Source organism: Miscanthus floridulus, chromosome 15 (genome assembly GCF_019320115.1).
Source record: "Miscanthus floridulus cultivar M001 chromosome 15, ASM1932011v1, whole genome shotgun sequence".
In the NCBI taxonomy this organism is placed as follows: Eukaryota; Viridiplantae; Streptophyta; class Magnoliopsida; order Poales; family Poaceae; genus Miscanthus; species Miscanthus floridulus.
In genome coordinates this window covers 13,179,837-13,251,925 of record NC_089594.1, presented here as the reverse complement: position 1 = coordinate 13,251,925, position 72,089 = coordinate 13,179,837, and the positions used below count along the sequence as shown (strand labels likewise).

Here is a 72,089-nt window from a genome sequence, read left to right as displayed (position 1 = left end):
AGACATCCAGAAACTCACGGACCACACGAATAGAAGCAAGATTAGGAGAAGCTTCAACATGAGTAATAACTAGTAGGGCGGAAACTAAAGGCATAAGGAGAGACATTCTATCCTCAGAAGAAGGAAGCTTTAACTCCACAATTCTCTGCCTAAAGTTCAAGACTACCCCATAGTTTCTCAACCAGTTCATTCCCAAAATTGCATCTATGCCTTGCCCAGGCAGCACCATGAACGGGAGATGATAAGAGTGAGTGGCTATTACTAGTCTCACTATGTCCGTCTGAGTTTTAACGCACAACTGCGCACCCAGGGTTCTTATTCTATAGGTAATAGGAATAGTCATAGTAGATATATTGTGCCTTTGTGTAAACCCCATACTCATGAATGAATGTGATGCACCAAAATCAAAAAATACATATCATCAGTGGGAATCAATGGTGAACATACCAGCCATCACAGGCTCTCCCTATGGGATCTCCTCAACCTTAGTGAAGTTAACCTGTCCCGAGTGGCTCACAAACACCTTCCTGATGATAGTCCTCTTGACCAAATGAGAGTTGGCTAAAGGCTGGGAAGACTGAGTAAGCTGGTTCTGGGGGCACTCACGAGCATAGTGGCCTTTCTTGCCACACTTGAAACAAGCACCCCGCTTGTTCCCCTATCCCTAATGAGGCAGAACCTGCTATCCCTGAGGCTGCTGCACCTGCTGAGTAGTTGCACGATACTGAGTGGGAGGTGCCTGTTGAGTCTACAGAGTCTGGCGAGACGACTACCCACCCGGAGAGTGATCGGGCACTCTCCTCACAACCTATACCTTCTATGACTGTGGGTGACTAGAAGACCAAGTGATCACCCTCTTGCGCTTCCACTCATCCTGAGAGTCACGTTGAAGTCCCTCCATAGCAATGGCAACATTCATCAAAGCACCAAAAGTTTGATAGCCCCCTGTATACAGCTTCTCTTGTAAGATGCAAGAGAGACCATGATTGAAATGATCCATCTTCTTCTCATCAGTGTCCACATGAGTCCTAGCATACTGTGCAAGGTGGTTGAACTTGTTCACATACCCCATCATAGTCATATTTCCTTGCTTCAGCTGTTAGAAACTCGAACAATTTCCTGTTCAGCAATCCAGCAGGAATATAGTACTAACGGAAAGCAGTGGTAAACTTTTCACCAAGTCACATGGTGGTCCACAGGCTGCATGGTGTTGAAAGTGTCCCACCAAGCACTGGCAGACCCCTAGAAGCTATTGTGCGGCAAAGCACACCCTCTGCTCATTCCGTCACATTGAGTAGCTAAAATTTCTACTCCAGAATACGAAGCCAATGCTCCACGTCCAAAGGCTCTGCAGTCGGCATGAAAGTGGGCAAGCGCATCCCTAGGAAGTCCTATTAGGAACAGGGCCTCTCAAGACCACGGGCACCACCCCCTGTTCCCACCGTTGCCACTGGGGCCTCCACGGACGAAGCCACCAATAGCCTATGCCAGCATCTCCAGGGCATGGGCTAACTCATTGACGAGTAGCCAACATCGCAGGCATCATCTTGGCATGGGTCATCGAAGGTGGTGGTGGTGGCGAAGGAGGAGGACCAAGGAGTGGGGTCTCAGTGGCTCTCCCTGTGGGCATTGACATGATCATCGCCACGGACCATTTTTGCCCTGGTCTTCACCAAGACCATGGCCTGTCCCAGCATTGGTGCTCCCACAACCAGACCTTAGGTTCATTTGTAAACAGATAGGAACCCACCGTTAGGGATTAGGCCTCCAAACTTAGAAATAAACGGCTAGAGAGACGATAAGGCCCAATAACTTGTTACATGAGAACTTTCCTTTAAGAGTTAAAGCATTTCTCTTTATTTATTATCCTATCAATTTACTACCCAAAATTATACGTGCGGGGGAGTTTAGTTTAAGCAAGATTCTATTTTCATGATACATGGATCGACCTAGTCATTCGCTCAAGCCGGAATATAGCGGCATTCACACATAATTTTTGGCACATCGCACACTCACTTTCTATACACTAACAATTCTTATGCAGCGTAAGTTAGTGTACCTGTAGAAATTGGATTAGATAAAACTAGTGCCACTATCCTAGATAGACCATATTACTAGGGCTTATACTTATTTACATAAATTTAGCGCATTCTACTTTTCGCAAAGCTTTTGTTGGTCAAATTTTAGGTTTTTGAAAAGGGTTTCTAAACTCGTAAACTCATTATTGGCTCTGATACCACCTATGGCAGAACCGCCCGAAATAACAAGCTTTTCGAAGGCGCTCGTCTTCCACTAGACACTAAGCTCCCCGAAAATTTGCTACATCGGATAGTTCCGTCGAGCACACCCCACGAGAGAACTGAAATCAATCCATGTTTTACCTCTAGAATCTAATAATGAGTACGAGCTTATAATACTTAGTCCATTTCATATAACAAGAGTTCTTGGAAATTATTTATTACAATACCAGGGTTCAGAGTGCGATAACTAAATAGCGGAATAAACATCTAGCGGAAAATGATATAAGGATCCGTTTGTGCCCACCAGGAGAATCCTCCACACAAGAGCTAACTCCTCAAGTTGCACCTGCAATAGGGTAAAATAAACCCTGAGTACATAATGTACTCGCAAGACTTATCTGACTAGTGGGAATAGTTCCCAACTCCAAAGGGTATGATAGGTAATATGGTTTGCTGTTTTCTTTGTTTGCAAAAAGCATTATTACTAATAGTATGTCCTTAAGATCATGTTTTATTAGCAGTCATGATTACTTCATTAGCTAACCATTCTAGGTAAGCACCCGTTCTACTTTCTAGAAAGGGTTGAGCAATCAGAACTATTTTACCATCTTTCATATTCTAATTCTTACTACGGTGCTAGACCATAGCCAGGTCATACCGCCTCATGGAAACAGCGATTTGTGAACCAATGTATCCTAGCTGGGTACCCCAAAACACATGCCCCGTTTGTACCCTAGGCACAAACAAGACCAACCCATTTCACTCCTATCACGGGGTCCAGGTCCCGTCCAAACTTAGACTCTAAGCCCCCACATTTGAGACTCAGTCTCAATATGGTGCTTAGACCTCCACCTTTCCCCGCCTCCAATCAGTCGGTCCAAAAAGAGTCGGAACCTAGGACAAGAGCGTAATGAGCATTCCCGCTCCCATAAGCATGTATGTGCTTAGGATAAAAAGTCTGTGACCTGACTACCATCCACAGCAACGGACGATCCTCAATCGACACGGACAGGGAAAATAGTGTAACCAAGCTAAGCCCCATTGCCGTGAGACACAACTCGTCACACCCACCACAACCCATACTATATCCCTATCCGGTCTCCATTTTTTCTTTCATCATTTTATCATGAGAGTAATTATAATAATCACCTATTGTATGTAACGGTAGGTTACTCACGCTACCAAAAACCTAAGCATAGCAGCTACTCAAACCTATACTAGTAGGACTCATAGGATAGTTATATCTATGCAGGTGGTTTTCATAAGATTCCTGCAACGTAAATGCATATAACATATATATACAGTGATTATCAAAATAAGTGTTTATGCACCGGAGCTTGCCTTAGGAAGATGCGGTGTTAGCTGAATCAGTCGTTGGTGGCTTCAGGACCTCCTCCCTCATGAGGATCTCCTCCTCGTATTCCTCGACGATCTCCTCGAACTCGCGATCGTCTGTGGTCACTATCTTCGCCGACTCGTTTTCTATATGCATGCGATGATGATGCAACACTTAGCATTTAGGCAACAACAACTCTTAAAATAAGAATACGCATACTAAGCAACTAAGCTAGCTCTAATGACTAAGATACTAAGCTAACTATCATTTTCATCAAGCAAAGTGTTGTGTTCAACTAACAAACCCTTAGCTTGGCAAATTAAGGATATATCTTTATTTCTACAAGTGATTTAATGTATATTGAAACAGAGAGCAACTAACTACCCTAATGCTTAGTCTATCCTATGGCTACAAAAAGTATAGTGAACACATAATAATACAATGAAACTGCTGTAAAAAATTCAGGATCAAAACTATCACCAATTCACCACAAAAATTCCTACAACAATCAACTTAATAATATTAAGCATTCTCATACTATTTAATAGCTCCTAGTATCAATACATATAAACATGAACTAAATACACCAACAGATAGATCACAATTTTAGGAACCTAACAAAATTTGTTTCACAATTTTTAGGCATCTACATGATTTTATACTAATTTCCTAAGAAAAAGAAAAATTAATTCCATCGCGTGGACCACAACAGCGCGGCGCGCACGAGAAACGGCCCGTGGATGCGGCCCACGTGGCGTCGGGCCACCCGCGAGGTGGCCCGCGTTGGGGAAATCCCGTGCGCTGGCGTTTATGGAAAAGAGGCCTCGAACTTCTTCCAAATCATAACTAAGTACTAACACTATTTCCCCCTCTCATAGGCCTTCTCACTTAACCCTCCGACCTTCCTAGAATTCCCCCCCCGTACCCTGGTGACCCAGCACATGGTGGCGCGGTAGGCGGTGGCACAGCGCAGCTGCGCCGACCACCTAGGGCTCACGTCGGCCCGTTAGTCGGGCCCACCTTCAACTATGGTCCAACCACCTACGCTCACAGCAACATAGGGCGGTGGGACGCGCTGGAGCGAGCTACAGCAACACGCGACCGTCCGTGGCGGCGGTGCACTCATTCCGGTGAGCTAGGGCTGCTATGGACCTAACTAGCTAGTGCGTGAGCATCAGTAGACTATTGTGGACCTAGCTGTGGTGATGGTTGGAGAAGAGGTTGGTAGAGAAGGGCTGGCCACGTGCAGCCGAGCCGTGTGGTGGCACACAACGACGGCACGGTCGCGTTAGCGGCGATGGGGAGGTGGTAGTGGTTCCTCTGGCATGCGCAAGGTGGAGAGGGAGGCAAGGCAAAGCTAGTGGTGCAGGTGAATTGGTTCAGGGTGGGTGGTCGGAGGACTGCCCTCAACCATGGCCGAGCGCGGCCTTAATGGCATGGCGGCGGGGAAAAACTCCAAATTGGAGCTTGGCCTTAAATAGTTCAAGGCAGGGTGGGGTCGGGTAGCGAGAGAACTTACTGGCGGGGCCATAGACGGGTGGAATTGATTAGAGATGACCTCTCGCTGTCTAACGTGCTGGCGTGGCTCCAACGGTGGTGGCAGAAGGAAAGAGGGACGGGTCCGAGCTTTGGCCGTCCTCACCTTGGTAGGTAGTGGTCGGCCAGACTCACGACCGTGTCTACGCACTCACTATGCGACACGCAATTAGACCATGTGCGCGCAAGGGGAGGCAAGTGGGGGCACGGCCCGCGTAGCCGCAATGCCAATAAGGTGAGGCGACGACATGAGCGCAGCTGGGACAGCCCACGTGCACGCAGTGGTAGAGCGAGCGTCAGCAGCGCAGCACGGCGTTGCGGTGGCGTCGGTAGCGGCAACGCGAGGCATGGCTGTAGTGTGCAGATGCGACGACGAGGTGATGGCGCCGACAGTGGCTTCGTCGCGGTACGGGGCGGGGCAGGCGGCAGCAGCAGCGGCTCAGCGCGGTGGGGCCAGCGATGGTCGGGCCACAGCTAGGCCAAAGGCAGCCACGGCTGGCCATGTGCAGCAGCGCGTGCACGCGCGACCAGCGCGGTGACACCGAGCGCCCGAGCTTGGTGACCGTGTCCACCTTGTGAGATAGCCAAGAACGTGTCGTGCACGCATTTTAAAGCGCCTATAACAACTAAACGGTTGCTTCTGGACCTAAACCATTTTCACCATGCTCAAGATAGCATATGAGGATACTTACCCGAGCTAAAACACGACACCACCTCCGAACTCGATTTCACAAAATAAATCGCCAAACATTGCATTGTCTTGATGTTTATAAACTTGAAAAATATTCTAAGTCTTTGAGCTGAACTTGATTCCAAGTTGCATTTCTAGGCTATTAGAAATGTTGGCTAGCAATGTTATTTTTTCCACAGCAAGTATTTCATTGTCATCTACAAAGTTCATATTCCAAACTTTATTTAAGCGCCACATATATGTTCTATAGCATTTTTGTTCAATAAAAAATTAGTTTTAAACCCTACTTGATACATATGAGTTATGGAATAACTTATCATTTAACATTTTTATTGATTATCTGAAGTTACAAAAATGTTATCTACATATTCCATCACATGCATTATCACATAAACATGATGTTCATGACATGGTTTAGTAATTTGTTTAGGGCGTAACACCGAGGGTGTTACAATAAATACCTCCCCTTTCCCAACTAGCCGTTAAGTCGCGACGTGTGATATGTGCGGCAGTGATGCGCTAGCTAGAACAGCAAAGGGTAGGAGTTAGGTATTTGGATGGCTTGGCATTGGTTTGAGGATATGTTTGGTGGGTATTTTGAGTACTAGGTTGCGCACTAAAGCTTTGCATTGTATCTCTCTTTATAGTGCGGCGTTTCCTATACTCAATTTCAAAACAAAAAAAATTTAAATGTCTTTGAGTCCAACACTGCATCCTTTTGTGACTTAAGGCTCCACCATTATAAATGTTATCCTCATAAACATATCACCTGCTTGTCAACTCGATAAATCTCATTAGTCCTCGAATTATGTGGTCATTATCACCAAAACCCACATTAGGGCTTGATTGCACTTATAAAACTACATTACTAAATCTTGTGGATGCTCCATTTTCTTGAATAATGCGTTCATAATCTTATATCTCCTGTTGTGCTTGCTGCATGAGAAGAAGCATTTCCTGAAGTAGTGAGGGTGCGCACATGAACTTGGTTGAAGACACGTTTGGGAAATGTTCATTGTGATGCATATTGTGTTTCTTCTCAATGTTATGCTCCAATGTTTTAAACTCTTCTAGGTGTTTCAATGTAGTTAATGCAGTAGTCAAACTCATCTACAAATTCTTTGTGGTTCTTTATTAGCCAACCAAACTTCTCGCATTGCTTTGCTGAACACATGTAACTTGCAACATCTATGTGTCGAAAAATTAATACTTGAGATATTACAACTTTCATTGCCTTCATCACGATGTTTATTGGTGTCATTCCTCCCCTTCAGTGTTTGCAATACCCACGGAAATGTTTCAATTGTTTCATCCGGAAGAAAAGCGCAGCCAGTATGATGCTTGTATACCTTGATTGCATAGAATAAAGTGGGATTCACACTCTCTTTCATGGCTAAAGGTTGAAGAAGGGTGAGAACAGAGAACACACACAAGCACAACTCTAAAACTCTGAATATGTGTGGCAACTGAACTGCTTTTGCTCAATTGCAGTAGACTAGTTCATATACACAATTATAGTACCTCTACAAGGTACACTAGAGTATCGTGAGTACACCAACTACTTATACTACTAGTACATGGCCAATCTCAGCCTACTACATGGTTGATGTATGCCACTACAATATTGACATACTGCCAAACTTCTAATAGTACAAGCTTGCCAACTTGTACTAGTGTTGCGTCCATGTCTTTATATCTAAGCACCACTCTCAAGTGAGTACTCATGTTGGATACATCCTTAGTGTTGAATGTAAGTTTCCCATACATCATTTGTTATACAGTTGATTTACCAACTACTTTGTATATTTTTCTATTCATTGTTATATTTTTCATCTTTGCATTGTACCTTTGTGTCAACATATGTTTTGTCAAAACCTTCACTATATATTTGGCTTGAAAATTGACATGTTCATCTCTTCATGTACATATGTATATGCATAGCGACATGCACAGATCTAAGTTAGTTTTCCATATACTAATAATAATAACATGAGTGTTGGTCTAAAAACGAACAAATAAAAGAGGGATAGAGTGAAAGAGAGCAAATGAGTGGGAGGCTAAGGGTCCCTTCACCATGCATTTGACTCCCTTTTTATTCGGAAGGTGAGAGGTGGTTATTTTCATATACTCGCTTGGTGGGGTTTATAATTACAAATGAGCCTCCATAATTTACAAGCATGCTCTAGATGCTTATAATTATGCATCTAGAACCATTAATTGGGCCTTCTCTAGGAGGTCCCCAACGTATGATGCACCCAAACAATGAGTGAATAATTTAGAACCATTATAAAATCATTTTTGAAAACTTTTATAATGATCATCGTAGATAACTTAGATTTAGGATACTTTTATTGGTGTTAATGATATAGTGCAGTTGGTTAATTTGGATATAGATTTATGTGTTACTCTATATTATTTTTCATAATAGTGCCACATCTCCACATCCTGTCTTTATTTTGGACCAAGCCCAATGGCCACCCCTCCCTATATCTTCTCCTAACACCCCTCTCCCCCTGCCCCCACGACAAATTAGAGGAGCCACCCCTCTACCTTCTCCTCGCCCATGGTTGACCTCTCCTCATCCTCTTCTTCCTTGGGCACCAAAACAGAGATCTCTTGAGCTGCGGTTCTATATTGCCTCTATACCCTCCTCACTACCATATACCTGCCTTTTAGATGTGGTTAGAGATGATTTGTGCCTCTACTCAAGTGTGCAACCGCCTCGGCTAGAAACATGGCCCGCCTCTAAAAGTTAGTTTTCTAGAAAATAAAAATAGGTTGTAAAAAAATATCCCCTAGAATGCAATCAAAATATATGTGCCTACTAGGGAATTTAAGTCTAAATCCAATTCTTATGGTTCATATGAGTCTCTCCTAGCACCCCACCACACAATCACTTCTGATAAGTGAACGATCTTATTCTTCTGTATTAACTTTAGTGAATCTGGTAGTGAATATTTGGGCCTTTAAATGATTTCGAATAAAAAAGATTGAACTAGAAAATTTTATATATTGAGCATTACAACTTTGATATTGGACTCATGTTCATTCGAGATAGTTTGAAAAAATAAAATTTTGAATTTGAAAATCTCAAACTTTAAAACATTATTTTGGGACACTAGACTATTTTAAACGAAAACTCATCAACCTCAAAATTGTAGATCTCTATGATATATACATCTTTGGTACAATGTTTGTTTTCATTGGACTTAATTTGAAAAGGTGTTGATTTTTTTATAGTGCACATATTTGTTTATGTTGCCACTAGAAATGCCCTCTATTTGTAGAGTTGACCTGTAACACCAACTGCCAAGTTAGAGATTTTAGCTGCCCCTAGAAATGCCATTAATGTCGTGTTGTACAAGAATTGATCACCAAAACAAAATAAGTTTGACTTAAAATAAATCCAAATGTAATTATATTTCTGACTGGGGAAGCATATGATTAGTTTTTTTTCCTTGAAGAACATTGTATTTTGTTCTTTTTTTTTCTCTTTATAAAGAATGCTAGATATCTCAAGATTTAGCGATAAGGATCTCTCAGAGATGTGCATAGAATGGGGTTTGTGTGTGCATCAGGGACAAGTGTGTATCCATAATCCATGTATGTGGTTGTCTATGTTTGCATTGTGTTTTGGAAAAGAAAAAAGAATAGACAGCATCATGATAAATTATTACATTTGATTGAAAGCCCAAACGACACTTGAAACTAGGCTTCTGGTCCATCTTCAAATTCAGGAAGTCCAACAGTGTTATTCTCAGTATGGGTTTATGGGCTACTCTCGGTGTTACAATATAGTCCGTTATCGTCAGCAACCAAACACAATATAGGACCCTATTCACTTAGGCTGATAAGACATGACTGAAAGTATTATTGACTGATTTTTTTTAGAGAAAAATATTATTCATTGACTGAAAAAGTACAGCTTATAAGTCAAACGAATAGAGCGTAGTCAATAGAAGTATGAATATTTACATTACAACAACCATTTTTTTAATATATTTTTCCGAGAACAACAGTTTATAATTTTAATAATCTCTAATAATACTTCAAGCTAGTAAAGACAGCCGCCGAGTCCTCGTGCGTTACATCATCTTCTTGCTTCGGTTGCAAGCCGGGTTGGCCGCGAGGCTGTTCATCCACACCTGGTCGGCGACGACCGGCTCGTCGTCGTCGTTGCGGTGCCACGTCCACAGCGCGTGCGTGGCGTTCACCACCTCGAGCCGGCCGTGCCCGAAGCTGGCCTCCCGGAACGCCGAGATCGTCGGCTGCGGGTCGATGTACTTGTCCGCCAGCCCCTCCCGGTTGCCGCCGTCGCCGATGGTGACGTACACGGGCGCGCAGGGGTCCTCCTTGCCGGCGTAGACGCGCTTGAACCTCTCGTACGCGTGGACGTGGCCCGCGAACACGGCGTCGACGCGCGCGCCGTACAGCAGCGCCTCCATGGCGTCCCGCATGGCGTCGCCCTCCCCCTGGTGCGCATCGTTGCTATTGTACCACGGCGCGTGCACCAGCGCCACCACGAACGCCGCCTTTCCTCGGTCGAGCGCCGCGAGGTCAGCGCGGAGCCACCGGAGCTGCGCGCTGCCCGCGGCGTAGTCGGTGTAGGAGCCGAGCATGAGGACGTGCACGGCGCCGCCGGCCACGTCGAAGGAGTAGTAGAGGTTGTCGCCGGACGGCACGGCGCCGGCGTCGTAGGGCATACGCCACCGCGCGTTGTACGCCTTGAACGGCGTGGGCTCGACCAGCGGCAGCTTCTCGACCTCGTGGTTGCCCTGCGTCACCATCCACGGCCGCGCGCTCGCCTGCGGCTCCACGAGGCGGCCGTACGAGTCCCACCGCGACTGGACGAAGTCGGCGTACGACAGGTCGCCCGGGAGCAGGAGCATGTCGTAGTCGGCGGCGGCGATGTGCTTCAGCGTGGAAGCCGTCCACCCCGTCTGACCGAGGTCACCTGCAACATATAGCGACGCCATTGCCGTGTCCATCAAATCACGCCAAGATCGATCGAGCACTCGAGCCCAGCTGCGGCGGCACATGCACAAAATGTACAAGATTATGGGCATTTACCGATGATGACGAATTTGAAGGGGAGCGCGGCCGGGGGCGTCAGGAAGGAGAGCTCCCGCGACGGGTTGGAGCTGCAGCGGTAGTAGTAGGTGGTGCTGGGCTGCAGTGGCCCGATGACGGCGTCGTGGATGTTGCCGGAGTGGTAGAGCACGTACGAGTAGGTCGTCGTGTTTCCCGTCGCGGAGAACGGGTACTGGCCGGCCGATGTGCCGTAGTCGACCGTCGCCGGCGCGTCGTCGTCGGTGATCCATGATACCCGCACCTTGTCAGGGCCTACCATTGATATGTGCACCTGGAGTTGCCAAGAAAAAGATGCTCAAATTGTTTGCAATGACTGACGGGGAAAGCGTACGGAAGAAGCAGGTGGCTCATGATTGTGACGACCGACGACTGCAGCATGCATGAGCTCTGACGGTTGGTCGATGAATTGCCCCATCAGCATCACTAACCTAAAGCTAATTGTTCTGCGTCGCCCATGATTAGTTGATTACTCACAAACGAAACAGCAAAACCCAACCGGCCCGCGCGCGTGCCGACACGAGGTGCGTCGTCAGGGTGGCGTGGGGATGAATGGGAAAGGAGTCCCAACGGAGCTTCTTCTCTTTCTCCCCTGGCTCTGTCTGTGGTGCGGTCACTATCTCAGTCTCCCAACCCCCGGCCCGTTCTTCATGCTAACTAAACAGACGCAAATTAGTGATCATCAGGTCAAGCTCTCTCCCAGTCCCGGCTGTGTGAACACGTACATATTTGTTCCTGCTCCCTAGTAATCCAACCAAAAATGTCGCGACAGGCAGCACAATTCCTTCCTACCTTCCCGCGTACTAGCCTGTTTGTAGGACTAAAAAATAACAAAAACACTGTTTCAGCTAATTATTGTGAGAAAATACTGTTCTGTCTGAAATCACTGTTCATATTCTGGCTGAAATCACTGGTCACATAAACAGTGATTCGTGAGGGGGCTAGCCAGCCAGCCGGCCGAACAGCCACGCTGTATCACATGACCAAGGATGCTCGTGGGGGCACGCAGGATGATTTCTTTCTGGTCGGAGTTTGACTCACGCAATGCGATCGCAACAGACAATCTCGTGTGCTAATCCTAATCCATCGAGTGTTTTTTCTTAAGATAAGGCTAATCGATGGAGCTACATAGCAAAAAGAAACCACCCGACAATCATCAGTAGTAGCACAAATGGATCGGAGCAACTTTGCTGAAACGACGCGGGGTTTTGTAGTGCCCAATGACATGACATGACATGACAGCATTCAGAATTCAGAACCTGGTGGTCAGGTTTCCGCTAGCTCGGCGAAACGCAAAAAGGCCGCCACAAGGCCACTGGAACCGCCGAAGCACGTCTGTTTGAGAGCAGAGGGACACAGAGGAAGGAAGGCGTACCTGCTGCGGCGTCTGGCCGTCGGCGTCGGCGTCCCGGGGCAGCGACAGCGTGGCCCTCGGCGGCGGCCGCACGTACGGCGACGTGACGGCGAGGGACGCGGGCAGCGCGGGGGAGGCCAGGACGAGGAGCGCCAGCGCCGCCATGCTCCTGCTTCCTGCCATGGCGGCCATTGGCACAACAACTTGCTCTCGGTGTTTCCTGAATCTAAGACGGCTTTGGAGCATGCAAGCGGAAATGGAAAGTGGAGGGGAATGGGTGGCCGGGGTGGTCACGGGCAGGCATTTATAAGAAGAGCACACGAGGTCATCCAGCATCCAGCTGCGTCGATGCTATATATATATATATATATATATATATATATATATATATATATATATGATCACAAATCAATGAGGTACGACGAGTGAACAAATTTCGTTGGGCGTGTCAGGCACGAATCTGTCGTTCGGTTATGCCGTTTTTAGTCAACCATAGGTGACTTGTTTGTTTTGCTAATGTTTTGGCCTTTTGGACGTCTGAACAAGAAACAGGGAGTAGGCAGAGAAGCTTTTGTTGACTGCTTGAGTGCAGCAAGAGGGAACTGCCAAACTCGATAGAAATTATACCTCTCAAAGTTTATAAAAAAGAGGGAAACATAAATAGTTACGTAACATTTTTTTCCCATTGCGACGTACGGGCACGTTTGCTAGTATCTTTTAATGACTAAAATCTCAGAAAACATGCGTATTATAAATTTATATGGATAAATTTAGGACCAACAACTGATCAAGATCGTATGTTTTTGCTCCATTTCTCGTTGTAATCTCTATCCAGCTGTAATAGATTTCGATTTTCCATCATATTTGTAGTTTCCTCTTTCTATCTCACCTTGGCATTTCTTTAATATATGTTTAGTCGTTCGAGGGCTTTCCTTGAGTTAGATCAAGCTCTTGTTGTAACCCATATGTGGTCAATACATGAATCTGTCTTTTGTTTCAAAAATTTATTTTATTAGTTATGGTAGTTTTTATAATGAAACTCCGGTCGGTTAAATAGGAAAGAGATGCCTGGCCAGCCGGTCGCCTGCTGTCATCAGTCCTTGCTTGGTTGTGTCCAGGCAGCAAAGTTTCTAGGATGCATTTGCACCCACTGCTTACAACATGCCTTCGCCCCTGGTTGGAGACGTTTTTTTTTTCTTAATAATAACCATATTTAGCTTTATAAAACGCTTTAGCCAATCTCTCGGCGATGCTCTGGCATCGAAATTTTGCCTCACAAGCCTTTAGGAGGCCTGTATCTTTTAAGTAGTCATTTCACAGAGATAGGCCTCTTATGGCGTCCTTTCTGTAAATATATTAATAAAGATGGATGTTCTAAGTGTGTTGTCCCTGTAAATCCATCTATTATAGAGGTGGCGGACCTCTGTAAATGATCAGGAAACACAGGTGTTAGCTTGCACAGGTGGCATGGATTTACAGACGAGGCGGGTGCTGGCCTGTCAATTTGCACAGGCAATGCTCGAGACCGCCTGCCTCCTCTGTTAATCAACAAGTTTGTCTCCAAAAATCCAGTTCATTACCAAAACAAATACTCCCTCCGGTCCATTTTATCTGATGTACACGCATATCAAGATTCAAAATTTAAAAAATGTAATCAATAATTAGGCTAATAATTTTGAACTATTATAATGCAAACTTTATATGATTAGATTTGTAAGAAATTATACTATCCAATTAATATAAGTTTATAATATAATATAATATAAGTGTAATCTTTTGACAACCAACGTCTGCCTGAACCTGACCTGTACGGTATACAGCAGCATTTCTTTGATCACGGAAACAAGCCGTTAGATGCAGCTAGCATTGTGTCTTGCCTGGCCTGGCCCATAGCTGCAACCAATGTGCCGCTTCCAGACTGACTTCCTGGACTGGCTTGACCAGTGCATGGTAAGCCCAAGAAAGGCCCTAATCCAACAAGGCAAGGCCCTAATCCAACAAGGCAAGTTTCACTTTCAGGGGCCCAAGCAGGGGAATTAAGGCCCTGTTTTTTTTTTTTTTTGAAACTTCATGCAAACTTTATGGATTCACGAATACTGAAATGTTGATGCTTATGCTGAAATGCTATGAGAAGAAAACATTGTTCGTTCGGTGAAAAGTCCTGCTGAAGTAGTGCAGCAGAACATGGCCACTGTTACGTCACTTACAAGGAATTGTAAGATAGATGAAGGAGGATCATCTATCCTTGACCCACCAGACTAACAGCTAGTTATCAAAGAAAGAGTCCGTTTGGATGACCTAGAACTATTTGCTAGCTCTAGCTAGAAATGTTAGTTAAAATTTAGCTAGCTAAAAATTAGCTATGGAGTGCTTATACCCCCAACTAAAAGTTCTATAGATAACTAAACATATGCTATATTATTGCCCTATTAGTTCAAATTAGATGGGTTTCCAATAGAGTTCCCTATTCATTTTATTCAATTGGCATAATTATTAGTTTACCAAGTGACTTTAAAGGAGCTTTTGGAGATGCTTATATCCAAAAGCTCCTTAAAATTTACTTGGTACATCAATGATTGTATTAAATGAAAAAAATTAACTGGGAGTTCTATTTTTAGATTTATTGAATAGTTAACTTCATAGGAATTTCATAGAAATCATATAAAAATTTCACACGAATCGGTTCATTTTCACGGGGAAAATGCAGCTCACGAGGGGCCTAAAAACCAGCTGCTTGGGGGGGGGGGGGGGGGGGGGGGGGGGGGAGGGCACGAAAATTATGGAGGGGGCGCCCATCCAGATAGCAAGCATGGAATGAATTCGAAAGTTGTTTTTTCTCTGCAAGTTTTAGGAGATAGTATTACATTGCTTGCTATGCCCAATGGAAGCTAACAATATAAGCATTAATATTCTATATTTCCTTGGGCGCTGGCAATTGCCATCGGGCTGACACGCATCCACTAGCTGAGCCAAAGTACGTATTGCGGTATTATGTACTACTACATACTAGATCGTCCATCAAAAACTAGAACGCCGATGATGTGATATTGCCCAGAGGGCCATCACTTCCGTATACATTGCACGTACTTGTGGTCGAAGAAATTTTGCAGGAATCGTACAGAAATTTTACTAAAAAAATGATCAGAAATCAGTTCAATTTCTCAAGGAAAACGTAGGAATAGAAAAAATTTCCCACATTTGAAATATCTCTGGAAGATTGGAACTGCAATTGCTCGGTATTTCCGTACGGCCGATGGCCACACAAGATGGGTTGATGACATGATTGCTGGACGCCAAAATTTTTGCCTTGCTGAATTCTCTGCATCGAAGAACAGTAGTGAATATCCATGCCGAAAACTAGAACTTACTCGTTCGGACAACAAAAAAAGTCTGGAATGTATATGTTATCGTGCTGTGAAAAACGCAATAAGAAATTTGCGATCGCTAACTGGTACCGGAATGAAGAAACTTGCAATTCTGCCTGGCTGGATTCTCTGCATCGAAGAACTAACAGTTTGTGAATATCCATGCCAAAAACTAGAACTTGTTCGTTCGGACAAAAAGTCTGGAATGTATGCTATCGTCTGTACAGCAGGACTTGCCTGTTCGTGTAAACAGGCAAACAGCCACATGTTTAGACGATGGACACCAGGCCCAGGGGATGAAGTTTTCGTTGCTCTTTGTTTTTGTTCTGGTATGTCGATTTTGAGGAATACTAGCCTGTTACTTGGTATGGTGAAAAGTACAAATTCTATTAGTAGTAAGTAACAACGGGCTATAGGTCTTCCCTGACGGTCATCCGATGTTTTTTTTTTTTTTTTTTTTTTTTTTTTTTTTTTTTTTTTTTTTTTTTTTTAGGGAAACGAGGGAAGGGGTGCTCCCCACCTTCGACTGATCAGGAGCTGCAAAAAACTTTGCAGTTCAGTTACATGAGCAGTGTGTTACAGCTGTGGGAGGATCACAACAAGCTCTGATTAGTTTACATTATGCAAACCATAGCTTGAGTTGTCGTGCAAACAAAAATATATAGGAAGAAATAAGAACGAACATACACTTCTGTCCCAAAATAAGTGTGATTGTAACTTCCCAAGAAATCAAATATTTTTAACATTAATCAAATATATATAAGAAAATATTAATAGTTACGATGCATAATTAGTATCATTAGATTAATTAACCGTGAATTAATTTTCATAATAAGCTTATTTAGAGATATAAATATTATTAATATTTTTTTCTACAAATTTAGTTAAACTTTAAAAGTTTGACCATCAGCGTATCTGTCTGAGTTGTACTGTGTAATAAAAAAAAAGCAAATGATTCGTGTAGTAACCCAGGAGAACTAACTTGGACTTTATTATATACTCTCAACCTTTCTAAGACGTAAAAAGCTAACTGATGGAGGAGGAATCAGCGAAGCCGGCAAGGGATTCCCCACTAGGCTACCTGCAGGAAACCGAAGAATCAAGATGGGGATATCCTGCGGCACCATCCGACACTGATATCGATATTTTAACTAACCCATCCATCCAAATCCAGTTGACGATTTTTTTTTTTTTTGTAGGAAATGATATTGTAGCACTTTCGTTGTTATTTGGCAATTAGTGTTTAATTATAGTCTAATTAGGCTTAAAAAATTCGTCTCGTGAATTTCGTCTAAACTGTGTAATTAGTTTTATTTTTTATTTATATTTAATGCTTCATGTATGCGTCCAAAGATTCGATGTGACGGGAAATCTTGAAAAATTTTACAAAATTTTGGCAACTAAACAGGCACCAAATCCAAATCCAAATCCAAATCCTGTGGTTTGATCTGGACAAAAGTGACCCCTAACACGTGGAATGGATATAGGATTAGCGCTAATCCTGGCTCTTCGGTGCCTCGAAAGGGCAATACGTGGGCCTGGGCGCACGCAACTCCATCGGCCCACAGTTGAGGATTCTCGTCAGGTAAACAGTGGAGCTGGCTGTCGTTTGATCTGTGATGCGTGGCTCACAATGCGAGATCATGATGTACAAGTGGATTGGCAGTCTATGCGCACGCATTGACAATCTTTGGCTCTCAATACCAGCCTAGCTCAACGGCGATGATGTCTTTTAGGTGTCGTTATCCTTCTTAGAGGTGACGATTCTATCCTATCCTAGCGGATCGGAGGTGGCGACTACATCGATCCGTATCTTTGATGGAGTCGTCGCTTTGGAGGACTCTTTTTTTTTTTTTTTTTTGTTATATGTGCTATTTGTGTGTGGTTGTTGTCCAGTTCAGATTCTTCGGCACCTATTCGTGTACGTCTGGCATATTCCCACTGCCTGTGTTGGTGGAAAGTGAGGACGTGTTGTACCGGTGATCTTGGTTCGGTGGTCAGGGTTTCAAGCAGCAGCAGATGAATTGTTTCTGTTTATGCTCGAAAAAAAAATTATGCTAAAGAAAAAAGAGTTGTTTCTCTTCCACTGTTAAGTTTGGCTTATGTCGACATTACGGGGCAAGTCGTGAGAAGATGAATACGTAGTCAAGTAATCTGAAGATTTTGAATCTCTTCATTTTATTAGTTCGAAGTGGTTTTCTTTGGTATATGTACATGGTATGTATTCTGAGTACCACGACTCGGTGTTTGGCTAGCTGTCACAGTTTCTTCAATAGTAGCTAGCTGAAAAAGGCCTGCAGGAGGGGCCCAGACGGACGGCCCTTGCGCGCGGCGAAAAGCCGCTAGAATATCCCGCCACCACCACCCTCACTAGCGGGAGATGCGGCACGGGATATTCGAGAGGTGCTGGGGAACATTCCCGTTGCCATGGAATCGCTACCCAACCTGGCCGGTGCAAGTGAGTGGTGACGAGTACTCCTACTCTCCTGCCGCCCAAACACCACCCAAGTGCCTGCAGCCATGTATTACGAGTATATAGTATACAAGTTCGTTTATCTTTTGAATAAAGAACCGTGTACGAGTTTGTATATTCGTTGGTTTGGCAAATATTCGCTCTATAACAGCCCCCAACGTATTGACATGATTTTGCCATTTTTGGGGCCGTTCGCTGGTCTAGAAAGACCAGCTAGCCGGCTGCTCCCCCTCATAACTTACTGTTCATCAAACCAATCAAACAGCGTTTCTTTCTCACAACAACCAGCTAGTTTCAGTCAAGTTTCAGACCAGCGAACGAGGTCTTTGTTCCTTAGAAAATCTGAACATATCATCCTTTGGCTCATGCCGGCCTCCGTACCTATCCACCACATTGGTAAATGGTAATATTGTCCTTTCTTTTTTAGTTTAGTGATAGATTTGTGGCTTTAATTAGGTTTTGGTCCTATCTCGCGCCATGCTGGCAAGAAATTAACTAACCTCGATGAAAGATCTATCGACAATCGACAACAATGCTCACGATTGCCATATGATGTCGGTGTAGGAGTCTGAAGCATGCACCATTCGCCATGAAACTTCACTCAAAACTAAACAGTTCAAAGTGGTTTTCAAGGGTGGCTGAAGATCCATGAGCAGCGGGCAGTAGCAAATTAGGGAAGGGCACCCCGTGGCTTCCTTGTGGCCGCTATAGTGTGGGATCAATATTGGCCTCTATAGCGGGATCAATATCAATAGCACATGAAAGAGCTCACCATGGCTCTTGATTTTCGATACGATGATGACAATGACAACAATGTGAGGTCAGTAGGGATGTGTTAGAATGTGCAGCAGATCCGGCCCCGCTTGCTCTACCCACAAGCCGGCACCCCTCTAACCTGGATCCACTGAAGCCTACAACAAACCAAGGTCTCAAGCCAACTCAGTCCAAAAGGCTAGCATGATAGTGAGGGCTACCCCCACCTTATACGTTGTGGAGTAATTGATGTTTGGAGTAAACCTAACGGGGGATTAGTGAGACCACTTGGATGATGAGGATGGGCGAATTTGGGTAATAGTACGTGGGAGAGAGGGGGGAGGAAGATCTAGGGAGTAGGGACACATGTAGAGAGAGGATGATTGTGTATGCCCACGTGCCACATCCATGAACTACCTTCAAAATTACTTTTAATATTGCAAGAGGGTGAATTGTTCGGTTTTGAGAGTTGAGGTTGTATGATGTAAGGTTTTTAGAGTTGGGGTTGTATGATGTAAGGTTTTTAGCAAATCCACTTTGAAATGCTATAGGGTATTTATATAGTTTTGAAAGTTGGGGAGGGGTATTTATAATGTTTGTTTTTCCCGTTCTTGGAGTTTCCAAAGTTTGTGTCAAGTTCAGGGTGACAAATAAATGAACTTTACTCATTTTGTTTCAAGTTTTTCTATAGGGGGATATAACATCGAATTGTTCCACTAGTATACTTGTTTGTTGTTGCAAAATTGTTTGCTATGAAAAATATTGCTATGTTTTTTCGGTTAATTTAGTCAAACTTGTAGGCTTGATATAAATCTAGCTAAAATACCTTACATTTTGGAAGAGGGGAAAACACAGGCAGAATCAGAGACAATAACAACACCAAAAGGAATATATGAAACGTTATAAATATTTACATCACATACAGATGCATGATTTGATTTCTAGTTAACCAATCAGTCCAAGGAATCGATGTACACGATCATCCTTCCCAACCGTTCAGATCATCTCAATCAAAGGAAGTTAATTAGTACAACAACATATGAGGACTGCAAGGTGCATATCACTACTATTTTTTTGGTAACTTATTCTGTTGTCTTACTCAGAAATATAGAGGGCAAAACGCTGGATATATATCGATTCATGCAGCAAGAGTAAAAAGCTAGCACGAAGAAGGAACTCTCAAGTTTACGTGTCTCTGTACCGCTGGATGTAAGCTAAAACCAGAAGCAAAAGTTGGCGATCGAGGGCGTTCATTAACTACGCAGAGGTGGTCTGCGACGACGACGACACGGCCGGCGACCCAGAGCAGGCGTCCCCGCTGCGCCGCCCGCCGGAGCAGCTGCTGGACTGCCTCTGCGGACGCGGCTGCAGCAGTCCAGGCGTCAACGTCGTCGTCGCCACCGGAGCGTACACCTTGTTGGCGGTTGTCGTCGTCGTTCCTGACGCGTCGCCGGGTAGGTCGTGCACCTGGTGCGGCTGTGCTGCCGCAGCCGCCGCCGCCGCCGCAGCCGCGGCAGCGTACTCCGGCGGTGGCACCCAGATGCCTCCCACCACGACGAACTGCGGTGCGGTTGACGGCGTTACGCTGGTGCCGCCGCTCTGGACCGCCGCCGTCGAGTTCGGCCGCCTCGTGTGCAAGCGATACTTCTGAACTCCCAAACCAAGAAGTTCAAAATGAGAACAGATGCTACTATGAGCTGCAAAATACACTCTTTTTTGAGGCAGTCAGTTCCTGACCTGCAAATGGCTCTTGACCTCATCGTTGGTGAGACCGTCGACCTTCATGAGCTCCCGGATCTGCTTCGGCGTCGCCGCTGCATCGATATATGAGCATACATTAACAACTTAACACCACAATTAGTTAGATTATTAATTAGATAGATGGTACTCATCCGAATCAGTCAGAGACTACAGTAATTGTACACATTTTTTTATTTGGAGTGTTGGTGATGAGGTGGGGGGATAAGGATGAGCAACTAACCGTGGGACCCGCCGAGCTGCTGCAGCGCCTGCAGGAACCGGCGGTGGAGCTCCGGCGCCCAGCACCGCCGCGGCTTTCGGCTGGGCGCCTGCGACGACGACTGGGCCTCCTTGTCCTTGCCGCCTTTGCTCGTCTCCTTGTCGCCGCTGCGCTTATTATTCTCCGCCGTGTCGGTGGCGGCCCTGTCGCAGCTGTCCCCGACCACGGCCGAGCTCGCCGCGGCTGGCAGCTCAACGCGCTGCTTCTCCTTGTCCTTCTGCTTCTCCTTCTCGAACGGCTGGAACGCGCCCCCGGGCTTCCTGCAGGCGTTGAGCGCCACCGGCCTGCACGGAAGCAGCTCATCCTGGTGCTGCGCCGGCGGGGGTTGTTGGTTCTGGGTCCAGAGCTGCACGGACTGCAGCCAGTCCGGCATCGCCTTCCTGGTCTCCGGCTGTGGCAACCGCCGCCTGCTGCTGCTGGCTCTGGCTGCTGCCGCCGTCTCCGGATCCCCCGGCGCCTCGTCGTTCTTGTCGGCATCGACGCCGCCGTTGGCCGTGCCGGCAGCGCGATGTTGGTGTTGGTGGTGGTCGGAGCTGTCGTGCTCATCGTCGTCGTCCTCGGAGGAGGACGAGAGGGTGGGCTTGAGCGGCATGAACTCCTCCAGCACGGGCCCGCCGTGGTCGCTGACCGTCTCCTCGCTGCCGCCGCCGACGCTGTCCATGTGGCTCCTCATCCCCTCGATGGCTGCACATCCACAGCACACGTACTTACAAATCAATGGGAAATGGACGACGACGACGACACAGCAGACGAAGCTGAGGGCGAGTGAGAGCACGCGCGCACTCACTCTGCGTGACGAGGTCGAGGCAGAGCGGCAGCTCGCGCTGGAACACCTGGATCTTGCGCCGCTCCTCCTCCAGCGCGAGCAGGTACTCGCGGCAGCGGCGGCGGTCGGCGTGCACGGGCGGCGGCGGGTCCATCTCCATGCTCCGTCCTGCGCCGTGCCGGTGCTAGAGGGCCAGGCCAGCAGCACTGATTGTTGTGCGGCGGACCGTGGGAGAGTCGGAGAGCCCGGAGAGGTAGAAGACGAGAGAGGCGTGGGAGGGGAGGGGAGGGCCGGAGGGGAAAAGGAATTGGGAATCGAGGTCGAGGCGTCGCGTAGGAGGCGAATCTTTCTCACTTATTCTCACGCGCACAGTGGCACAGGAAGACAGAAAAAAAAAAAAGGGAAGGGCGTGGAATATTCGGCGGGATTCCAGTTCCCCTGCTGCGACGCGGGTGGGGGCCCCGGCCCAAGCCCAACGGGATAAGACCAGGCGCAGATGCCGCGGATCAACGCGGAATCTACCCCGGGGCCCACCGGCAGCTGTGTCACCGCGGTCTCTGGAGTGGAGCGCCCAACCAGACAACGATGCAAGGGAAGATTCCGGAGAAATCCCACTTCCCTCAATCACACCGCCAGCGCCCGCCCGACCAAGGGAACCGCCACCGCCGCCGCCCGCGCGCCCTCGCCCGGCCACCCTTCCCCACGCCCTCGGCCAGGGCCGCAGCGGCCACCGCGCCAAAGCTCGCGTCGGAACCCGCATCGGCCCTGCGCCCACGCCGCGCCCTCGTCGCGCCGCCCTCGCCCGCTCGCCGTGCCGTGCCACCCGCGCCCAGCCTCGCCCGCGCCGGCGCCGTGCCCACCTTGTCGTGACCGTGCCGTGGCCACGCCGCGCCTGGCCTTGCCCACCATGCCACCCGCGCCCACCGTGCCGGCCTCGCCGCGCGGAGCGCCGGCCATCCCGCGCCCGCCGGCCTCAGCCCCTGCAGCGCCCGGCCGTGCCACCGTCGGCTTGGCTCGTCGGCCTCACCCACGTCCGGCATTCGCTGCGACTCCATCAACGTCCGCGACTCTATCGTCGGACAGGTAAAAATTATGAATATGCAATGTACGTACTTAGTTAGCTTTGATTGTAGTGTAGTAGTTTTGGTATTTGTTATTTATTAGTTAATGTGATGACTCAGGTAGTTGATTTAGTTAGTGATCTAGTGAGATAGATAGAAACATACATACATAGGTACATATATATAGTTAGATAGCTACTTGGATAGGTAGTTATATATTTAGTTAACTAAATAGGATCCAGCTATTTAGTGAGTACACTATATATATACGTAGTTATTATCATATTTACTTAGTTTATAGTTAGAAATTACTTGTTAGGTACTATCTATCGTCTAATTTGGACTAAAGGACATATGTTTCGTTATGTGTTTGAATTAGATGGACAACCTAGTGACCATATAACATGTTGGCACCGTTGAATACGATTGCTATGGATATGTTGAGTTTGTTGACATGCAAAGCGTACCTGTGCTATTCAATGATAGACCTTTATTTAGTGAGATGGTTGCAAGGGCTCGGGAGGAGCTGCATTGCCCTGGAGATGATGATAATGGCATTGCAGTTGAGAGTGTACTGCACCTAGGTTCTCCTCCTAATATCCTCAAGCGAATGATCCCAATTAGGTGTGCGGATCAGTGAAAGAACTATGTGAGATCGGCTATGAGAGCCAGCTGTAATGTTTGGACATGGTAGTGCGTCGGATGTTAGTTGATCCCACCCCTCATGGGTTTTCTCCACCAATGGGTTAACAGGCACACATCGATCCTCCCGTCCCAGAATCTGATATGGATGTGGAGGTTGCACCTATGGTTCTCGATGCTCAATCTGCCCCCAATGAGGTAGTTAGAGATGCTTGTCAGACTCATGTTGTTGTTGTAGATCCTCCTTATGAGATCTGAAAGGATCAAGATGCCCAAGAGGGGGGGTGAATTAGGGGCCTAGATGCTTTCAAGATCCCTTTGACATAAAATCATCCGAGTAAGTGTCTTAACCGCATGGTTATTGGGAGCTTACCCCCTTCCTTACATTAATTTCTTTTATTATTTCCTTATTTCTCTACTTATGTTGCAGGAGACATTCCTGAGAATGTGGATGTGCCCCCTGTTGCTGCGCAAGTGCACTGTGGAGATGGATTTCGTGGCTCCAATAGTGTTGAAATTATGAATGATTCGGAGCCATATGAGATGACAAGGGCTCTTGATTCTGATAATGATCGCCCTGTTGGAGAGCTGACAGAGAGTGATGTTGAGATGCTGAGACATATCTTTCTCGACCGCCGTGATTTCCTAGTTGACAGCAAAAGTGATTTCACCAAAGAGGCACCACTGAGAGGATACGATGAACGAAAAGAAGAGTGGCAAACATGCATGCATGGTGAGGACTGTCTAGTGCAGATGTTCACCGAGGGAATAGATGGAGGTCGTCATTTCTTCAAATGTCCGCGAGCATGGGTAATTGCTATTACTATTTATTTCTTCAATATGTTCCTCTTCTATACAACTTACATGACATACTTATTATAGTCTTCCTTGGCCGAAGAAAACTATGGGTTCACTAGGTGGGTCGATCCTCGACCTATTTATCTGTATGCGGTGTACATCTACTACCTGCAGGACCGTATCTTCGATCTAGAAAGGGAAGTTAGCAGTGGTTACAAGAACGACGGATAGGACAACAACAACAATGATGTCGATTCATAGGAGGCACTCTGCAATGATCCATATTGCACCTGCCCTAACCATAAGAACAAGGGGCCTCCGTCGTCACCTCCGCCACCACCACCACCAACAATGGGAGGCTACTGTGGAGAAGGTACAACACAATTTGCTATGTGGCCACACTACTAGGACGACTTTATCTTATTTACATGGCACATCTATGTGTTTATTGTTTAGTTTAATTACCTAAGGCATGTTAGGTTTAGTCGAAGGAACTCTGTACCCTAGTTCGGTACATGACCTCACATACCATTTCATGTGTTTTGTGTGTTGAATTATATAATGCCCTACTTCGTTAGGTTTTGTTTGCAGCACGTGATCACATTTCACTACGTCCGCAATATTAAGCTGAATATTATGACCACAAATAATGAAAACAACCACATAATGAAAAGTCCAATACTTTGCCACATTAAACAACATAATAATACTAGAAGTACATGCCGATAGTAGACAACATTGTTCATGAATAAACCATAGAACTAGCAAGTCATGGAGACTACTGAGTGCAACGAGGCCACTTTCCCTTCCTCAGGGCATCGGGATTCTCCTCCATCGCTGCTTTCGCACGGCGTGCACGCTCAAGCTTCTTCTCCCTCTCCTCCCCGTACGCAGCAACACGCCTCCTATCCTCCTCTTCCTTTTGCTCCTTTTTTGCAGCCTCCTCTCTACGTCTCTTCTCCATCATCTCCTTGTCCTCTGCCTCCCACCACAATAGTTTCTTCATCCATTCCTTGTCTCAGGCTTGATCTCAGTGTCGATCCACTGCTCAAAATCACAGAGCGGTGGAGGGGTCTGCAAAAAATACAATTGTTACAAAACAAAAAAAAGTCATGCAAGATGTCATATGACACAAACATCAATTCCTCACCATCTTATTAATGCGGTGCCGACGAAGTGTAGGCTCAAACACAAAATTGGAACACATCCAATACCTCTGCCTATATGTGTCCTCTTTATCGGACTTCGCTACCTTGCAAGGATCGCCGCAAAAGCACATGGGCACTAGAACACCACTAGGTAGAGGCAATGGGTCGAAGGCATTTCCGGTCATCCGGCCATAACTACAATTCAACCAATTTCATTCTAAGAACCGAAAGCAATTAATATTAAACCCTAAACCTAGGATTTTCCATTTAATGCACAACAATAAACCCATAACATAATAACATGCGCTGAGGTTACCTTGGTTTGCTAGCTTTTCCACGCCTTGGCATCCTACGGTTGTATAATATAAATAATTAAATATTAAAAATTGCACGAAACCCTAAGTAATGACAATTCTTAGGTTGAAAAATCTGACTAATATATACCGAATCGATGCGAAAAAAAACTAGGAGGGAGCGAGGATACCTTGTTCTTAAAGATCTATGGATCAAATCAAAGTTTTCAAGGTCCAATATACCGATTCATGAGGTAGGGCGAAGTGGGGAGAGAAAAAACCCGAGAGGGAGGAGAAAGAATAGGAAGAAGGCTCGGGAAGGAAGGTTGGGGCTAGGGTTAAAACACCATCTCGGCGCCATAGATCATGGCGCCAAGCTCAGCGCCAAGATCTACGGCGCCGAGCTCGACGCCAAGATCTACGGCGCCGAGCTGCCTGCCATGTCACCGCCACGTCTGCGTTGAGCCCAAGAGCTCGGCGCCAGCAACGATGACGCCGAGACGTGTAAGCTCGGCGCCAACAACGATGGCGCCGATATAAGGATCTAGATTTTGAAATCTTACCTGTAGGGGCATATTTGTGAATTTTTTTCAAAAAAGGGCTAAAAAATAAAAATTCAGACGGCCACACCAGGCCTCCGAGAAACTTCATGTCATGTACGGATGGGTTTTCGACAGTGGCCCCACATGAAATGATGTCCACCTAGTAGGCTAGTAGCAGTCCTCTAACAATCGTCTTTTTGAGACAAAATTCAAAACGTACTACTACGGTATTTTTGAGACGGAGGGAGTACATGGTTATTTTGTGCATTTATTTATTGTAAGGCTATCTCCAACAACAACACCCAAAATATAGGACCCATTCGTCCTTTGGATAGCGCTACAGGCAAAAGGTTCAATACCTATTCAGCATCTTCTCCAACAACAAAACCCAAAAGAAAATCCTTTCTGCAAATAGGTTTTCAGGAGAGAGGATGCCCATATTTGGGTTGTACCTCTTAGGCAACCTAAAATAGGTCTCCCATATAGGTACTCTGTTGTAGGCTGATTTTGGATCTCTTGCTACCCATTTTTGGTTTGGGTGCCCATATGGGTTTCTTGTTGGAGACAGTCTAAGGTTGAGAGAGGTGGAAAGTACGACGATGAAATAAGGCACACGGGTATCACATGGAAGACAAAATCGGCTCCCTAGACATTGGGTGGACCAGATCGGCTACTTGAAGGCCAACATCTACATGAGGGACCATAGTTAGAATATAAGGCATAGATATGCAAATATCCGAATATGATGGGGTTCAATTGTAAGTGACTAGAAAAAGAATATGTAAATGAAAAGGGTTATGCATATAAGGCTTATTAGTTAGGCTCAATCGATAGGCCGATGCAACATGAAAACAAAAGGACAAGAGAAAAATAAAAGAACACACGTAAAGGTGGTACTAAAGAAAACAAAAAGAGGTAGACTAAATCTAATCAACCACGAGTAAAACAACGATAATGATAGGGTCAGGGCATCCGTCGCCCACCCAAGACGCTTCAACTAGGCCTGCAGACTGGCCCATACAACCGGCCTCTAGCCTTCTCAACTCCTGCAGAGCATTGCCTCACTCTCATTCGTTCTCCTGCAGAACATCACCCCACTCTGTTCGTTGCAGCCGCTTCCACAGCGCCATCCGTCCACAGCGGCCGCCTCCACCCTGCCCTCCACCCACGCCCACTCTACCTCATTGCCATAGCCATCCTCCGTTGTGCCCCATCCTGTGTCATGCCCACTACAATCCCACACCGTGCCACCATCCCCGCGTCACGCCCCCATCTCACCTCGTCTACCATGGCTATGGTGTTCATCTCACCACCACCACCCAAGTGCCACCAGGAGGAGGTCGTCGCCGGTGCGCCTATGCCTGGATGTATGCTGGACCATTGTTCTCGACGTCTCCAGACTCGAGCTTGCTGGCTACTGCAGTTCCCCACTAGGTAGGTCATGGCTGCCGACGACGCCGTGTTTTAAGTGTTTCAGACATTTCAGATAGATGTTTCAAGTGTTTCATTTGTATGTTGCCAAAGTAGATCTGGGATGTTGCATATGTTGCAATGACAATCTATGCATGTTGCAAGCGTATGTTTCGAGTGTTTCAGACATATGTTTCAAGTGTTTCATCTGAATGTTGTATAAGTAGATATGGATGTTGCATAACATGCATGTTGCAAGTGTTTGTTTTAAGTGTTTTAGGTGTTTATATGTATGCTCCAAGTGTTTCATCTAGATGTTGCATATATTTTGCAATTGCTACACACGTGTTTTCAAGTGTTTTAGGTGTTTTTGCAAGCGTTTCAGACATATTGTTGCAAGTGTTTCAGCTGTTTTAGACATATGTTGCAAGTGTTTCATCTAGACATTTCAAAAGTATATCAGGATGCTGCACATGTTGCAATGTGTCCCACCTGCCACAACCTCCTACTATAGTTGCTTGGGCGTCGTGCATGCACATAGGAGCTGAGGGATGGAGCGCTGCTCGGTGGCAGGAGCGGGAAGCAGAGGGAGATGGCGGCAGGCGGTCCCCTCGTGCATGCGGGAAGAAGGGGAGCAGCGCAGGCGCAGCAGGGAAGCGCTTGGAGCAGCGGGGAAGGGAGGGGCATGGGAAGCAAGAAGCACGGGGAGCGGCACGAGCAGTCCCCCGCCTATGCATGTAGCAGGTGCTGTCGCGGGCGTGTAGCAGGCATAGGCGTCTGGACGCTCGCGTCTGTCCGAACGTCCGGGTGCTAGCACTGTCGGTAAAACAATTAAGGTTGTTTTTGCTTCCCTATTCCCTCATAGACAGCACTACGCTTCATTTTTGGTCTTTTTTTTATAAAGGAAGCTTTTATTAAATTCTCAAAGCATTACATGCATTGTCCTTGTTGCAAGATTAAAACGATGTCCATGCAATTTTTTTCTTCACTTTATCCTATTAATCATGGCAAAGCCGGTTGTCAAGAAATTTTATTAATTATCTTTGAACTCACTGGTCGACTTCATCCTATGTCATGATCCTTGGTCTTGATAAGTTGGCCCATAGGTCATTATACCCAAGTACTACTTCCATATACGATTGAGCATAGTTGATCAAGCTTCCTCTCACGCTTAACCTTGATCCATCAGTGTTTTTCAATTCTCTTCGGGGAGCATTTCTTCTAAGGTAAGTGAGTCCTATCTTTTTCAAATACCATGCCATGGGGCAACTAGTCATGGTTCACTTATGGCGTCGTCTTCATTGTGTTATATAAAGGTTTATTATTAATTGTGTTACATGAAGGCTGATTGTGTCTTCCTGTCACTTTAGAGGAACCAAATTGCTAGTCCTAAACAATAAAATTGACACATCAACTTTCTTGTATATATCACTTGTGCCTTCTCATTCTAATGTTCAGGAGAATTTGTTGCGTTAAACTTATGGATTTGATCATGTAGTCTTCGTCAAAGTTTTGCTTAATATGCCTTTTCTTCATTGCCATAATCTCCATATCGTTGATTTGGTTGTCATTACCTTCAATTCGCTGCACGCTGCTGCATCTTCTTCGTGGATTTACCCCTGTGTCTAGAACAGAACATGTGCAAAATATTGCCCTGATGATGAAAAGCTTATGAAATTACCTTTCCAACGAGTTACCGGTTGTCGTTCACCCAAAACAGATTCTGGACAAGGGAGCTGTGTCCTTTTTATTTACTTTGGCACCATGTGCTGTCCAGATCTTGATTTTTTTGATGCAAACACTGGCTCCAGGGCCTTGTCATTAAAACCGATGGCTCGACGACATTGTTGATGCTATAATTTGGCCCGACAGCAGGTTTGTTGCTAAATTCGCCTTTATTTATAGCTTATTTGTTTGTTAGCCAATCAAAGCCTGAAATATATCCAATGGCCAGGTTAATTAGTCAACAAGTTAAATCAACCATTAACAAGTATTTTGATTAGGGGAATGCTACAGTACATCTTTTACTTCCTAGGATGTAAGACTTCAGATAAATCTGAGCCCTTGAAATTTTGGATTTTTGAATTAATTAATTACTTAATTATATGGGAAAACAAAAAAAATCTTGCCGCATCCCCCTAATCACGATGACCTCGTCACGGAGACAAAGCCTCGTGGCCTTCCTTCCTTTTCCGTGGAGATTTCCAAAAATTGATATTCTGTAATTGCTACTGGAATGGACTATAGTGTGACAATTAATCTAGTTGTGGTTCACCACATTAGAAATAATGATTGACCATATCATACTATGTATCAAAATTTTGAAAAATAATACATTATACGCTTGTAAACAATAATATGTTACACGCATAAGTTATCCACTCACATTAATTACCCGCTCAGGTGACACAATGACTATGTACACGCACGCTTGACGTACACACATAAATCATGTACACATGCAAACATATCACACTAAGATCAAGTGTCACGTCACAATGTCACATACAAAATTAGATGATAGTAAATATATGAGGTCCAAAGTTACAAAGTCAAAAGGTTTTACTATATTAGTGGATCACGCATGTATCAATCAAATCTAGAAAAAAAGGATTTTTCATATCTAAACTTTCCTTATGTATCATAATTTACCAAATAAAAAATTAAGTAAATATATATTTCATCGGTAATAGGAGATCGTAACCGTCCGAAACAAATGAATGGCTCACAGTTATTTGGAGGTATTATAGAAAAACCCTTATGATTAATCTGTACGTAGCTACTCAAAAGCAGCAGGAATTATGAGGAGCAGAAGGATAGATGTGGAGTTCTTCAGAATTAGCAAGTGCTGGCGACTTGGCGTTGTCATATAAGTTGTATGGGCTAATGACAGTTCAAGATATCATGCGCGGATTAATTAAGGATGGTGCTGATGAACAGCACGTTCAGGAGTATGTGCAGCACGGAGACCCTGGCGCCACTTTGATGCATGCTGCATGCTGCTGTGGAGTATACGTGTGAAGATAAAAGAAAATCAAAAGGAGGGATCAAGAGGGGATTTCGCAGTTTTGCGTGTTTGCCCAGAGGATTCAAATTGTACTCGGATTAGCCGGTAGTGTTTTTTTTTTTACTAAGGATTAGCTGGTAGCTCACGTCTCAGCTGCAGGGCCAAACGAACTCAAGAGGATTAGGAGGATTTTTTTTGTATTCAAAGGGAACAAGCCCACTAATCTAGATTCACTGTAAATCCATGGATTCACAAGAGCAGTCACAAAAAATACAATTACTTAATGCAGTCTGGCCTAGGAGATAAATAAACGCATAACATCCCTTTTTGCTTGCAAACAATAGCTAATAGCATGCAAAAACCATGGTTGGAAGACGACGAAAAGCTAGCAACATGTTACAAGCCAAGCCAAGCCATCAGGGCTTCATATCTCATCTTCCTCGATCTTTGGCGCCAGGTAAAATCTAATGTAACCCATCTCTGCGATCTTGTACTCGACCATCACTGGTAGCTCGGATGACAGGCTGATAGTCACTTGTTCCGACAGTGAAGATGCCTTTGTGAAGGAGTTCATGTACCTCAGGGCAAAGGTCAGGGAAACTGGCTCTTGCATCTCTATGATGGTAGCCTCTTCTGGCTTATGTTAAGTAATCTGCTGCTCTTTTTTGTACGGCGCTGTAGGAGCAGACGCCGAAAGGGCTCCCCTGTTGCTGCACTGTAGCCGCTGCAGGGGCATGCGCTGAAAGGCTCACCCGCCGCACTGTAGCCACAACAGGGGCAGACGCCAAAGTCAGCCCTGCTGTCACATCTAGTCATTATAGTAGCATGGCAGCCTGACATGTCTGTGCATTAGGATTAGATGAGTAGAGTTGTATATATAGCTTCCCACTGCAACTCAGTAAAGAGTGCGAGGTCAGTTTTGCCATCTCCTCTGCAGAGCTTCGGCCAACGCTATTGCTTGTGCTGTGTGTGTGCTCTGTTCTCTGTCCCTTCTTCTACCTCTAGCCATAGTGTGTGGTCGGCAACGTCGGTGAACGGTCGGCTCACTCGTGCCGGAGATCCAGGGGCCAACAAGTGGGCGTACCGGCTCTATGACCCACGCGAAGGCAAGGTGGTTGTCTCGCGCGATGTCGTGTTCTACGAGAAGGCGGCCTGGGACTGGAACAATCCGGGCACGGGGAAGCTGGCGGCTTCACCAACACCTTCATCGTCGAGCATTTGGTCATCCACGGTGGTGGAGACGCTGGAGAGGAGGTGCCTACCACTCCAGCAACAGAGCCGAGCACTCCTGGGGCGGTGCCGAGCACTCCAGGAGGGGTGCCGAGCACTCCAGGAGTGGTGCCGAGCGGTCCTGCAGTGGTGCCGACCACTTTAGGACGGGTGCTGAACGCTTCCGTAGCGGGGCCAAGAGGTCTTGCAGTGGTGCCGACCACTCTAAGACTGGAGCCGAGCACTCCTGTAGTGGTGCCGACCACTCCAGGAGTGGTGATGAGCGGTCCAGGAGTAGTGCCGAGCACTGCAGCCGGGGGACCGAGCACTCCAGGTGCTGTGCCAACCACTCTGGCGGAACAGTGGACTCCATCGATGCCAATAAAATTCGTGTCACCTCCAAGTAACATCACTGAGTTCGTGGAGGTTCCATGACGGTGAGGAGGTGTGGTTCCGCAGGCTGGACGACAAAGTCGGCAGCACAGGGTCCTCAGGCATGGCAGGTCGGCTGCTCAATGACCCAGTTCTTGTCAGTGCAGAGGAACCACCCACATTCGCGCTGGCCGAGTGCGATGCAAATTGGCAACGGGCGATGCTGGAGGAGATGAAGGCGATCAAGGAAAACGAGACTTGGGAGCTCATCGATCCACCTCCAAGATGCCGCCCGATCGGCCTGAAGTGGGTGTACAAGGTCAAGCGGGATGAGCACGGCGCCATTGTCAAGCACAAGGCGCGCCTCGTATCCTGAGGCTTTGACCAGCGCGAGGGCATCGACTTCGAGGAAGTCTTTGCGCCGGAAATGCGCATGGTGTCTATCCGATAGTTGCTGGCTCTGGCAACAGCGAAGGTTGGCACGTCCATCACCTGGATGTAAAATCGGCCTTCCTCAATGGCGAGCTGACAGAGACGGTCTTCGTCAGGCAACCTCTGGGTTTCACCGTCAAGGGGGCGGAGCACAAGGTGCTCCGACTGCGCAAGGCGCTCGACAGGCTGCGGCAGGCCCCGTGAGCGTGGAACGCCATGCTTGACGCCATGTTGGGCAAGCTTGGGTTCACACGGTGCGCAACTGAGCATGCGCTCTACACGCGGCGACGGGGAAGAAGGAGCTCGTCGTTGGCGTGTATGTGGATGACTTGATCATCAACAGTGCGCGTGCGGAGGACATCGACAGCTTCAAGCATGAGATGGTGGCTCGTTTTCGAATGAGCGATCTCGGCGCGCTCTCTTACTACCTTGGCATCGAGGTAAGACAGGGGAAGGAGGTGCTCACGCTCGGTCAGAGCGCGTATGCCTCGAAGCTGTTGGAGTGAAGCGGCATGGCTGAGTGCAAGCCATGCGTGACTCCGATGGAGGAGCAGCTGAAGCTGACGAAGGCCAGTACCGCGGCGAAGGTAGATGCAACACTCTACCGGAGCATCGTTGGCGGTCTGCGCTATATAGTCCACATGAGGTCGGACATTGCGTTCACCGTGGGCTACATCAACCACTTCATGGAGGATCCCCGAGAGGATCACTACGCTACATCAAGGGAACGGTGGATCAGGGGATCGTCTTCCCCAAGACCGGTGGAAGTGGGTTGTAGCTCACTGTGTTCAGCGATGTAGACATGGCAAGGGACATCGATGGACGGTGAAGCACCTCTGGCGTGCTCATCTTCCTCAGGTCGGCTCCAATCTCATGGCTGTCGCTGAAACAGAAGGTGGTGGCACTGTTCACATGCGATGCAGAGTACATGGCGGCGGCCACAACGGCGTGCCAAGCTATGTGGCTACGGCGGCTGCTGGGTGAGCTAGCCGGTGTGGAAGCTCACCCACCAGCACTGATGGTGTACAACCAGCCCACCATCGCCCTCGCGAAGAATCTGATTCTCCACGACCAGAGCAAGCACATCAACGCCAAGTTCCACTTCCTCAGGGACTGTGTTGATGGAAGGCAGATCGTCATCGAGTTCATCGAAACTAGTCGGCAACTCGCGGACGTCCTCACCAAGCCGCTCGCCCGTCTTCGGTTCACGGAGCTGAAGAAGACGATCGGCATGGTGGAGGTTCTAGGGTTAACTGTAGGATTAGGGAAAGAATTATTAAGTAATCTGCTGCTCTCCTCTGTACGACATGGCAGGGGCATGCACCGAAAGGGCTCCCCTGCTGCTGCACTATAGCCGCTTGAAAGGATCAAGATGCCCAAGAGGGGGGGTGAATTGGGCTAATTCTAAATTTTCTTGCAACAAACAAATCCTATGGTTAGCCCAATTAACCCCATATGCCTAGAAAAGTGTTTCTATTGATCTAACACACAACGGACTTGCAACCTATGTTCCAAGCTTACTCTAGCATAGCAATTCTATGAATGTAAAGACAAGTATTGAATTGCTCAAAGTAAATGCTCAAAGTAAATAGAGAGAGAGGAACACGGCGATGTTTTGCCGAGGTATCGGAGAGTCCCCACTCCCCACTAGTCCTCGTTGGAGCACCCGCGCAAGGGCGTAGCTCCCCCTTGATCCGCGCAAGGATCAAGTGCTCTCTACGGGTTGATTCTTCAACACTACGTCACGGTGAATCACCCAAAGCCACTCACAACTTGAGTTGGGTCACCCACAAGCTCCGCTGGGTGATCACCAAACTTCCAATCACCACCAAGCTGTCTAGGTGATGGCGATCACCAAGAGTAACAAGCACGGACTCTCACTTGACCACACGAAGCCTAATGAGAAGATGGATGCACACTTTGCTACTCTTGATTTACTAATGAGGCTACTCCTAGCCTCTCTTGGATTCTCAAATCTCAATCACCTCACTAGGACCTTGCTCTTCTTGGCACTCACAAACGTGTTTCTCAGCTATTGGAATGAGCAAAAGTAACTCCACACACGAGTGGAGCTTCTATTTATAAGGCAGCCTAAAAAACGAACCGTTATGAGCTTCTGCGGGGTGACCGAACGCTCCAGTCATGTTGATCAGACGCTCCGGTCAGTTCAACCTGCGAACCAGTGAAAATGTGTTGACCGGACACTGGCAGGGTCCGGTCACCACTGACCGGACGCGTCCGGTCGCATTAAACCCTTACTGGAACCTTACTGTACTCGACCGGACGCTGAACCCCCAGGGTCCAGTCAGTACTGACCGAACGCGTCCGGTCACAGATTCCCTTCTCTAGAACCTTACTGGAGTCAACCGGACGCTGGACTTCAGCGTCCGGTCAGTTGACCTCTCTAGCGTCCGGTCGCACCGAACATAGTCTCTTGATCAAATGAACTGACCGGACCCTGTGGCCAGCGTCCGGTCGCACCGGAGCCAGCGTCCGGTCAGCATTTGACCCTCCATTCACTTCCAACTCTCGATCATATGTGAATGAAGTTTGCTCCAAAGGATCTTAGGCATTCATAGAGCTACCTAGAGCTAGTTTTAATAAGTGTGCACCACACCTAACTCACTAGACTCAACTAGGTCAAGCTACCCATTCATACCCTCCTTAATAGTACGGCCAAAGGAAAAACAAAGTCCTAAACTACTCTAAGTGTCTCTCCAACTCCAATTGACACTTAGAACTAGTCATCCTTAACCTTGTCGTCCATCCTTTGAAAACCGAAACGATTTCCATCATAGGGGCATGACCACCTCGATTGCCCAATCGATCTCCATTACCATGACCTAACTTAATTGACTCTACAAAACACACGTTAGTCATAGTAATCTTTTATTGACATTAATCACCAAAATCTAACTAGGGGCCTAGATGCTTTCAATCTCCCCCTTTTTGGTGATTGATGACAATACCACCTCGAGTATGTGAAAGAGTGAGGTTTTTGACGGGCTTGGTTCATATAAGCTTTTGTCGATAAGAACAAAAGGGTTAGGTAAGCTTATATGACCCAAGACAACACAATGTACTCAAAGGATATGAATTAAGCAAGAGTATAAGTAAATAAAGCTCATTTGCATCGAAGTATAAATGTGGAAGCAAAAGCAAATGAGCATAACACAAGTGATATGACATGTAAATAATGCAAAGTAGAGAGCACACATGTCATATATCACAATCACGTAGATAGCACTATCACATAGATATAATAGTATGCATGAAAGTAACACACGAATGCATAATAGTAATAGTGTATCACACACATAAAACTCCAAATGTATATAGTAAGCTAATACTAGATAACTAGCTCCCCCTAAATGTCGCTCCCCCTGAGTCTACATACTCGAACCCTCTCCCCCTTTGGCGTCAAACACCAAAACCTAAGGGTCGGTCGACGGGGCTACATCGGACGAGCCGGGTGCTGAAGTACGTGGAGCAAGATGAAACTGGACGCCATCATCATTTGACCCTAAGCTCTGAACTGACTGACCCTCTATGGCTAGCAATGTCTCTGAAGCGGTCTAGGTCTGAGCTAGGGCAGGTGCTTCCTGTGATGCTGCTAGTACGTCTGTCGTAGGATCTGAAGAGGCGACAGATGACGGGAGCCTCTGAGTAGTCACTACGACTGGGGCTGCTATAGAAGGACCGGCGGTATGAATATGTGGCGGTGTAGGCATGCCGGTCAACTCACTGAAAGATGCTCCAAGACTCCTAGAGACTGACGTGTCAGGCATGAATAGTGAGGGTGACTGCTCCGGTGAGAAGCCCGTGTGATATGGAGTGAACTGCAGGGCTACCACTGGCGAAGATAACCACTGGGACACCTGTACTGTGGGTGAAGTAAACAGAGCTGGAGGCTATCCCTAAATCTGAAGCCCACTGGGCTGTACTGCTGGAGTCGTCGAAGTGGTGGTAGGCTGAGCAAGCTAGGGTGAAAACTGTGGCTGTGGGGCCCCAAGTGCTATAACTACATGCTGCATAAATCCCATGAGCTGTTGCTGCATAAGTAACTGCTGGTGCTGAAGGAGCTGCTGCTGCCGCTGGAACTCGTCCTGACGAGCCTGAAACTGTGCAAAGTTGGCAGTTGTCTCCTGAGCCTATCGTGCCTGCTCCTGTTGCATCCGCTCAAGAATGGCAATCAATGCGGGGTCCATCTGCGGTATAGGTGGAGCTGAGCTGGAACTGCCAGCCTCTGCATCATGTCTGCATGGAGGCATATGAGGAATCAGCTGATAGTCATCATTCGAACCATCACTAGACTCGGTCATCTCCTGCTGTGCCTCAAGCTACTCCTCCTCTATAGCGGCTATGCCTCTAATGATCTCGTCCTACTGAGCTGCTGGCTCTGGAACATCTGGACGACGACTGGGCTGAGCGGGTGCCTGTGGAGTGCTGTGCCTGATCCTCTATGCCATGTTATATGCTGGAAATTCTATGGTGGCACCCTTGTACTCTACAACCATCTCAGGGGTCCGAACCTGCACAGACTAGAGCATCAGGAATGTAATCCAATGTGCATATGGAAGCTATCTACGACCCTTGAAGCCCTCAGCTATAGTATCCTCCATCTCTAATAGAAGAAGGTCACAAATATCGAACACGGTCTGCTGCATCAGGGCATTAAGGAGCCAGAGCTGTAAGCGAGTCAGACCCTCCCTGTATCCCAACCTGGGAAGTAGTGTCCTCCTGATAATGGCCTCTAGCACTCGCGCTGTAGGAGTAAGGTCACTAGGGTTCCTCCTCGACCCCTCACCAAAGGGCTCCTTGAAGCAATGTCGCACCAGATCTGTAGGGGGCACCAACCCTCCATGAGGATGCTTGGGAGGCTCCTGCTGTCCATAGCATACCTCATGCAATCTGACAGGTTGATCCTATAGCCTTAGTATCTCTCGGGCCCTGAAACTCATCACCCTATAATCTCTGCCATTGAATGCAAAGTGAATGAAGTTGTGATGTGGGTCAACGTAGAACTATGCGTAGAACTATCAAACCCAAGATGGTACATATACTCCTGTCTGGCCAATCAGATCTGTGAGCCCCGGCAAATATGACAAGAAAGGGTAGATATGCTCTCCGGCTGCTACCACAATAGACTCTATACTGCAGACTCTCTAAGATCTGAACACTGCCCCACTGTTGAGATAAGCATTGTAGAAATCCTCCTGCAGTGGCGTGTAGAACCCCTCTGCTGCTCTCTCATCCCTCCTCGGAGGGAACCACACATCGAACTCAACAAACCTTAGCTGGCGAACCTATCTGGCTGTGGTGGCCCTCAAGTCAAGATGTACTACTGGAGGCAGACCCTGTGGTCTAGGCGGTGGGCGTGAACCCTTGCACTGTGTAGCTGGCCTCACTAGAACTGTAGCACTAGTATGACTAGAGCGGCGTAGCTGGGGTGCCTACTCTGTCTCCTCGGCTTGCTGGCCCTCCTGAGTCTCCTGAGCTGGCTGTAGCTCTACTGGTGGGGGCTGCTGCTGTGGCTCCTACTGAGACTCCCCCTGATGCTGAGGCTCCTCAATAGCCAGACGATGTCCTGCCATCATGACAGTCCTAGGTGGACTACCATGAAGTCCCTCAATCTCCCTCAGTCTGCCCTACGTATCTGGTGCCAGATGATCTGCTATGACAACTCCACTGCGTGCACCGCCTCTCTTGGCATGCTCTGCGGCCTCAGCGACTGTAGCTGCTCTCGCTGTCTCTGCATTGGGGTACTTGCGCTTCTTGGATGTCACTTGCTTCGTTGCCTTGCCTTTTGGTCCTGTAGGCAGGCGAGGCGGGGGCCTCCGATCATCATCACCTGGACCACCATCAACGTTCTTGGTGCGAGCCATCTGATCTGACAAGAAGATGAACTACCGCTGATGAAGATCAACTGTCAAACTGACACTCCCGAGGCTTGGCCTTGATCCTTACTCGCGAGCTTAGCCCTGAGTTGACTGACAACTGCCACAAGAACCTCAACGACACCGACTCGCTGCACGATGGAATAGATGGATATACAAATAAATACAATATATCTAATAGACGCGAAAACCTAAGAAGCAAGCAATGTAGGTACAAAATTGAGACAACGGGCAAGCTACCTGATGATCAGCGATCTGGGAAAAGAAAAGACGTCGCGTGGGGAAACACTGAATCGGCTAGGGTTAGGGTTCTCGAAGCTCTGCGAAGAATCGACCGGGGATCAGCGACAATGACGAAGTTAGGGTTGCTACGCTGACGCTGTGTAATCTGATGAATCAGCATAAAAGGGCCTTATCGGTGCGGAGGCAGGGCTAGGTCACGGTAGACTGGCGCGGTGGAGCTGCTCGCTGGCTGGAGGCGCTGGGCGCACGGGCTTGGCTCCGGCGATGCTGGATCGCGAGAGGCGCGCGGGAACAAGGGTGCAGGAGGCGGTGGCGATTCAGCGTGGGACAGCGATGGCGGTTGTGGTGGCGTGAGGTGCTCGGCGATGTGGGCACGGGAATTGCTGTGGCGAGCTTGCGGTGGCGCGAGGTCGTGGAAGGCACGGAGGAGCTACGGCGGTGTAGGCTAGGGCTCGAGAAAGCTGTGGCGGCGTACGGGTTAGGGCAAAGCCACTCGACTACTATGGTTAAATGAAGACCCCAACACGATAGAATAGGAAACAGAAGAAGAGTCCTGAAGTCGCACGAGATCCACTGACCGGACGCTCCGGTGGTAGCGACCGGACGCTACCACCCAGCGTCCGGTCGATTCTAGAGAGGTCCAATTCCTCTGGAATTGGGACCGGACGCGTCCGGTGGTCCATGACCGGACGCAGGCAGGGTCCGGTCAATATAGCCTGTTCCTTCTTCAAATGACCGAACGCTAGATCCCTTCCTGACCGGACGCACAAACGCCGTGTCCAGTCACTCCTTCAGCAGCAGTTCACCTCCTGTGAATTGACCGGACACTGGACAACAGCGTCCGGTGCACCTTTTCTAGCAAATCTTCAAAGTTCCTTCGCGCTGCCTGTTCCCAATCAAGTCCCAACTTGAATAAGATCCAAATAAACACCAATTGGGACTGATGTGAGTGACCTCTCTCAAACCCTCATATTTTTCAAAATATTTTGCGTTAGGCTATAATTCTTCTTAAGAAATTAGTCAATAAGAGGGCAAATGGAACAAAACGACAAAACAATATTCATGCATATGCAATACTTGTAAGTAAATCTAGTTGCTTGTCAAGTTTGATCCAAGGTTAAGCTTCTTCACACGCTTTTCGGCGGTTATCTTAACCATGTTAGACAAGCCCTATATGCACTGCCAAAAATTAAACATGTTGTTTATTACAATGAATGCAAGGGACAATACAAGCTCAATTTTTTGTGAAGTTGCTAAAGTCAAGTACATTGAGCTCATTCTGCAAACTACAAAATGTAGCCTCATCTAGCGGTTTAGTGAAGATATCCGCTAATTGATCTTCGGTTCTTACACCTTCTAGTAATATATCATTTTTAGCAACATGATCTCTTAGAAAGTGATGGCGGATATCTATGTGCTTGGTGCGAGAGTGTTGAACCGGATTATTTGCAAGTTTTATCGCACTTTCATTGTCGCACAAAAGAGGTACCTTTTCTAGAACTACACCATAGTCTAGCAAAGTTTGTTTCATATATAAATTTTGTGCACAACAAGCACCCGCGGCAATGTATTCCGCTTCGGCGGTGGACAAAGCCACACTATTTTGTTTCTTCGAGGACCAAGACACAAGTGATCTACCAAGCAAATGGCACCCTCCGGATGTGCTTTTTCTATCAACTTTGCATCCGGCGTAATCCGAATCGGAATAGCCAATTAATTCAAATAAAGATCCTTTGGGATACCAAAGGCCAATGCTTGGTGTGTGCTTAAGATACCTAAGGATTCTTTTTACAGCAATTAAATGTGTTTCCTTAGGACTAGCTTGAAATCTAGCACACATACACACACTAAATATAATGTCGGGCCAAGATGCGGTCAAATAAAACAAACTACCAATCATTGAACGGTAGAGAGTTTGATCAATCGGGTTACCTCCCTCATCTAGGTCGAGATGTCCATTGGTAGGCATTGGTGTCTTGATTGGCTTACATTCATCCATCTTGAATCTCTTGAGAAGATCTTTTGTGTATTTCTCTTGAGAGTTGAAGATGCCTTCTTTTATTTGCTTGACTTGAAAACCAAGAAAGAATTTAAGCTCACCAATCATTGACATCTTGAACTCCTTCGACATCAATTCACCAAATTCTTTGCATGAGTCTTCATTTGATGATCCAAAGATGATATCATCAACATATACTTGACAAATAAAGATATGCCCATCAAGCTTCTTGGTGAATAGTGTGGTGTCGACCTTCCCAATGGTGAAGCCCTTCTCAATGAGGACGTCCTGAAGGCGCTCATACCAAGCTCTTGGGGCTTGCTTAAGCCCATATAGTGCCTTGGACAACCTATAAACATGATTATGATATCTAGGGTCTTCAAACCTAGGAGGTTGATCAACATAGACTAGTTCATTAATAAAGCCATTTAAAAATGCACTCTTCACATCCATTTGATATAGTTTCTTTTCATGTGTGATGCATATGCAAGTAGGATACGAATGGCTTCTAATCTTGCAACCGGTGCAAAGGTCTCTCTAAAATCCAAACCTTCAACTTGAGAGAACCCCTTTGCAACTAGCCTTGCCTTGTTCCTCACAACAACACCTTGATCATCTTGCTTGTTGCGGAACACCCACTTTGTTCCAATGACTCTTGCACCTTTTGGTCACTCTTCAAGAGTCCAAACTTCATTGCGAGTGAAGTTGTTCAACTCTTCATGCATGGCATTGATCCAATTCGGATCTTTAAGAGCTTCTTCTACCTTGGTAGGCTCATAGCAAGAGACAAAAGAGTGATGAGCAATAAATAAAGTAAGTTTTTGAGATCGAGTCATTACACCCTTTGATGGACTCCCTATGATGAGATCTTGTGGATGATCTTGTAGGAGAGGTGTATTTCTTCTATTGACCACTTGAGGAGGAGGTTGTGGAGCATCAACATCTTGTGCTTGTACCACCATTTGCTCATGGGAGATATGAGTATCTTCATTTTCTACTCTCCCATCTTTTTCACCATCTTGTGGCATACTTGATGAAGAAGGTTGGTTAATGACTTGTACATCATCTTCATCATCTTTTGGCTTGATGTCTCCCACCGGAATATTCTTCATAGCCTCCCTCAATGGTTCATCACCTACATCATCAAGATTCTCATGTACTCCTTGGGAGCCGTTAGATTCATCAAATTCCATATCATATGTTTCTTCAACCAAGCCGGTGGCATGATTAAATACTCTATATGCTTTGGACTTCAATGAGTAACCAATAAGAAAACCTATATCACAACATCTTTGGAACTTCCCTAGGTGTTGCCGCTTCTTGTAGATGTAGCATTTGCAACCAAACACCATAAAGAATGAGACGTCCGACTTCTTCCCATTGAGTAACTCATAAGGTGTCTTGCCAAGGAACTTTTGAAGGAATAGGCGGTTGGATGCATAACATGTGGTGTTGATTGCTTCCGCTCATAGAGCTTCGGGGGTGTTGTACTTATCTAGCATTGTCCTTGCAAGAGTGATCAAAGTCCGGTTCTTCCTCTCAACTACACCATTTTGTTGAGGAGTATAAGTTGCGGAGACCTCATGTTTGATTCCAACTTCATCACAATAGGCTTCAATGTTTGTGTTGTCAAATTCTTTGCCATTGTCACTTCTAATCTTCTTGAGCTTCACTTCAAATTCATTTTGAACTCTCTTGGCAAACTTTTTGAAGCAAGATGCAACTTCAGATTTATCATGAAGGAAGAATACCCATGTATACCTTGAATAGTCATCCACAATCACAAGACAATAGAGATTCCCTCCCAAACTCTTGTATGTTGTTGGTCCAAATAAATCCATGTGTAGGAGTTCTAGCACTCTTGTGGTTGACATGAAAGCTTTGGTTGGATGAGTATTTGCAACTTGCTTGCTGGCTTGACATGCACTACAAATCTTGTCCTTCTCAAACTTCACATCCTTCAATCCTCTCACCAAATCATTCTTCATAAGCTTCTTGAGTGAGCTCATCCCAATATGAGAAAGTCTTCTATGCCATAGCCACCCAAGTGTTGTTTTGGTGAATAGATAAGTCTTTAAATTTGCATCTTTAGAGGTGAAGTCCACTAGATATAAGTTGTTGTATCTAAATCCATTGAATATCACTTGATTGTCATCTACATTGGATATAACAACCTCCTTCTCGGTGAACAAGCATTGGAAGCCAAGATCACACAATTACCCAATGGATAGCAAGTTGAAGCTCAATGAAGCAACATAGAGCATATTGGAGATGGAATGATCATTTGATATTGCCACTTTGCCCAATCCTTTAACCTTGCCCTTTGAATTATCTCCAAATGTTATTTTCTCTTGTCCATCTACCTCTTCATCTAGTGAGGTGAACATACGAGGATCACCGGTCATATGTTGAGTGCAACCACTATCAATAACCCAATGACTTCCACCGGTGTTGTAGTTCACCTACACATAAGAGATTCAAGCTTTAGGAATCCAAACTTGTTGAGGACCCTTTACCTTCTCAACAAGTGACTTAGCCACCCAAATCTTCTTAGGCCTACTCTTGTTAGGGGGTCCTAAGAACATAGCTTTCATCTTTCCACTAGAATCTTTTCTAAGCATGTAGTGAGCATTAAAAGCAAATGGTCTAGCATGCTTGGGTAAGGGTTGTGGCGGTGGAGTTTGACACTCATGAGCAAAGTGGCCTTCTTGTCCACACTCAAAACATCTCTTTGGCCTTGGCTTTGGCTTTGATTGTTGTTGTTGAGCTTGAGCCTTCTTCTTCTCTATACTTGCCACATATCCAATACCACTTCTATCCATCTTCATGACAGTGTTCATAAGTAGCTCACTTTGGAGGTGCTTGCCTCTAGCAAACTTGCTCAACCCAATCTTGAGATGCTCTTTCTCCAACTTGAGCTTCTTATTTTCTTCCTTTAGAGCATCATCTTTCTTCTCTTCCTTGAGCTTCTTGTTTTCTTCTTTGAGCTTCTCATTCTCAAGGATCAACTCTTTGTCATGATCAAGAGTTTCTAGCACAATGATGTTGTGGCTTTTCATCTCTTCAAGATCTTTCATGAGCTTCTCATTATCACTCTTGAGCTTGGCATACTCATCATAGTCATTGCACTCAACCACTTGCTTGCCTTTGCTACTAGATCCTTGCTCAATGCTCTCATCAATTAAATCATCACATGAAGTAGCTATATCAATCTTGACAACATGGTTAGTAGCATCATATGGCTCATTTGGTAAGAATTCTTGAGCAATAACAAGAGTATCATGATTAATCTTAAGAGTTGTATACTCATCTTTTAGCTTGTTGTGACTAGTGATGAGCTCATTGTGCACCCACTTAAGTTTATCATGTTTATCCTTAAGCTCTTTCTTAGAAGATTTTAGCTCCTTGAGTTTGGATGATATAGCATCATTAGTTTCTCTAAGCTCATCATTAGCCTTTTCCAATGTATCACACTAAGCTAAGAGTGAATCATTTTTAGCATCAAGCTTTTCATTTGTAGCTCTACTCTTTCTAATGATCTTAGTGTATTTTCTTAGTATTTTGACAAGATCATCGTATGTAGGTTAATCATCATCATCGCTATCGCTATCATCATCACTAGCTTGCTCATCATCACTACTATCATCATTATTAGTTACCTTGCGTTCACCCTTGGCCATAAGGCATATGTGTGTAGAGGATGATGGCGATGGTGGCGGTGAAGATGAAAGATCAATAGCAATGGCGGCCACCTTCTCATCTTCACTATCATCATCGGATGATCCATTAGATGAATCAATGTCCGTGAGCCAATCACCGACAATATAGGCCTTTCCACTCTTCTTCTTCTTGTGGAAGTCCCTCTTTTTGCCATCTCTCTTCTTGTATGGCTTGTTCTTCTTCTTCTCGTCTTCATCTTCGTTACTTGAGTCATCTTTCTTGCCCTTGTTCTTATTCTTGAACTTGTCTTTCTTAGGCTTGGTGCATTGATGTGCTAGATGACCAAGTTCACCACAATTGAAGCAATCCATTTTGGAGATTGGCTTTCTTCTAGAGCTTGTGAAGAACTTCTTCTTGCCGTCGAACCTGATGCCACTCTTATTTAGCTTCTTTAGCATCTTGGCGGCTTTCCTCACCATGAGAGCAAGATTTTCATCTCCATCTTCTTCATCACTTGAGCTCTCATACTCAAGTCTTGCTTTTCCCTTATCTTGGCTAGCCTTGAATGCTAAGTCCTTCTCTTTCTTCTTTGTAGAGGATGAGCCATCTTGTGGCGTGATGTGCATGTACATCTTATGAGCATTGATCTTCCCCAAGATTTATGTTGGTGTAGCGGCGGAAAGATCACCTTGATGTAGCACGGTCACAATGTACCCATATTTGTCAATGGGGAGGACACTCAAGATCTTTCTCACAACGCCGGATGGTGACATTTGAGTAAGTCTAAGCCCATTGACTTCCTCTACAAGAACATTTAAACGAGAATACATATCATTAGCACTTTCTTTGGGAAGCATCTCAAATGAATTTAGCTTTTTAATCACAAGATGATAGCGTTCCTCACGCTCACTCTTGGTTCCCTCATGGAGTGCACAAACGTCCGACCATAGTGCATGGGCGTCTTTGTGGTTCCTTACACGGTTAAACACATCTTTGCAAAGGCCTCTAAAGATGGTGTTTCGAGCCTTTGCATTCCATTTTTCATAGTTAACCTCATCGCCTTGTAGGTTAGTAGCATCCCAAGGTTTTGGGAAGCCTTGAGAGGCGGCTCTAAGAATACCAACGTCTAGAGCTTCTAAGTACGCCTCCATGCGGATTTTCCAATATAGAAAGTCATCTCCCTCAAAGATAGGAGGAGATCCATCCCCGTGAGACATCTTGCTCAAAGTGATTAAGCTTAAAACATGAGCACGAGGCTCTGATACCAATTGAAAGGATCAAGATGCCCAAGAGGGGGGGGTGAATTGGGCTAATTCTAAATTTTCTTGCAATAAACAAACCCTATGGTTAGCCCAATTAACCCCTTGTGCCTAGAAAAATGTTTCTATTGATCTAACGCACAACAGACTTGCAACCTATGTTCCAAGCTTACTCTAGCATAGCAATTCTACGAATGTAAAGACAAGTATTGAATTGCTCAAAGTAAATGCTCAAAGTAAATAGAGAGAGAGGAACGCGGCGATGTTTTGCCGAGGTGTCGGAGAGTCGTCACTCCTCACTAGTCCTCATTGGAGCACCCGCGCAAGGGTGTAGCTCCCCCTTGATCCGCGCAAGGATCAAGTGCTCTCTACGGGTTGATTCTTCGACACTCCGTCGCGGCAAATCACCCAAAGCCGCTCACAACTTGAGTTGGGTCACCCACAAGCTCCGCTGGGTGATCACCAAACTTCCAATCACCACCAAGCCGTCTAGGTGATGGCAATCACAAAGAGTAACAAGCATGAACTCTTACTTGACCACATGAAGCCTAATGAGAAGATGGATGCACACTTTGCTACTCTTAATTTACTAATGAGGCTACTCTCAAATCTCAATCACCTCACTAGGACCTTGCTCTTCTTGGCACTCACAAACGTGTTTCTCAGCTGTTGGAATGAGCAAAAGTAACTCCACACACGAGTGGAGCTTCTATTTATAAGGCAGCCTGAAAAACGAACCGTTATGAGCTTCTGCGGGGTGACCGGACGCTCCGGTCATATTGACTGGACGCTCCGGTCAGTTCAACCCACGAACCAGTGAAAATGTGTTGACCGGACGCTGGCAGGGTCTAGTCACCACTGACCGGACGCATCTGGTCGCATTAAACCCTTACTGGAACCTTACTGTACTCGACCAGACGCTGAACCCCAGGGTCCGGTCAGTACTGACCGGACACGTCCGGTCACAGATTCCCTTCTCTGGAACCTTACTGGAGTCGACCGGATGCTGGACTTCAGCGTCCGGTCAGTTGACCTCTCCAGCGTCCAGTCGCACTGAACACAGTCTCTTGATCAAATGAACTGACCGGACCCTGCGGCCAGCGTCCGGTGACACCGGAGCCAGCGTCCGGTCAGCATTTGACCCTTCATTCACTTCCAACTCTCGATCATATTTGAATGAAGTTTGCTCCAAAGGATCTTAGGCATTCATAGGAGCTACCTAGAGCTAGTTTTAACAAGTGTGCACCACACCTAACTCACTAGACTCAACTAGGTCAAGCTACCCATTCATACCCCCTTAATAGTACGGCCAAAGGAAAAACAAAGTCCTAAACTACTCTAAGTGTCTCTCCAACTCCAATCGACACTTAGAACTAGTCATCCTTAACCTTGTCGTCCATCCTTTGAAACCGAAACGATTTTCATCGTAGGGGCATGACCACCTCGATTGCCCAATCGATCTCCATTACCATGACCTAACTTAATTGCCTCTGCAAAACACACGTTAGTCATAGTAATCTTGTATTGACATTAATCACCGAAATCCAACTAGGGGCCTAGATGCTTTCACCGTGGCAGGGACAGGCACCGAAAGGCTCTCCTGCCGCACTGTAGCCACAGCAGGAGCAGACACCAAAGTCAGCTCAGCTGTCATATCTAGTCACTATAGCAGCATGGCAGCCTAACATGTCTGTGCACTAGGATTTGATGGGTAGAGTTGTATATATAGCTTCCCACTGCAACTCAGTAAAGAGAGCGAGTTCAGTTTTGCCATCTCCTCAACAGAGCTCCGACCAACGCTGGCGCTTGTGCTGTGTGTGTGCTCTGTTCTCCCTCCCTTCATCTACGTCTAGCCATAGTGTGTGGTCGACAATGTCGGTGAGCGGTTGGCTCACCCATGCCGGAGATCTAGGGGCCAACAACTTATCACTAGTTTGGTTCTTCCTGCAGACATTGTTTCCCCACCCAATTTCTCTAGATGTGGAGAACTTCACGCCCTCCTCAGTCACCGAGATAACGACAGTGTCGCCGATGCTCCTAAGGACCTTGCAGATCCTCATAAACTCAGCAGAAGGCATGCGGACGATAGCCTGGTACTCAAAATCCTGGATTCCGAGGTGCTCGCGATCAATATTCATCAGTTTCATCTCGCAATCCGTAATCTTATCTTGCTTGGGCGACTCAAACATGAAGGTGACAGTGTCGGAGCCGCCGTTGTCGGCCTTTTATGGTGATGATGTTGTCGTCGCCGGCGCAGCGGAGCATCTTGGCCATGTTGTTGAGGTTCATGCCCATGGAGAGGTTGCGGTCGCAGCAGTAGTGCTCGAACCCCTCGGCGCGGAGGAGCAGCGCGACGAGCGCAATGTGGCTCGAGTCCATGGCCTGCAGCGACAACCCGGTCCCGGAGCAGTCGAAGTTGGCGTCGGTGACCAGCTCGCGGATTGCCTCCAGGACCTTCTTCAGGAGGCTCCCCTGCACCAGCCACAGCTCCAATATCGTGGGGGTGGTCTCCTCGGCGGCGGCGGCCCGACGGCTGAGTGGGAGGAGGGGAGAGCCTAGCTAGGATCTAGGCGGGAGGGGGGCTTTAGGAGGGAGGAGGAATATTTTATATGCATGAGAAACAGTACGTACGTGTGTAGCTGCCTATTTAAAATTAAGGTTTTAAATATGTTTGATGCTGATCAAGTTATTTGTGTTTATGTTGAACTTAGTGGCTATAGGCTATAGCCCTATTTAGCCTCTGCTATAACTGTTTTAGAGGTCATCCGCTAAATACCTTTAGCCAGAGATTTAAAACCTTGTTTAAAATCCATGGCCGATTGGAAAGAAGGTCTAGCCAATCGACGTAATACATCTATTATTTTTCATCGTTATTTATCTTTTCTATACATTAAAACAGCAGTACGTGGCGAATCCTAATCTTTATTAGAAATTGGTAATCTTTGTCGTTGTGCCCTGAAAAATGGTCTGATCTTATCAAACATGGGAACGGGGAACTTGCTCCTCATAGTGTAAGCATTAAGTTTGAGGTAGACATGACCAAAACTGGCCTAGCCCGCAGGCCAGGACCTGCTGACCCTACTATACAGGGCTTAGACTAAGTTTTTGTTGTCCAAAAAATAAATCTCGTTCCGAGCCTAGCCCCAAACATGATTTTCATTTTGTACACTAAAAAACACGGGTGGTCCATTGAGGCCCAAACCCGACCCGAAATGTGAGGTCTGAACCTACTCACTAGGTTGGGATGGGCACTGTTTTAGCCCGAAGCCAGTTGGGTCTTTTGTAGGCCCGGCTTGGCTACCTGACTCTCCACTTCAGCCTTGCGGTCTTCTGGAGCAGCGTCGTAGACATTGACACCATCAGAAATCAGTTACTAAGTGATCTAGGTACACAAATTACTACAAATCCAAGTAAGAAAGCAAGCAGCAAGCCAAGCAAGAAGTAACCTCCGCTACAAAATTACAATCTACAACGTTCAAACTCACAGCTATACACATGGCCTTCGGGAATGACAAAGGCCGTGCTTGGTTTTGCTTGCACTATGTATGCCCAGCAGAGTTAGCGCGCGGACGTCCGGACTTCCGCGGTTATTGGCCTGCTGAGCCTGCTCGCTCGCGCGCTGCTGCTTCCCGTGCCCAGTTGCGCATCCTGCTCCTCGCCCGTTGATCGCACTGCTGCTCTGCTCGCCCTGCTGCTTGCCCGCGTCCTGCTGCTCGCCTGCCCACGCTGCTCCGTGTGGGGACTGTCTGCGCCAGCTTCCCGCGTCTCATATGAAACACTTACAATATGGAGGACTTATACAACATACGTCCAAAACAGATGAAACATTTCAAACATACACTTGCAACATATGTGTAGACACTACAATAATATATGCAACATTCAGATAAAATACTTGCAACATACGTCTGAAATAGCTGAAACATTTGAAACATACACTTGCAATATGCTTCTAAAAATCAGTTGAAACATTTGGAGCATACACTTGCAACAAACACGTATATCCATTGCAATATGTGTAACATCTAGATAAAACACATGCAACATCCACATGAAATATCTGAAACACTTGAAACATAAGCTTGCAACATGCGTTTTAAGCGCAATATCACCTTACTGCTTGGACGAATGGAGGTTGGTCGTTGTGTAGCTCGACACCGGAGCGGAGGTCGGCGGCGCATGGAGCTCGTCGGTGCCCTAGCGGAGTGGCGAGCACTGAGCGACCCTGAGCGAGCACTTGCTCGGCGGCCTGGGCGAGCACCTGTGCGAGGCCGCAGCAGCCCACCTGGCGAGCACCGGCAAGCGCCCCCTGCTGGGCGACCACCCCTTGCGAGCATCCCTACGTGGAGTGGGAAGTTGCGTTCGTCCGTCCGTCCAGACCTTCTCACGAGAGCATTATCGATATATACCTCTATGGGGCCCTTGTACGCGCGAGAAGTGACACCTGCGCCCGCCACACCCAGCATCGAACGCGCGTGCGTCAGGGAGCAATCTCACGTCGCGGCTCCGAGCGAGTCTTGCTTAAATGCGCCGCACCCCTAGCAGTGGAAACAAGCAAAACCTATATATCGCACAACCTTTGGCTTTGGGTTCTCCTGTCAGCAACGTTGAAACAGGCACTAAACCTTCGGTCCAAGGCAGACGTACGAGCAGAAAAAACACATGTATATCGGCGGATGGCCGGAGTAGACCCGGCCGTGACATGTGCTGCCGAGCTAAGGTTGCAGCGGAGGGAGGCACCACTGTTCACACCATGGCTGTTAAGTCCGCTGTACCACGATATTGGGCGGTGCGCGAAGGTGGTGCCCTGTCGTGGCAGTACGTGCAGGTAGTCGCAGAGGTTGAATAGCCTTGCCAAATGACCTATTTTAACACGCATTATTTGTTCCGATACATTTTAGAATCTAACTCTATACTGTGGCTAGACGAGCGCTATTCTAACTTGTACGAACACGGGAGATGAGTTCACGACTTCGGGCCACAGACATGATACTACTACTCTGGCCAGGACTACTATACTTGACAAGTGGAGAGAAAGACTGACCTAGCAAGTCCGAGGACAAAAATTTAGAGAAAGAAATTCTTTGTTTTAATGTTATAGCAAATATGCATACCTATACATTGCAACAAAATATACAGATTGCATCGTCTGTTCCAACATCACTACCATAAAACGAAATATCCTTGAGTGCTGAAAACCCTCAAGAAAAGCATAAAAATCTTGAAGAAAATTATTCTTGGCGGCTACCCCCCCCCCCCCCTCAGGGAAGGAACACTAAGGGTAGAGAGCAAAGGAAATTCAATTACCTTGGGGCAGCCGCCACAAATGATTTTCTTAAGGGTTTGTACGTCAAGAAAACAAAGATGAGGTTAGATTTTTAACAACGTCAAGGAAATATAACACTCCCAAGGATATATATTTTCTTGAGTTCTGATAACCCCAAGGTATTTGTATCAACCACCAAGGATATATTTTTTTTTTGAGGATCGATGACCCCAAGATATTTGTAAGAATTGCCAAGGATGCCACAGCGGGATAAAATGGAACTCATGACCCGAAACAAACTCATGACCTGAGGTTTCAGGTGAAACTCACTTACCACTATATCACAAAGTTATCTATGACTAAGTTGATGTTTCTTTATTTTTTATTCACTTTAGTGGATCTTGTATTAAATAATTAAGAGTCTAAACAACTTTAGATGAAAAAAGTTTAAACTGGAAAGTTTTAAAAAAGTCATCAACTACAAAGTTATATATCTCTTCGGGCTCTACAACTTTGATATATAAACTATGACTTCATGCAATATTAGTATGTTGCATGCAAGCTTTAAAACTAACTAGACATCTAAAGTTAAGTGCCAATATGCATTCTCCGATGCATAGCAACTCAAAATTGTACCTTTTGTTGGATTAATGCATCAAGAAAATCATTATTCATTTCATAATTGTCGGTGATATGTACCCAGGGTACCTCACCGCATGGAATACAGCTCAAGTGAGATGAAGTATACCAAGCAGGCTACACGAGAAGCCCAACCTAGACGGGGTACCTCATCTACTTGGAAGGCAAGGCATAACAATATATATTTAGAAACCAACTCTATCTTGTAGATTTCCTTGTAACAAACTAGGAAACCCGTATATAAACCAATCGGGATTCTATCCATAACCCCACCTTGGACTATTATATAAGGAGGGGTGGGGAACCCCAAATCAATATCTTCTCATACCCCAAGACATCTCGTCTTATCTAGGCAACTAGCCATCAACATCCCCTTGTAAACTCGAGCATACGAACAAAGAGATCTATTCCAAACTAGACGTAAGGTACCACGTACCTGAATCAGTATAAATCTATGTCTTGTGTGCTACCCTTCTAATTCTTGTGCTTGATTCGTTAATCCGTATTGCCGGAGCTAATTATTCCGACAATAACCATGTCAAGGGAGCATTTGTATCTATAAAATGCAATGTCTAACTAACGAGAATGCACTTAGTCCATTGTACTGGTAGTTAAGACGAATGAGTAGAAACTGAACATTTTTTTCTTGGCACCTACAACAATTTACTTGAGGGTTTGCACCCAAGGAAATTATCACTTCTTTGGTGGTTTCCAATTACACCTAAGGAAATGGAAATGAGAATTAACTTGATGGTTTGTAATAACACCAAGGAAATATGAATTACCTTGACGATTTCAAATAGCACCAAGGAAATGAGGAAATACCTTAGCAATTTGTAATAACACTCAAGTAAACTGGAATTACCTTGGCAGTTCAAACTAGCACTCAAGGAAATGTATAATTACCTTGGCGATTTGAGTTAGCAATCAATAATATGCATTTCCTTGGAGGTTTCATACGACCGCTGAGGAAATGATATATCCTTGGAGGTTCAGTTTTGCCCCTGAAGGAAACTGTTGGCCGGCAAGGATATTTCATTTTCTTGTAGTGTATATCTTAGAATTAGATTTTGAACTGTGCCTCGACACGTACCATTCTAACTCTTATGAGCATCAGTCGTAAGTTCGGATCACAGACGGGACAACAAACCAAGTAGGACTTTTATCTCTTATTCATCACATACCGCTAGGATTCTTATACTCGGAGGAGTAGAGAGATGGGAGAGAGAGATCGAGAAGTGGAGGAAGAAATTTTCTCCTTTTAATTAGACAAGCAAATATGTACATGTCTTACAATAGGATGTACAACTTGTTGCGTGGTCACTTGGATCCGTCTAAGCCAATTATGAACAACTAAGTATATTTGTTGAATTTAATTGGACTTGGTCCAACCATATTTCCATCAAATCAAATAAATCCAAGACCTACAAATGCCAAGTGGAATAAAGGATTAATCCCCTATGGGAAATTGATCAAAAATTGACTCGCTTTAAATAGGTGGCTATTGTGTGCAAACGATTCAGAAAAGGTAGAAAGTGAGCTATCTCGTACGTCGAGCTATGAGGACATACGAGCTTGACCGTAGCTACCACATGAGTAGTGCGGCGCCAACATAGGTTTTATCTATCAACAAGAGGGATTGGGCCAAGGGATGGACGAATGAGGGACAAAGTGATAATGGACCGATTTTTTTCTTTCTAATAATAGTAATATTATTACATAGGTATATAGAGGTATATATAATACAATGAACACAACAATATATCACGCTGATACTTAATGAACAAATTTAACACTCCATCTTATATGGTCCATGAATTGGCTACATCACTACTAGAGAACAGACTTTAGAACGATGTCCCAATTTAGCATTAGCCTCGGTATTTTTTGCCCCCAGGACTAAAGGTTCCTGCCCAACGGTCGTCCGCGGGGCAGGGATCTTTAGTCCCGGCTGGTATTACCTTAGTCCCGGTTGGTAATACCAGCCGGGACTAAAGCTTTTAGTCCCGGTTTGGGTGATGCCCCGGTAATAAAGATTAATCTCCAATCGGGACTGAAGCTTGAAACTGTAACAGGCAACCTTTTGAGCCGGGACTGACAGCGTGCTGTCCCGGTTGCATTTATTGCCGTGCTCTAAGCTCTAAAGCTCTAAGTTTTAGTCCTGATTGCATTTATTGCCGTGCTTTACGAGCTGATGACCAGCACTGAACTTTTAGTCCCGGTGCTTTACTTGTACCTGCTTGCATTTACGAACTGATGACCAGCACTGAACTTTTAGTCCCGGTGCTTTACTTGTACCTTGCTTGCATTTACGAGCTTTAGTCCCGGCTTGCATTTACCTGCTTGCATTTACGAGCTTTAGTCCCGGCTTGCATTTACCTGCTTGCATTTATTGCTGACACTGAAAACGAAGACCTTTAGTCCCGGCTGGTCCGATGCAACTGAACACGACCAAATCAATTAGTCCCGGCTGGTATTACGAGCCGGGACTAAAGACTAAAGGTATACCTTTAGTCCCGGCTGGTATTATCAGCCGGGACTAAAGGTCTTTTACTCCCGGGCGTTTACAGGAGCCTCGATGGGCCGGCCCAGTACTCAATATGCTGAAATTGCTGGCCAGTCCCACCTATTAGCACCACCTCGCTTGCTCAGAAGAGTGAAAGCTAACTTAAAAGCTCAGCTCTCGAATCAAGCAGCACGAACTTGAACAGGATTGTACCGCTAATCCTTGACTAAAGGTCCTTCGTACTATAGTTTATACAAGATGTTGAACATTATAAACGTACGTATATTCTAGCAGCGTAGAATGCGTATACAAAAACCAAAATGAACCATTAATTAAAAATAGGAAAGAAAGGAAAATAGAAATAGAAACAAAAAAACCTGGTAGCAGCGTGAAAATAGAAAAAAAAAGGAAAATAGAAATAGAAACAAAAAAAGGGAAAAAAACATTTAGTCCCGGTTGGGTTTACCAACCGGGACTAAAGGGTGCGGCTATGTTTGCTTGACTGGAGGACCTTTAGTCTCGGTTGGTAACACCAACCGGGACTAAAGGTCCCTCTTTAGTCCTGGCTCGATGACCCGGGACTGAAGGTTCCACCTTTAGTCCCGAGATTGTTGTCTCGGCACGGTAACCGGGACTAAAGGCCGTTACCGTCGGGACAACAAGTCCATCGTGTCATGGACCTTATTTTAGCTAGGGCAACCTGTATACCGGGGGTTGTAGAAGTTATATATATAGTACATCCTTTGGGTCGATGTTTGAATTGTTAATTTCCCTCCAGGTTCAGGTTGCTAGGGGCGTGGAGCACCATGGTCTCGATTGTGACTCCCGGTCCAAAAGCCATCATGACTCCCCACTCCGGCGTTCCCCCTCCCTGCTTGGCCGCCGCTGCCCGTCGGCGGCGCAACTCATCGAGCACGAAGATCACCGTGGTGCCACTCATGTTGCCAAACTCGCTGAGCACGTGGCGACTCGCCGCCAGTTTCCCGTCCTCCAGACCGAGCACTTCCTCGATGTTGTCCAGGATGGCACGACCGCCGGGATGGATCGCCCAGAAAAGGTCGTTCCATGCGGCGCTGACGCCGAGCGTGCGGAACGCGTCGACAAGGCAGCGTTCCACGTTGCACCCCAGCAGGCGGGGCACCTGGCTGGAGAGGTGGTACTCCATGCCGCATTTGCTGATCTGCATGGAGATGGCGTCCTCGGTCTCCGGTATCGTGGTCTGCGACGCGAACGCCATCTCGAACAGCGGGCGCTCGACGGGGGCGACGGGGTCGGCGCCGACGATGACGGCGCCGGCACCATCGCCGAACAGGGTCTGGCCGATGATGTTGTCGACGCAGCCTCCCTCGGGCCCGTAGAAGGCGATGAGCGTGATCTCGGAGCAGGCGACCAGGACGCGCGCGCCGCGGTTGTTCTCCGCGAGCTCCTTGGCGAGCTGGAGCGACCGCCCGCCGCCGTAGCAGCCGTGGAGGTTGAGGATGGTGCGGGACACCGTGGGGCGGAGGCCCAGCAGGGAGGCGAGGCGGCGGTCGGCGCTCGGGGCGCGCGCGCCGGAGTAGGTGCTGAAGACGAGGTGGGTGATGTCGGTGGCCGGGCGGCCCCAGTCCGCGATGGCCTTGGCGGCCGCTTTCGCGGCCAGCTCCGGGACGGCGGCGGAGGCCATCTCCACGCGCTCGTCCAGGGACGGCCGCGTGCGGTCGATGAAGCCCGGGTTGGCGGCCAGCAGCTCCTCGTTGAGGTGGAGGTAGCGCTGCCTGATGCCGGACTTCTTGTTGTTGCAGATCCTGGTGAGCTTGGCCCTGAGGTCGGTGAGGTGCTCGCTGTTGGTGACGCGGAAGTAGTAGTCGGGGTAGTCGTCCTGGGCCATGCACGTCGGCGGGTTCGCCGTGCCGATGCCGAGCACGGCGGCCGGCCCATCTGCGCGCTGCGCACGCCTGATCTCGTCGACGGTGCGCGGTAGTGCCCTCCCCATGGAACCCATGGACGTCGACGACGACGACACCTACGTAGCAGCTGGTAGCAGGTACTCTCGGGGCTGCTGGGCTCTAGTTAGGTTAGCTGAGAGAGAGCTGCTAGCGTGCGTCTTCGTGGTTTGGAGAAGCAGGAGCTGCGTTCTATTTATACCAGTACAAGTGGCCGGGGCACGCATGTAGATTACTTCTAGTATAATACTTCTTCTTTCTTTTTTTTTTCTTTGTGTATCTTTTGTGATGATTCTTCGCATGTGGATTACTAGTATATACAAAGTAGTACTTCTATTTTTCTTTCTCTCTCTCTCCCCTCCCCCCCCCCCCCCCCCCCCCCCCCCCCCCCCCCCTTTCACTTCTATTGTGTACCTTTTCTGATGATTCTTTTTCTGATTTGGTTTACTTCCAGCTAGCTGCTGGCACCGCTGGACAGTTTCACAACAGCATCAGACCAGGTGCCACACATAAAACAAAATGGTAGACGTGCCTGCAATGTATCCCTCGGTGCTCGCGCGCTACATATATATTTCGGTTTTAAGCGTTTATCTGTGATATTGATATCTGATTCTGATCCGTTGGCGACGAGACCAGCTGACACACAACTGTTACACATCTTGAGTATTGCGTGCTGTAGGCTGTAGCTCATCAGATGTTCAGAGATTTTCTATAATTCCAGTCATTTGCCTTGTTTGAACTAGATGAACACCCGTGCATTGCTACAGGACAATAATCATATACAGTGGAGTACTACTAGAGAACAGACTTTAGAACGATGTTCCAATTTGGCATTAGCCTCGGCATTTTTTGCCTCCGGGACTAGAAGGCCTTTAGTCCCGGTTGGTGTCTCCAACCGAGACTAAAGGTCCCTGCCCAACGGCTAAACCGGGACTAAAAGTCCTCCAACCTTTAGTCCCGGTTGGTAATACCAACCCGGACTAAAGGGAGACCCTTTAGTCCCGGTTGGTAACACCAACCCGGACTAAAGGTCCCCGGATGGGTTAGTTCAAAAGGAAAATATCCCATTTATTGTTAGATGTGTTGTGTAGGTGGGGTGGTAAGCTACGCGTGAGGCAGTGCATGAGGTCTTGGGTTCGAATCTCACAGGGTGCAACGGTGGGAGGCATTATTTTTTTTAAAGCTAGGAGGACAACACCTTTAGCCCCGGATTGCTAGTCCCGGTTGGGAAACCGAGTAGAACTAGTTCCCAACCGGGACTAAAACTTATTTCTGTAGTAGCCCATTTAGTTGATGCTATACATCAAAGAATCAAACCATTCCCGATTATTCCCCTCCAACATAGGGTCCATAGTTAATGTAGATGTGATGTCGTCGATGATCTGAACTGGGAACATGAATGCAGTATACAAATTAATCAATCCTCTCCACAACATAAAAACAATTTAAAGAAGACTTGAATCCCAGATGAAATTATTGTTTTGTCCATTAGTTCAGAGCACAGCATATCAAAGATATCGATATGTGGTCTGAACTTGAAACATAAAAGAATTTTCAGATCAGTTCATGAAGAAATTTCTCCCATCTATCTTTCATGTAACCTACAGACATGCATATATCAAAATTTTACAAAGCCAAAGATGCAACTTAAGACAAAATGCATAGAAACTACAGATCAGGTGATATCAACAAGGTAAGGAAACTCATAGTCCTGACTCCTGATATAACTGCTACTGTTTTCCTTCTGCCATAACTAATTGCGATACTGTAATGGCCTAATGGGGAAGAAAACAAAAGGATTGTTTGCTTAAAAATGTAGTGTACTTGAGTAAGAGATTCTTTCAGAAACAAGGGCAACACAAGTACAATATTTCCGTGAGCACAACGTTTTTTCTCTCTCGAATAATGCAGGAGAGTTGCGTGTCATTTCATTAAGAAAAAATAGTACAAGGAGAGACCAAAAAGGCCTCTCCATGACCCAACCCCTTACAATACATTAGAAATATAAAACGACCTCGACCAAAAGACATCTTAGGGCAGAAGGTCCCCCGGGGGGGGGGGGGGGGGGGGGGGGGGGGGGGGGGCGCAACGTAGAGAGGAGTCTCCAGCAGAGCACCAAAGGACACATTCCTCTCCCACTTCGTGCAGCACAGCCTGGACACAGGCGAGCTCCTTCAAAAAACAAGTGCAAATATTTTTTTAGCTCAAAAAGTCTGAAGCAGGCTCCATTCTGAAGGCTAAAAACACTTTAAAGACTTTTATAGGTGTACGGAAAATTATATTTCTGTAAGACATCCAGGGTATAAGAGGCTAACATTTTTGTACAACATTCTTCCCTTACATTGTGGGGTCATATATAAGGGACAGTCACATGCTACCCAAATATTTGCGCATGTTGAAAGGCATTCAAAAGTAGACATTGAGAGCTATTCTACCACTGTTGCTGGTACACATCATATAAGAATGATATCCATAAGAAAAAAAGCTATAATCTTGACATACATCCGAAACACTTGGAACAAAACTCTTTCACGACTGGTACAATAAGCACAAACATGGTGATAATATACTACATATAAGGTTAAGCAAAAAGAGATCCATTCTTATCATCCCTCTGAAACTTGTGCAGCAAAACTCTTCAATTAGTAAACCCCTATCCCTAGGCAAATCTGTTAAAACTTCCCAAGCTTACTGCAGTCTACATGTAGAGAACAAATAAGGACGATGTGTTTGAATGTCATAGATGTCCCTGAATCCCTTGTACTTCTACATGCCCTCCTTTTCTAAAAAAATTTTATACAAGAAAACCATAAAAAAGACTGTAAACTCACTATGATCCTGATGCTTAATTCTTGTGAGTTAATTCAGTAAACTATTTTTACACTAAGAATACCTGAACATCTGAAAACCTAATGAGCATTTGGCAGACCTAACGAATAGGTTTATGCCAGTTGCAATCTTGCGGCTGAGCAGGACCCCATGACCTTTGTTGAGCCTCTTTTGGGGTCGAACCAGTTGGGCCTATCAGCTAAATTAATTTGTGGATCGTATTCAAGTGGGTTGGATCCTTAATCTCTAAAAAAAGTGGGGCGGATCCTAGTTGGCCTAACTTTGTTAGTATGTAAAAGTGAATTTACAAATTTAACTTTTATTAAATGTAAAATATAAAATAATATATGTACTGGTCCCATTATTTTACTGGCCCACATTCACTACCGGAGACTGGCTCTTTGCTGAGTGCCAAGTGGATTGCCGAGTGTTTTTTTTCGGGCACTCGGCAAAGAGCTTCTTTGCCGAGTGCGGAAAAAAACACTCGGCAAAAAAAAAAAAAAAACACTCGGCAAAAAAAAAAAAAAAAAAAAACACTCGGCAAAGAAGCTCTTTGCCGAGTGTTTTTTTGACACTCGGCAAAGAAGCTTCTTTGCCGAGTGTTTTTTTTGACACTGGGCAAAAAAGCTCTTTACCGAGTGTTTTTTTTTGCACTAGACAAAGACAATTTTAAAGCACATTTTGAAGCAGTAAATTAATTCAAATAAAAAAGTTTTCAACTACAAAGTTGTATAACTCATCAAGATGTACAATGTTTGTTTTGGTCTTTTCTTCATATGACAAAGTGAAAGTAAATTTGTTCACAAATCTAACATCTCTCTTGTAGTTTATGAAACTACAAGAGATATATATAAGATTTGTGAACCATGTTAGAACGACCTTGTCAGATGAACAGATGACCAAACAACCAAAATAAACTTTGTAGATCTCAAAAAGTTATGAAACTTTGTAATTGGCAACTTTTTGATTTGAAATCATCTTGTCATGCAAAACTGTGTTTGAATTTCAAAATTTTAAAATTCAAACTTTTCAAATGACCTCGGATGGAAAAACAACCAAAATAAACTATGTAGATCTCGAAAAGTTATGAAACATTGTAGTTGGCAACTTTTTGATTTGAAATCATCTTTTCATGCAAAACTGCGTTTGAATTTTAAAAATTTGAAATTCAAATTTTGTAAACGACCTCGGATGGAAAAACTTCCTAAACTAAAAGTGTAGATCTCGAAAAGTTATAAAACTTTGTAGTTTATAATTTTTTTATTTGAATTCGTTTATGGCCTCAAACAAGCAATTTACACTCGGTTTAGTATAATATGTGGGGAACCAAAACAGAATCTAGACATAGGTGTTAGTGTGGTGCAGTGGTTAGAGGAGGGGACGCGCGAGGGAGAGGTCTCCCGCCGGCCTCGTAGCCGCGAATTTTAAGCGAAAAATGCCAGAGATGGGCCAGAAAAATACCGGAGATGGACGGGCGCTGGCTGGTGGGGGCTTCCACCGATTAAAAAAAATTCCCGTTTTTTCGGGGGTTTTTTTGGTTCCAACTTTGCCGAGTGTCGGCCACTCGACAAAGGCTTTGCCGAGTGCCCGACAAAAGACACTCGACAAAGACGTCTTTGCCGGTCCATTTTTTGCCGAGTGGCCTTTGCCGAGTACAGCACTCGACAAAGCCTTTGCCGAGTGTAAATTGGGCTTTGCCGAGTGCCCCTGACACTCGGCAAAGCCACCGAGTCCGGTAGTGATTTTTGGCAGTCACGGTACGTCCCTAAATTTTTCACCACTAATTTTTTTTAAACTAAAGTTGATATTAAATGTCCGTTAAAGAAATACTTGTTGATACCGATGGACAACTAAAGCTAGTTTTCAGTAACACAATCAAGCAGTTCATTTTTTACTTAAACACCCAAATTTTGCTCACAAACACCATTCAATTGTGTAATTTGTTGATGCACACAACCAACTAGGATACGGCCGTACAACTGTTACATTACATGCATTTTATACACCAAGATACATAAGAATCCTGTTGTACTATACACCGAAAGCTACATTCCTGGGGCTGGGAACAATCATGGATTGTTGCCTAGGAGTATTAGTAGCGGTGGGCTGGTGGCCCTGGTTTTTTTTTTTTTTTTTTTTTTTTTTTTTTTGTAGGGCTCTTCATTACTCATGAGTCGCAGCTAAATCGCTCGACACCAACTCCCAACCTCCTGGGGGACCTCACCCCAAGTGAGAACAGTTTCACTGGGACTTTTACACCCTATGGAAGCAAGCATATGCGCTGCTTTGTTAGTATGTTATACAAACACATGGGCATACATTAATCGAGCTAAACAGGAATTCAGATGAGTGCAAATGCTTAATTTCAGTAACAATTCCACCCATTGCCGCCTGCCTGTACTCCCCGCCTTCCACTGCTTCTTTCACCAGAGACGCGTCTGTTTCTATATATAGCCTTGTGATGCCCAGGTTAATGGCCATCCTCAACCCTGCTTGGACGCCCAGGAGCTCTGCATGAAAAGCGTCAAGGATGCAGTCTTCCTTTCCTGCTGCGGCCTTAATCACCTCTCCATTCTTATCTCTGATGATGAAGCCCCATCCCCCAGTCTTCTCATCACTGAAAAAAGATCCATCAGAGTTGAGTTTGAGGAAACCAACCGGTGGCTTTTGCCATGTCTTTCTCTGACCATTTTCTGACAACAGCTTCTCCTGGCAGTTTTTTTTAGGGGATCCTGGCAGCTTTGTTGGGCGCGCGTTCATTGCTGAACTTCTTATGCTCCTTTTTTTTTTTGAGAAAGGGGCTGGATTTTATTATTATTACTGAACTGTAGCGTACACCTCAGGCCTTACAAACAAGTCCCTGGTCTAACATGATTTTACAATAACAAGCACAGACACAGAGGATTCTGCGTTCTGGATCCATCCAGAAAGGACCGACGTAGCACCGACGCGCCTCGCCGGAGAAAGAGCGACTCCATCCAGCTTCAATCCGGTGACAATGTCTCCTCTGAAGAAGACGCTCGAGTAATCGTTTAAACGCCGCATAAGACAACACCTCCAGTGGAGACACATCGGCCATCACCGTGCTGAAACTGGAGGAGGATAAAACCGGCGCCCAAACCTCCATCGACAGAGGGAGAAGCCCGGAGAACCCAATATTGGGGAGTGCACACACATCCAACCCGAAGAAGAGCACCAACACCAACACCACGAATTCCACCCTTTCGCAAGGTTGGAAGTAGTACCTCATGTTGTCGTCACCCGCCAAGTCAGGGAAGCTGTCGAGGATTTCGGAGAAGGTGTCGCCGAAGCTCGGCTCCACAGCTTCAACCTTGCATCCAAGACGTCGCTCGCCGGAGACGCAGCAACAGAGGAAGGAGGATCCACGCCACACCAACAGCATGGATAAACCTAACCCTAACCCTAACCTAATTAGATGAAGCCTAATATAGTAGGATATGTACACCGGCCGCTGAATCCGCCGGTCCCCCACCCTCCGGTGGCGACAAGACCACCGGAGACGGAGAGGACCCAGCGAATTCGACGCCGGCCGGCGAATCGCGTCGAAGACGCTCTTATCTACTGTAGACGGTGAACCGACAAAGGTCCCGTTCGACTTACCACATATTCGGCTTGTTTGACTTGTTTTTTCAGCCGGAACAGCATTTTTCTCTCACAATAATTCAGCCAGAACAGTGTTTTCAACCAGTTTCAGTCAAGATTCAGCAAGTCGAACGGGGCCTTCTTCTGCTCCGAGCCCCTCTTGTTCAATCTCTCCGCGTTGGGAGGGAGAGGCGCCCCAGACGATGTGGGCGTGGAGGGAGCCTGTGTTGTCGCTCCCCGTACATCAGTGCCGCCACTCTCACACACCGTCATTGTGTGCACCGGCCTTCCGTTGGAGCGGCCCACGCCCGTCACCCCTCAGCTAGAGCCCACGTCCGTTGGCTGTGAGTGGTTTCGTCCCCTTTCGCTAGAAGCCGCGGCCGTCGCTACGTGAACCTGCCATCGTGTGAGATGGCCACTGGAGCCGCTTTCATTGCGATGGACGTGGATCTCACGGCGAGAGAGAAGAGAAGAAAAGTAAAATAAATAAGAAAAAATTAAAAATAAATAAAAAGGTATTATTGATATTTTACTATTTTCAACAATGAGAACAAGCTATTTTACAAAACATTTTTATAAAACAGCTTTAGCTTCATCAATGGATCTCTGCACTAGCTAAAGCAAAAAAAAAAGCTACTCCACTAATAAAGTAGAGCTATACCAGATAGGCTAACATATACAATTTGGATTGTGTGACTCTATAGACCATAGCTAAGTCCAAAAAACTTCGGCTGTCAATTTACTATGAAGTTTCCTATTCATGGCATGAAAAAAAGAAGTTGAGTCGGCAACCTCCTATTCATGACTCGTGTTCATGCCACGCTCTTCCGCAGCCACTTATTTCCGTCCATCATTGATGAGCTTGGTCATCACTGCCACCTATTTCCATGTTCCGTGCTGGCACAACCACGAGTTATTTTTCTTGAAAAGCCAGCATTATACTATATTAACTTGGTGAATACCTTGCACATTGCTACAAGAGTTTAGAAAGTGGCATCTTATAGAAGACAAATGGTTTAAACCTTGTTTGGTGGTGTTCCTCTTTTTTCAAGTAAAAATAGCTCATACTAAATTGTTTGATAGGGCTCCTCCGCAGGAGCCGGAGCCACAGCCAGAGAAGAGCCCTATTGTTGACAACCAAAAGTGATCAAAGTTTATAATGGACTCCACCATCATGTTTCTTTCATCAAGATGGTCAGACAACTTATTTAGAGCCCGGACGAAGAAACAACAATTCGGGAGTGCTGGCCCAGCCGAACCGGCCAGGCTAGGTTCCTTTGTGCAAGTTCTTCAAATGCAAGATTTGACTGCACCACTGCGTTTCTCGACGAGCTGATCAAAAAACATATATGGTTTGCCCCATTTGAAGTCCGGACGAATTAATTGTGATTTTCGGAAACCGTTCTGCCCTGGACGCACGGCAGAACCGGCCAGGCCGGTTTTGCTACAGTAGAGCCAGCCAGGCTAGTTCCAGAACCGGCCAGGCCGGTTTGCCTCGCTATAGGGCTGCGCAGCCCCGCAAAATCCGGCTAGGCTGGTTCGGGAACTGGCTAGGCTAGTTTGCTTGTACAAGTCCAAACCAAACACTTTTCAAATTGATTTTTGGACGTGTTTTCGCATAGTGAACTTGGAGATCACGATCTGGAGATGTTTTCTATTAGGATAAGATCACCCCCTCTATATATACGAGAGGATCACGGCTGATTGAAGGATTCAACACTCAATCGTCAAAAAATAGATCTACCACCTACTTTTACCCTTTTCCAACCCTCCTGCAGTTCGTTGCATCTCTTCGCGAGATTCATTGGCGTTCTAGGCGGCATTGTTGGTCCTAGATCAACCCTAGGCATGCTTCTCCCCGACGGGTCATCCCGGGAGGCGTTCCTAGGCTTTTGCGGCGTTGAATGAGCTCTAGATTGGCCTAACCATTCTCTAGATTGGTTTATTCGTTCTTGGAGTTGTTCGCTACGTGTTTTAGGTTGTGTGCAACCTAGGGCAAGCTAGCCCTTGCTGGTGTGTGGCTTAGATCACAATCTAACGTCAACACCTACCAAACAGGGCCTTAATCATACAGATATGAAGTGCAAATTTTCTAAGAAAATATGGTTAGGATGTGTGAAATATATTATCTATAGTTTGCACAATATAACTCATAGCAATAATACTTTAAATCAGGTGACCTATAGACGTTACCTCAGAATTGGCATATCCGTCATATTCTGAAAAGTGATCACAGTACGAAGGATATCAAATAAACGAAACCTCACTAACAAACCTAAATTGCCTTATGACATCTATTTGCTTCATAAGACAATGCTCCAAAACTTATACCGAAAATTTTAAAACACTATAATACTAGAAGAACACCCCGCGCGTTGCTGCGGGAACAACTGATTTGAAATGGAATTTAACTATTTATACAATTTTTAGGAAGAGATTAACTATTATAAACTAATGTTAGTGGATAGCGTGCCATGCTGACGTGGACAACTAAATGTATGTTAGTGGATGATGTGTCTCGCTGACGCGGATATCATAATTGCTTGTGCTAGTGAACTTTAATTGCAAATGATAATGGACTGCTAAGGTGGACACCTTGCATGTTAAGAGAATTGCTGGTGGGGTTTTACTTTATAAGAGTTATAGATTAGAAATATAGGATGGACATCAACCAAAATTGTTGAGCATCAGTCATTTCAGAATTCAGAAACCAACATGAAGAAGAAGCATAAGCTGAGAGCACTAGGCAGTCCCCCCGCGCAATGCGCAGGGCGAGCTGAGAACTGTAATTGTTACCGCATTTACGTGCCCGTGTACCAAAACGGGAGTACATGTAGCCAGCGAGACTTCGATAAACGAGCAAGCAAATTAAAAAGAAGAATCCCGACCACACAGGCCGTTCAGAAGCTCATATAGTGAAGAAAATGTGCACACCTAATAAGTGGCATTAACCCATACAGCATTCAAAAACATATATGTTTTAGCACAGCAGCAGTAAAGACCGCTATGTACTATAGTCAGTGTATATACCTTAGATGGAGCGGTCTACCTTCTTGATTCAGTAAAATATGCATCTTAATCTCGAAATAGCTATGCCATTACACGGTCATCGTTAGCTTAGTAACAAAAAGCAGGGTTATTACCTGTAGAGGGCGAGGTAGCGCACGCTGCCGCATCAGCCAGTCACCTGCACGAAGGAGAACACGGAGGGATGCAGGACCTGGGGGAGTAGTCATGGAATAGAGGAGTAGAGGGTGAGGTCTCACTAGATCCGGCCGCAACGGAGAGGAAGAGGCGACGCGCCACGGGCAGGGCGAGGTGCCGAGCGGAGCCGCAAACAGGGCAGATGAAGAGGCGACCACGCAGGGCCGACGGGGTGGCCGGCGTCGCCCGTACTAGGGCAAGGGGCGACGGCAGCGGAGCAGGCACCGTCAGGGATGGGGCCTGGGGCGCGACGGGTGGCCCGCGGCTGTAGCGGCCTGGGGCGACAGCGTGGCCCTGCGGGAGGCAAGTGAGGTCGGCAGGAGCGCCGCACCGTAGCTACGTGCGCTGCAGACGGAGGAGGGGAAAAGCATGGCGCTTGCGCTGGAGCCGCCGCTCCGTTGCGTGCCAGCCGCGGGGGAGGGGGGCACCGTCGCCCGCGACCCGTGTTGGGCCCGCCCGCGCGGGTGCACCGCCGCGCTAGGCCGGGGGGCGGCCACCGCCGTCTGGGAGAGGAGGCGGAAGGGATAAGGGTGGCGTGGTTTGCCGAGGACGCGATGCCGCATCGTTGGTTCTAGAAGGTTGAACGTGTGGACGGCATCGGAGGGGAAGGTGTGGAGACGTGGTGCAGCAGCGGCCCGCGCCCAGGCTGCCACGCCGGGGTGGGCGCGTCGCTGTTCCACGGCGGGGGCCGGCCACGCTGATGTGCTGTCACACGACGGCAGGGCAGCGCGGGAGAAGGCGCAGCGGTGTGAGGAGGACGGGCAGTGCCGGTGCAAGCGAGAAGGTTCGGGAGAGAGCGAGGGTAGCGACGTGGACGGCAGCCGATGCCCGGGTGCCGATAAGACGCTGGTTGGACACTGCTGTGTGGAACAGTGTTCTGAATCAGGGGAACTGTTGATCAACAGTATTTGTGTGGAGGGGTTTAACAGTGTTCTGAGTCGAGGAACTGTTGATAACAGTATTTTTGTGAGGTTTTTTTTTTGGTACACAGGATTAGAAGTGGATAGAATATAGGATAGATTATGCATGTATATATATACAGAGAGAGAAGAAATAGAGTATTACGGTAGAAACGAAAAGGCACAATGGCCCTGCATCAGCGGAGGAAGTGCGGTTATAAAAAAAAGAAGCGGACTACAAAATAAGTTCTGTAGCTACCTTAATTTACAATAATTTTATATACTAATTTACGATAATGTCAATACATATTTACGATAGTTGGGTTACTATAACACATGGGATATTTACTATAATATTATAGTAAACCACTTAGTAAGGAGTTACTATAATCTTATAAATTAACATAGTAATTATCGTAACTCAAAGTGACTATAGAATAAGTTATTTTGTAGCCAGCTAGAGTATATTCAGTAGCCAGCTATAAAATAAGTTATTCTGTAGCCACCTCCATTTATGATAATTTTATATACTAATTTACGATAATGTCAATACATATTTACGATAGTTATGTTACTATAACACATGGAGATATTTACCATAACGTTATATTAAACCACTTAGTAAGGAGTTACTATAATCTCGTAAATTAACATAGTAATTATTGTAGAAGTCAAAGAGGTCACGTCGTGCACCGTAGAAATAGCAATTAATGGTTAGTGAGAGGATGATGAACATGCTCTCACTGACTATTCAATTCTTTTGCCATATGGATGGAAGGAACAAGATGATCTGACGGAGATAAGAACTTGAGTAACGTGGAGCAACGTGGCAGTAGAGAAATAAGAGTTAATGATTTATAGTAGGTTCCATCTGTATAGGTTATAAAGATTTAACCATTCGTTACATAGGGTGGCTCAGATGAGCCCAGGAACCTCATCACTACTACACTCGTATTTTTCATAGCCACGTCATAACTTTTATCGTAGTCCAATTTTGGTCTTGGCAGTAAACTGTCGGCAATGATAGTCGTAGTCATCACCGTCTCTATCTGAGACCGTCTGCGTTGTACAGTCACACCACCGTATTGGCTTATGATCTGTCCGTGATAAGGTCCTTAGTTCCGTCGTATTGGAGCACGATCCGGCTGTGTTGGTATACACTAACACCGTCGTGTTGGCTTATAATCTGTCCGTGACCAGGTCGTTATTTCCGTCACATTGGAGCACGACCCGCCTATGTTGGTGTACACTAACACCGCCGTGTTGGCTTATGATCCGTCCGTGATTAGGTCGTTGTTTTCGTCGTGTTGTACCACAACCCGCCTGTGTGGGTGTATACTAATGCCGTCGTTTTGACAAATGATTAGGATCACAGTCACCTTGCACAACGACCCGATTGTGTGCAGTGCGTGTTCACCGTCGCTTTGGCACCCGACGCGTCTGTGTCGAGGTGGACATCACCGTCACTTCAGCGTATGAACCGTCTAGTCATCGGTAATAGTCACTGTCGTATTGCAGTACGATTCGGCGGTGATACACTATTGACCCCTGCCGCATGAGATGAATAGCGGCGGTGTTGGCCGTCTGCTTCACCAACGGCGAGTGTTACGGCGGTGATGACAAAACAGACAACGGCCCTTACATCCGACGATGACAGAATTGCATCGGTTTTCATAATTTAATTACTAATTTAGATGGGCCTTAATAACTTACTGAACACACACCATACAGATATAATCATTACACATCATTCATCATGTCCACTGAAAGGATCAAGATGCCCAAGAGGGGGGTGTATTGGGCTAATTCTAAATTTTCTTGCAATAATTAAATTCTACGGTTAGCCCAATTAACCCCTTGTGCCTAGAAAAGTGTTTATATTAATCTAACACACAAAGGACTTGCAACCTATGTTCCAAACTTACTCTAGCATGGCAATTCTATGAATGTAAAAACAAGTATTGAATTACTCAAAGTAAATGCTCAAAGTAAATAGAGAGAGAGGAACGCGGCGATGTTTTGCCGAGGTATCGGAGAGTCGTCACTCCCCACTAGTCCTCGTTGGAGCACCCGCGCAAGGGTGTAGCTCCCCCTTGATCCGCGCAAGGATCAAGTGCTCTTTACGGGTTGATTCTTCGACACTCCGTCACGGTGAATCACCCACAACCACTCACAACTTGAGTTGGGTCACCCACAAGCTCCACTGGGTGCTCACCGAACTCCCAATCACCACCAAGCCGTCTAGGTGATGGCGATCACCAAGAGTAACAAGCACAAACTCTCACTTGACCACGACAAGCCTAATGAGAACGGTGGATGCACACTTTGCTACTCTTACTTCACTAATGAGGCTACTCTCTTGGATTCTCAAATCTCAATCACCTCACTAGGACCTTGCTCTTCTTGGCACTCACAAACGTGTTTCTTAGCTATTGGAATGAGCAAAAGTGACTCCACACATGAGTGGAGCTCCTATTTATAAGGCAGCTTGAAAAACGAACCGTTATGTGCCTCTGCGGGGTGACCGGACGCTCCGGTCATGTTGACCGGACGCTCCGGTCAGTTCAACCTGCACACCAGTGTTTAAGTGTTGACCGGACACGTCCGGTCGCATTTAATCCTCACTAGAACCTTACTGTACTCGACCGGACGCTGAACCCCCAGGGTCCGGTCAGTACTGACCGGACGCGTCCGGACACAGATTTTCTCTTCTGGAACCTTACTGGAGTCGACCGGACGCTGGACCTCAGTGTCCGGTCACTTGACCACTCAACGTCCGGTCACGCCAGATGCAATCTCCTTGATCAAATGAACTAACTGGACCCTGCAACCAGCGTTCGTTCTGACCGGAGTCAGCATCCGGTCAGCATTTGACCCTCCATTCACTTCCAACTCTCGATCATATGTGAATGAAGTTTGCTCTATAGGATCATAGGGCTGTTGTGGAGCTACCTAGTGCTAGTTTTAACAAGTGTGCACCACACCTAACTCACTAGACTCATCTAGGTCAAGCTACCCATCCATACCCCCCTTAATAGTACGGCCAAAGGAAAAATAAAGTCCTAAACTACTCTAAGTGTCTCTCCAACTCCAATCGACACTTAGAACTAGTCATCCTTAACCTTGTCGTCCATCCTTTGAAAACCGAAATGATTTCCATCATAGGGGCATGACCACCTTGATTGCCCAATTGATCTCCATTACCATGACCTAACTTAATTGCCTCTACAAAACACATATTAGTCATAGTAATCTTGTATTGTCATTAATCACCGAAACCCAACTAGGGGCCTAGATGCTTTTAATCTCCCCTTTTTTGGTGATTGATGACAATACCACCTTGAGTATGTGAAAGAGTGAGGTTTTTGACATGCTTGGTTCATATAAGCTTTTGTCAATAAGAACAAAATAGTTAGGCAAGCTTATATGACCCAAGCCAACACGATGTACTCAAAAGATATGAAATAAGCATGAGTACAAGTGGTGAAGCTCATTTGCATCGGAGTAAAGCACGGAAGTAAAAGCAAATGAGCATAACACAAGTGATATGACATATAAAGGAATTCGAAGTAGAGAGCACATATGTCGTATATCACAATCACGTAGATATCACTATCACATAGATATAATAGAATGCAAGAAAGTAAACACACGAATGCATAATAGTAGTAGTGTATCATACAAAAAAAACTCCAAATGTATATAATAGACTAATAGCTAACTAGGCTCCCCCTAAAAGACGCTCCCCCTAAGTCTACATACTCAAACCCTCTCCCCCTTTGGTGTCAAACACCAAAACCTAAGGGTTAGTCAGCGAGGCTACAGCGGACGAGCCGGGCGCTAAGGTACGAGGGGCAAGCTAGAACTGGGCGCCATCATCATCTGACCCTAAGCTCTGAACTGACTGACCCTCTATGGCTGGAAGCATCACTGAAGCGGTCTGGGTCTGAGCTAGGGCAGGTGTAGCCTATGATGCTGCTGGTATGTCTGTCGTAGGATCTGAAGATGCAACTGAGGAAGGAAGCCTCTGAGTAGTCACAGTGATGGGAGCTGCTGTAGAAGGACCTGGGGCAAACATATGTGGCGGTGTAGGCATCCCTGTTAACTCGCTAAAAGATGCTCCAAGACTCCTGAAGACTGACGTGTCAGGCACAAATAGCGAGGGTGACTGATCCGGTGTGAAGCCCGTCTGAAGTGGTGTGAACTGCGGGGCTACCACTGGCAAGGATAACCACTAGGACACCTATACTGTGGGGGAAGCAAACGAAGCTGGAGGCTATCCCTGACTCTGAAGCCCACTGGGCTATACTGCTGGAGTCGTCATAGTGGTAGTAGGCTGACCAATCTAGGGCGAAAGCTATGGTTGTGGGGCCCCAATGGCTGTCACTACATGCTGCATGAATCCCAAAAGCTGCTGCTGCATGAGTAACTGCTGCTGATGCTGCTAGAGGACCTACTACTGTCGCTGGAACTCGTCCTGATGAGCCTAAAACTGTGCAAAGTTAGCAGCGGTCTCCTGAGCCTGTCTAGCCTGATTCTGCTGCATCCGCTCAAGGATAGCAATCAAAGCGTGGTCCGTCTACGGTGCAGGTGGAGTGGAGCTAGAACTGCCAGCCTCTGCATCATGTATGCGTGGAGGCATCTGAGGAATATGCAGGTAGTCATCATCCGAACTGTCACTAGACTCGCTCCTCTCCTCCTAAGCCTCAAGCTGCTCCTCCTCAGTAGCTGCTATGTTCCTAATAATCTCGTCCTGCTGAGCTATGGACTCTGATACATCTGGACGACGGCGAGGCTGAGTGGGTGCCTATGGTGTGCTATGCCTGATCCTCTGTGCCATGTTATAAGCTGGAAACTCTATGGTGGCACCTCTATACTCTGCAACCATCTCTGGTGTCCTAACTTGCATGGCCTTAAGAATAAGGAATGTGATCCAATGTGCATATGGAAGCTGCCTGCGACCCTTGAAGCCCTCAGCTATAGTATCCTCCATCTCTGATAGAAGGAGGTCCCAAATATCAAACACTGTCTGCTGCATCAGGGCGTTGAGGAGCCAAAGCTGGAGGTGAGTCAAGCCCTCTCTGTATCCCATGCTGGGAAGTAGTGTCCTCCTTATGATAGCCTCTAGCACTCTAGCTGTAGGAGTAAGGTCACTGGGGTTCCTCCTCGACCCCTCACCAAAGGGCTCCTTGAAGCAATGGTGCACAAGATCTGTAGGGGGCACCATAGCACCATGAGGTCGCCTGGGAGGCTCTGTCTATCCATAATAGACCTCATGTAATCTGACAGGCTGCTCCTGTAGCCTCAGTATCTCCCTAGCCCTCTGACTCATCATCCTGTAGTCTCTGCCTCTGAATGCAAAGTGTATAAAGTTATGATGCGGGTCAATGTAGAGCGAAGCATAGAACCGCCGAACCCAAGATGGTACATACAATCCTGTCCGGCCAATCAGATCTGTCAGACCTGGTAGATATGCAAGGTAGGGGTGAATGTGCTCTCTAGCTGCTGCAACTATAGCCTCTATGTTGCAGACTCTCTAAGATCTGAAGACTGCTCCACTGTTCAGATAGGCATTATAGAAATCCTCCTACAGTGGCGTGTAGAAACCCTCTGCTGCTCTCTCATCT

The 72,089-nt window shown here is 46.4% G+C and overlaps 3 protein-coding genes and 1 pseudogene across 3 annotated transcripts; all 4 read right to left on the bottom strand.

The window, feature by feature from the left end:
* Window positions 1-9,763: 9,763 nt before the first annotated feature.
* LOC136506821 (probable purple acid phosphatase 20) lies at window positions 9,764-12,486 on the bottom strand. The gene is made up of 3 exons (XM_066501731.1): window positions 12,267-12,486; window positions 10,874-11,165; window positions 9,764-10,757 (listed from the first exon to the last, which is right to left on the bottom strand). The coding sequence occupies exons 1-3, from the start codon at window positions 12,435-12,437 to the stop codon at window positions 9,889-9,891; spliced, it is 1,332 nt and encodes a 443-aa protein (XP_066357828.1). The 5' UTR covers window positions 12,438-12,486; the 3' UTR covers window positions 9,764-9,888.
* Window positions 12,487-19,725: 7,239 nt separating this feature from the next.
* LOC136508796 (transcription factor NIGT1-like) lies at window positions 19,726-21,950 on the bottom strand. Its single transcript, XM_066503569.1, has 4 exons — window positions 21,644-21,950; window positions 20,818-21,540; window positions 20,574-20,650; window positions 19,726-20,483 (listed from the first exon to the last, which is right to left on the bottom strand). The coding sequence occupies exons 1-4, from the start codon at window positions 21,780-21,782 to the stop codon at window positions 20,094-20,096; spliced, it is 1,329 nt and encodes a 442-aa protein (XP_066359666.1). The 5' UTR covers window positions 21,783-21,950; the 3' UTR covers window positions 19,726-20,093.
* An 8,997-nt stretch (window positions 21,951-30,947) lies between these two features.
* On the bottom strand, window positions 30,948-48,945 carry LOC136507019 (proliferating cell nuclear antigen-like; annotated as a pseudogene).
* A 5,823-nt stretch (window positions 48,946-54,768) lies between these two features.
* LOC136509585 (bisdemethoxycurcumin synthase-like) lies at window positions 54,769-55,986 on the bottom strand. The gene has a single exon (XM_066504340.1). It carries the CDS (start codon window positions 55,984-55,986, stop codon window positions 54,769-54,771), a length of 1,218 nt encoding a protein of 405 aa, XP_066360437.1.
* Window positions 55,987-72,089: the final 16,103 nt, after the last annotated feature.

Coding starts and splice junctions, on each gene's coding strand:
- LOC136506821 (XM_066501731.1), bottom strand. CDS start 12,437: ATGGCCGCCATGGCAGGAAGCAGGAGCATGGCGGCGCTGGCGCTCCTC. Junction 11,166..12,266: donor ACGGCCAGACGCCGCAGCAG/GTACGCCTTCCT, acceptor TGGCAACTCCAG/GTGCACATATCAATGGTAGG. Junction 10,758..10,873: donor CTTCAAATTCGTCATCATCG/GTAAATGCCCAT, acceptor TATATGTTGCAG/GTGACCTCGGTCAGACGGGG.
- LOC136508796 (XM_066503569.1), bottom strand. CDS start 21,782: ATGGAGATGGACCCGCCGCCGCCCGTGCACGCCGACCGCCGCCGCTGC. Junction 21,541..21,643: donor CCTCGACCTCGTCACGCAGA/GTGAGTGCGCGC, acceptor GTGGATGTGCAG/CCATCGAGGGGATGAGGAGC. Junction 20,484..20,573: donor AGGTCAAGAGCCATTTGCAG/GTCAGGAACTGA, acceptor TTGGGAGTTCAG/AAGTATCGCTTGCACACGAG.
- LOC136509585 (XM_066504340.1), bottom strand. CDS start 55,986: ATGGGTTCCATGGGGAGGGCACTACCGCGCACCGTCGACGAGATCAGG.